General features: G+C 37.4%; 1 protein-coding gene across 1 annotated transcript; it reads right to left on the bottom strand.

Annotated features, from left to right (window-relative positions):
* Positions 1-16719: 16719 nt before the first annotated feature.
* trib2 (tribbles pseudokinase 2) lies at positions 16720-24667 on the bottom strand. The gene is made up of 3 exons (XM_081377944.1): positions 23626-24667; positions 22702-22994; positions 16720-18781 (listed from the first exon to the last, which is right to left on the bottom strand). Exons 1-3 carry the CDS (start codon positions 23893-23895, stop codon positions 18310-18312), a joined length of 1035 nt encoding a protein of 344 aa, XP_081234070.1. The 5' UTR covers positions 23896-24667; the 3' UTR covers positions 16720-18309.
* Positions 24668-72089: the final 47422 nt, after the last annotated feature.

Genomic DNA, 72089 nt, shown 5'->3' with positions numbered 1-72089 from the left:
TTTAAGGTGTCATTGTTACAGTGTAATTATACATTTAAGTACTGAGTAATATTAAGCAACTACATGTACTTACTAAAGGGTTAGGGTAGGATTAGGATTTGGTCGAGGGTCAGTTGCATGTAATTATGCATAATTTACTGTTATTACTATGGAAAGTACTGTATACTGTAAAATAAAGTGTAACCATAAAAATAACCATAAAAATAAACTGTATACAATATGCAGGTGGAAAATACAAAAATAACTTCATGAAAAATATTTCATGTGGGTTTAATGAAATAGACTAGATCAGCAAAAATGAAAACATAGTCATATGAATAAACATGCAAATAACTTTATACAATACTATTCAAAAGTTTGAGGGCACTATTATTTATTTTATTCAGCAATGCTGCATTGATCGAAAATGACATTAAAGAAATGTATGTTACAAAAGATTCCAAATAAATGCTGTTTATTGAGAACTTTCTATTAATCAAATAAAAATTTAAAAAAATGCACAAAAGTATTAAGCAGCACAACTGTTTTTAACATGGATAATAACCAGAAATATTTAATGAGCAGCAAATTAGCATATTTGAATGATTTCTGAAGGATCATGCGACAGATTTGATCACAGAAATACATTATATTTTAAAATATATTCAAACAGAAACAAGTTATTTTAAATTGCAATCATATTCAAAATATTACTGTTTTTACAGTGCAAAATAAATGCAGTCTTGGTGAGCAGAAGAGACTTACAAAAACATTTTTAAAATTTTAAGTTAATCACTGAGAAATGTCTAAAACAGCTTCACTCATTCGTTCTAATGTTTTAATGTGGTCAAATTCTAAATGATGCAACATGTCGACTGTTTACAATTAGAAATGTAAAAGTGACCAAAAAAGACAAATAGCCTATTGTATTTTAAGGCACTATTAATGAAGAATATCCCCAATACACTAGAGTGATGTGCAATTAAAGAGAGTGCTCGTCACACATTTGCCAGGTCCAGACGCTGGCACGGTGTGGCATGGTGATTAATTATGTATAAGATACACACAACCGGTGTTTTAATTCATCTGGCTGTGATAAACATCTTTCCAATGATGCCTTGTATATGGACACAGTAAATGCTGTGACGTGAGGTGGTTGTAGGTTCAAATCCCACATGTGATGAACATCTTTCACCATTCTTGTGCACTGTAAAGTTAAAAGGTATCAGCTAAATGAAAATGAGTCTTTTGCACCAGGGACGTCACTAGAATTAGAAGAAAGGGGGGGCTTAGTCCCCAGGGTACACTTTACAGGGTTTTTCCTGGTTCAAAACGAGGCGGACGTGGTAAAATCCTAATAATGTATTTTAATAATAAGGTAATTAAATTTGTATTTTTTGTATATCATCATATAGCCTGGTGTGTTTCTCACACTATTTTTGTTGGTGTAGCTTGGTACCTCTAGGGAGGTCCGGGGGCATGCCCCCCCGTAAGAAAATTTTGTACATTTTAAAGATAAATACATTAATCTGGTGCAGTCTTTGAGTCACCCGAATCCACTATTAAAAATAAATAATCCACCCGCAAACCGCCTATATTCTCTGATTTAGATATCTGCATCTGATCATCACATTACAATTATTCAAATTCTCAGTGTTAAGCATGATAATATGGTAACATATCACACTGAAGGCTGATTTAAAATGAACATTTATTTAAAATAAAAGTTCTTCTTTTGGCAAAATTACATATCCTTAATAGCCCAAACAGAGGCTTTACTCCCTTCAAACTTAAATTGTCGATGTTTCATTACATCACTGTTTGAAAACACTCCTTTATAAAGGGCATTTTTCCCTAATTTTATTAAATGTTTGCTCCATCTTTCATTTCAAATTCTTAAATTTGATCAATATATTCAATTAAAATAATAAGACACTAGGCTGTTAGTTATACCAATCAAATTAAATAATTTACATTGAAAAATTATAACTGTATTAAATGAGATTATTTTAAATATTTTTGAATATACAAATAAGGAATGTTGAAAAGAATGATACTTTATGAAACTAAACCGCCAGTAGGAGGCGGCAGGCGACAGTCTTAATGAGCGAGTCATTGAGTCATTCATTCAAACGATTCGTTCAAAAGGCTGATTTATTCAGAATGAGGCAGTTTATGAATGGATAATTGAATCTTTGACTCAATAAATTCGTTCAAAACGCTGAATCATTCATTAATGAAACACGGCTGAGTTTGCTGTGAGATGCGCTATTGTTCTGTTGTTTGGAACTATTTTCGCTGATGCTGAAACAGAACAAAAACAGTCATTGCATGTAAGTGACTTAATTTTAATTATTTGTTTATTGAACTGTTATGAAATCAGTCTCGGTTTCAATCTTGATGGCATTCAGGAAAACAGCTCTCTGGTCGTGTGTAGCCTAGGCTATATATTGTTTCTTAACTATAGCCTATGTTATAAATAACAGCGCGAGCCTCAACAGCGCAACTTTGTTACCGTGGGCATAGATTAGATAGGCTATCTATGACCGTCAGTAGCCTACATTATAGGGCTATCAATCGCCACTTACATTAAATGAAATAAAACAGAATCTTCCTCACGTTTTCGGTGATTCCCTAGTTTTTTTATTTTTATATTAAAAATTGTTTTAATCAGGGCATTTGTCCGGATGGGCTACAATTCTCTCTCACTTTCTCCCTTCAAAAAAGAAAAAAAAAGCGGTATTGTCGAGTCCTTGTTTTCGATATGTTCGATGTTTGCCTTGATTGGTTTTCCCTGAAGAGAATTACGTTATTGAAAACGAAAGTAGAGTGATGCACGTTTCATTGTGTTTTACCGTGATGAGGGGGGGAGGGGTGCATAGCAAGTTCAACTTCAGACTAGAGTAACGACGAGACGAGATGAATCCTCCAGTTTCTTGCAGCGCTCCGGTCTGCAACGCTCTGAAAGCTGCCACAGTTCACACCAATGCAACGAGACGGTGCGGTGCATCATCTTTATAGCACAACGACTCTTTGTGCTTCAGTCCAACTTCCGACTTTTCGGCTATTTTTTATAGCTGTATATATCATTTGTTCCGTCTAAATATGAATGAGGATACGGTTATTGATAAATCGAATTGTTATTGTTGTTCCTATTTTGATTTAGGGGGGCTTAGGAACATTTTGGGGTAGCTTCAGCCCCCCTAAAATAGGCCTAACGACGTCCCTGTTTTGCACAATGAGCGTGTTCCCACTGGAAAATGCTTGTTTACACGCATGTAACCATTAGTAGCTGGAGGGTATGTTTAAACCCCCACAGGGTATGAATCCGCACTGATATCTGTTGATTTTTCACTGAAGTGGCAATTGGATCCGACATATATAATACATCACAAACGTTTAAAAATTGAAGGTTCTCTCTCATTAATAATAAAGCACAACTTAGTGTGTCAAAGGTCGTGGGTTCTCTGATTCGCTCCCTGTCATGTATGCACAGGCATTGTCTTAACAGCACGCCTGCGATTTATGGATATGTATGCAGCTCTGTTAGAGCAGGAATAGCTCCAGGGCCACAGCACTGCACTTCGTTGGGATCCACTGGACCCGAACGTGTTTTTCCGACCGACCGCTGCTTGAGTTTGGAGGCCTCAGCACGTAACGCGTCACTGCCGCTGGTCATGTGTAGCTTCATTTCCTTGTTTTTACATGCATTTAGGACTTTGGTTCATGTCCTTTGTTAGGTCTGATTTAAGGCCCGTTCACACCAAAAACAATAACCACAAATACAACTATAACCATAATTATATTACAGTGGCGGCTGGTGCTAAAATTTTTTGGGGGGGCACAACAAACTGAATTTTTAATTCAGGACTGAATGTAGGCTTATTGTTAAATAACAATTTAACAGTGATAATAATGTAGCTATCATAAGCCTAAAGTTTAGCTAAAACTTCAGCCGGTAGGGTTGGGAAATAGCCAATTGCCAAATAAATCTGAATTTTTGGGCTAAATGGCATAAATGGTATAATCTGAGTATTTAATTATTATTTTTCTATTTGAATAAAAAAAAACCTGTATTTTTTTTTTTTAATATTTAATATCCTGATCGATATTGTCCTACAAACAATGTTTATATTGAAGGTTATAAAAACAAACATAGTGCAACCTTGCTGTCTATCTGCAGTCTATCCAAAAAAGGGGTCAAATGAATCACATTACATTCTAACATTGCAACATTACAATCTAAAAACAAAATAATGTTTTTTAAAGAAGTAGTTAAATTTTCTAAACCAAAAAAAAAAAAGCTAATATCATAAAAATACACAGGTAGGTTTGAAATTATCTAGCACATTTATGTTCACCAACAACAACAACAAATATTCAACAACAAATGTTTTAGCTAAATATATTTATAATTTAGTGCTAATGTATATTAGTCAGAATAATTGCGCTCAGACTATTCTATTGCGCTCCGTCTGTTCGGCGCGCATGCACGCGGGGGCGCTCGTTCACGGAAGTATAGCTTGCAGAAAGCTCGCCCACTCATGACGGCAAACTGGACTTTCTAACATTTACAGATGGAGAATATGTCCGTGAAATGTAAGTTATGCACTGAGGAAATTATTGGATGTCACTTCAGCTTATGGCTAAATACTAATAGAGGTACATTTGTTTCCACCAATCGCTGCACAAGTTTAAGGTTACGTATGATGACGAAAGCACGTTAGTGCGAGCCCTCCCGGAACCCATAGAGAATGCATTGCAGTGCCTGCAGTTCGAAAAAAAAAATCTTTGAATGTAAGTCTATGGGAAGACTCTGGGCGATTCTCAGCCAGAGTGAAATCGCCCAAAAAGAGGCGGTACTCCACAGAACGTGACTCGGCGCTGATTGGACTATATCCAGAGGCAGAACAACAGTGAGTGACTGCTAGCGTAACTCTGTGGTTGAATGAGATAGTGATAGAAAGTCCCTTTCACACTTAGGTGGTGCGTCGCCCGATCGCCCTAATGAAGAAACCGCCGCTGTTATATTAGTATGGGAAGCCAAACAAACCAAAAGTGGGACGAGACAGCGGGGGTTTACAGAGCTCGCGCTGCGCTGACATGTCATCTGCGCGGTTCAATGGTACGAGCCGCGCGGCCGATTCGTCAGCGCAGCGCGGACGTGTTTCCTAGCGACACCCAATGGGCAGCGCGGCGCGAACAATCCTCACCAGCGCTGCGCTGACCAATTTAAACAGATACAAGTTCATTTGGCGACACTCAATTACATTTTACCCATAAACCTCTGCTATTATTAATGTAAATGAGTACAGGTAGGCTACAGCAGATTTAGATTTACATGAACCTAAAGAAAAAGCCTTGAAAAATGAATAACTGCAAAACTGCTGTGTCAAACTTAAAATTAACATTACCTTGGCCGTGTATGTAAAATTGGTAGTGAAAATGGGGCGTTCACAGGAGGGTTGAAAATATGGTCCACCAGAAGACATAAGTCTTGTATAGCCTCTTGAAGTTCATTGATTGTGGTGATGAGGTCAAGGTCATTCTAACAGATATATGTATATGTATATGTATATGTATATGTATATGTATGTATATGTATATGTATGTATATGTATATGTATGTATATGTATATATGTATATATATATATATATATATATATATATATATATATATTTATATTGTGTGTGTGTGTGTGTGTGTGTGTGTGTGTGTGTGTGTGTGTGTGTGTGTGTGTGTGTGTACTCAGGTTGATTGGAAGGGACACTTTTTCCAATTAATCTTAATGGCAAAAAGTGTCCAAATCACACTGAATTCACCCTATAAATCAATATCACAAAATATCAATAACATAAAATCGATCTTTAGTTTGAACATTTTATTCAAAATTAACAAATGATTGTTTTGATTATGGAATTCAGACATAAAAAGCTTAAAGTCTACAAATGATGGCTGAATGCAAAACTTACTACAATAATAAAATAGCCTACAGTACCTGAACATGTAGCCTATAGGCTACTGTCCGATATAATTACCAGAAGGTTGGCGTGCTCCTCAAGACGACTACGATATTGAAAGTCATTGAAGTGTCTGCTTTATACAGCTCTTTCCGTAGCCTCTATACATATGTGCAGTTCTTCAAAGTATCGACGCACAACACTAATCTTTACTAACACTATTAAAGATAATAAACATAAGAAATGTGTGCATTTCATCTTGTCTTTCTTCTTTGTCTTCTGTTGGGAAAAACTCCTAAACTTAAGCAGAAAACCAATTTTTTTGTAAGGAAGGAGGGGTTTCTTTATTGTACATTTATTTGCATGTATGGTTTGCGCTGCGCTGTTTAAATTGGTCAGCGCAGCGCTGGTGAGGATTGTTCGCGCCGCGCTGCCCATTGGGTGTCGCTAGGAAACACGTCCGCGCTGCGCTGACGAATCGGCCGCGCGGCTCGTACCATTGAACCGCGCAGATGACATGTCAGCGCGGCGCGAGCTCTGTAAACCCCCGCTGTCTCGTCCTACTTTTGGTTTGTTTGGCTTCCCATATATTAGCGTTCACACCAGCCAGCGGACATAGCCTTCTGTCCTGTTTGTTATAAGCAGTTGTCATTTGTCACTTTAAATGCTCGCACTCTTAAAGCAGGATGGATTCTGATTGGCTGTCAATATTTTATTGTTCATCAAATGAGAAAAAATAATAATATGGTATTGTTTCTCTGTGCAGTTCTCTTTATTGTTTTGGTGTGAACTCTGCTGTTCTTTTATATTTAGAACTATGTCTTTATCGTCGTTATTCACACCAAGAAATGATAATTATAAAGAAGACAACTATAACAATAACTATATCGTTCACACCAGAGGGCGATCGTTATATTTATTGCTTGTCTGTCACTTTAAATGCTCGAGCTCGTTACAGTAGGATGAATTATGATCGGTTGTTAATGTTTTTAACATTCATCAGCTGGATAAAATCGTTCTGAAAGTGATTCCAACCATATCGTTTCCCTTGTGGTGTGAACTCTGCTATTCTTAAATATTGAGAATGATTTTTAGATCTATATCTTCATCGTTATCTTTTTAGCTATCGTCCTTGGAGTGAAAGGGCCTTAATCAACACCTGTCTATGAGAAAAACACTGGAGGAAAATGGTAGGCTATGTTCACAATTAAATGTCTTTGTTCAAAAAGAAAAAGTGGTATTTGAGGTGTTCGGCCACTTTTGACCAGAAGGATTATGAGTGTGACACATAAAGGAAGGTTAAACATGTTTTCAGCATTGATTATTTACCATTGATTATGACCAAAAAATATGAATGTTGTATTTTAAGGCAATGTTAAAGAAGACTAACCATTTTTTTATGATCTAATCAACTCCTGATGCATTGAACCAAGTATGTTTCTTTAAGAATGAGAAAATATATCACATTAAAATGGGTTTTAAATGCTGTTTCATGTCGACTTTAAAGCAGTTCCTCACAAAGCTCCTCAAATATATCTTCTTCAAATAGACAGGCTGTTCTTGAATTCAAAAGACTTCCTGGAAATGCTCTATAAGGTTCATTGCTTGCTGCACTGCACATACAATTCAATTTCCATTAGACGCACAGAGAAATAAAGACACGGAGATCCAAATAGCATCTAAATTGCTGACCGCCCCTGTTAGTCCATGTTCCATTATGGTGGCTGGACAGAGCAGTCTGGGTAATTGGTCACAAGAGGAAAAGGCTTACATATATGGTGGGATTGTCCACCTCTAGTTCACTAACAACTCCATCCATCAGCAAGCGGCTAGTTAATGTACTGGCGGGCTCTGACCTTTGACCCCACGCTGCTCAGAGAAGGTATCTGTACACAGGATCAGATGTTGTGTTCAGATGTGTGGTTGATTCATTTTAGGAAGAAGGAATAGTTCATTATTTATTGTGCCTCATGTCACTCCATACCCATATGAAAACAAAATAACTGTTTTCAACACTGATAATAATCAGAAATGTTTCTTGAACAGCAAATCGTCATATTAGAATAATTTCTGAAGGATCATGTGACACTGAAGACTGGAGTAATGATGCTGAAAATTCAGGGTTGACAGCACAGGAATAAATTACATGTTAAAATATATTTAAATAGAAAACAGTTATTTTAAATTGTAATAATATTTAACAATATTAGCCTACTGTGTTACTGTATTTTTGATAAAAAGAGAGTTTGTTATGCTTGAATTAAACTACAAAGCTACGATATGGTTTTTTTTTTTTTTCACCGCTAGGGGTCGCTAACCTCTTACAATAACAAAGGTGTAGGTTTATGATGCATAAGCGGAATTATGGAACTTGTCGTCATGTCGAAGGATCTAATAATGTTTATGGATGAGTGAATACATTGATGTTTTATACATGACTGTGGAATGAAGCAGGGCGCGATTGCTAATGAGAGACAGATATCAGCGCCAAATGCGAGTCCCGCGGATATAAAGGAATGAGGACATTTCATTTTACCGAACTACCCGCAAGTGCTGAATTAATACTTACACAGGTCAGTTTATTAGACGATTGAAACTTGTGAGGTAACGCAGCGCTGTTTCACTTGGTCCACACTATCACACTAAACAGCATTTGAGTGTGTTGAAAGTTACAGTGTTATTCTATGTGTTAGTTTGTTGGCTGTATGAGACTAGCAGTAAGCTAGATCAACATTAGAAAACATTCTGATCATATTCTAACATTTCATCATGTTGAGCTATATAACATTGATTAGTTTTATGTTCATTTGCTCACCTCTGTCAAGTCGAAGTTAGTCACGGACGTGGAGCTCTCAGCATCTAGAAAACGTTACGCTGATATTGATCCTCGTTTTAGTTCTCCTTTTGTCCCAAAGTCTGCTTGCCATGGTCCATAATGTTTGAACAAAACAACAACAGCGTGAGCGTGCCGCTAGACGTAACGCAGTTGTCCACGTCTGTCACCATGGTTACTATGGCAGTACGAGCGGAAACCAGGGATAACGCGGATATTACGTCACTGACAGGCGACAAGTGAACAGGGACGAGCCATTATGGAATTTCTCTGAAATTAAAAATTCTTACATATTGTACCTTTAAGAAACACGCAAGCCTTCCAGAATGACCTCACTTCCTGCTATGACTTGGAAACATCTGATATTGATCTGATTCATTGCGTGAAGAGCTTCTAGTTGTTTGAAAAGACTCTGAAAGAAATGTATATTAATGACCATATTCCAGTACATCAGTATCCTGTCATTGGCTCCTTTTCATACATGTTGATGTTTCATAATGTTCTGCAGCGTAATTTAGACTTGCATCGGAGAACATTTTGTGCATCTGTATTTTCATCTCTGCTTGGACTGACTGTAAACGCAGGCTAAGAGTCTCTGTTTGGTCAAAAAGATGAAGATCAGAGAAAACAGAAACTATAGTGTCACACTGGATTACTACACTTGTCACAGAGGTTTGAATAAGCAGGTTCCCAAGGCACAGAGTCATTTGCGTTGTCTTCACGATGCACTCTTAAGAAAAATGGTTCTAAATTAGGGTTCTTTGTCTTGTAACGATAACAGAACTCTATCTGATGCTCAACAGAACCCTAACTCATAAGGTTCCGTAAATAACCATGCTTTGAAAGTGCTATATAACCTTTTCCCTGGTTTCACAGACAAGGCTTAAGTTTGTCCCAGACTAAAATGCATGTTTGAATGGTTTTAACTGAAAGCAATTTGCACTGATAAATCTTAAAATATGTCAGTGCCATTGTTTTGTCTCAAGATGCACACCAGTAACGTTTTTTTCTAAGACACATTTAAAAAATATATTTTCATGATTTGTTTGATAATTAATGTGGTTTAGATAACATAATTTTTTGAGTTTCAAAAAATCTTATTTTGAGATTAAAAATCTCCTTCATTGTATTAACTAAACATTTTAATTTCCATGAACTCAAAATTTAACAGGTAACTTGCTTTTTTAAGTTAAACCGTTAAACCAATAATATATATATATATATATATATATATATATATATATATATATATATACAGTACTTAAATGTCCTATTAAACTTAGGCCTAATCTAAACCCTGTCTGTGAAACCAATTTAAATAATTGTTAATTTTCATTAAGTTTAGTTCTTTATAACTAAGAACTAATTTTCCATTAAAAAGCTGATGGCTAGTCATGTCAAATACTGTAAGTACTTATATATTTTATTAATGTCAAATTGTAGTAAAAATGACAGTGCTTTAAAAACAGTCATTCGCTGAATTTATTAATAAATGATAATTGGCTAGTTTGCACGTAATAAATACATAAAGAAATAAAACACAAGAGGAAAATATGATTGGTAGGAAACCATACAGTTACAGTTTTGAAAGTACAGTATATCAAATTTAAGAAGGATTTTAAAGTCATAGTGCACCCAAAAATGAAAATGTTGTCATAATTTACTCACCCTCCAGTTGTTCCAAACCTGTATGAGTTTCTGTCTTCTGTTGAACACAAAAGAAGATCATTTAAAGAATGTTGGTAACAAGACAGTTGACGGCACCCATTGACTTCCATAGTAGGAAAAACACACTATAGAAGTCAATGGGTGGCGTCAACTGGTGAGTAATGACAACATTTTCATTTTTGGGTGAACTATCCCTTTAATGACAGTTTGGATCGTTGAGCTCCAGAAAGGAGGTTGTTTTGAAAGGAGTTGACAAAACTACAAGAACCCTAAACTCTAACACAAAGAACCATTTCAGCATAAAACAGTTCTTCAGGACTAAAAGAACACTAGGTTCTTCTATTTAGAACAGGTTCTAAATAGAACCATCTTTTTTACACGCTTAAAAGTCACAAAAAACACAAAAGGGAAAATCACAATACGCACTCACACAATGTTCAATAAGAGTGTAAAAACCATCCATTAGAAAACGCACAACGCAAGAGGCTGATCAAGGACATCCTAATCCTCAGTTTGAGATATTCTCGCTTTCAGGAAGAGCACTTCATGCATAAAGCGACCACCATGATGATGAAGAGTGGTCCTTAAACATTTCAGAAAAACCCTTGTGTGCGGAGACATTAATTGGAGGCTTTAAGAATGGAACGGACAACCCTTAATCCACTTCACACAACCTCCCTCCTGCAGCCCGCATCTAATGTGTGATCAATACGGCAAGTGACTACTGTTAGCTGCAATTAGCACACAATGCTTCCCCTTGCTATTTTCGGCATTTCCCATCCACAGGAAGTGGAACAGGGAGGATAATTGTGTATTGACAAAAAAGGGTGGCGAGATACACTCATGCACATCCAACACTGTCATCATGTGGCTTCAGCTGGGCTGTTTGACCATTAAACCGGCCAGTGTGAAGCCAAAACCACCAGCACAGCTGACAAACAGTTTGATGAAGATGAATGAAGAAGCTCGCAGTTACCTTTTCTGTTAGTGGTTGAACTCAAACACGTCGCTCAGAGGTTGCTATTCATTTCAGAAGTTTCGCCTAGCAAACAATAATAATAAAAAAGACCAAACAAGACAATATACATAAAACAACAATATAAAGCAATAAAATAAATGTGCGAAGCAGGTCTGATTATTTGTTCTTGGATACATTTCATAATAATTTGAGAGATCTCTGAGATTTGATTGCAGAAAGTATTATAGGCATTAGGTCAAATATATATAATGGTGCATGCAAACCACATGCAGATTATTCTCCAAAAAGATGTATTATTTATAGTATTGTAACAGTTTATGATGTGCTAATAAAAGAGTAATAATAAAAGAGGAAATTGCTTTTCTGAGGAAAAACACATTGCTTTTCAACAACAAAAATAAGAGATGGATAGTAAAGCATAAAAATAATGACGAAAGATATTAAAAATGATTCATTTTTATTTCAATTTCAACTGCCCTCTTGGATACCAGTTTTATTTCTGCTTTTCTGCTTTACAAGACTTCCCATTTTATTATAAATCATGTTTGTACAAAATTAACCCTTACAAACTAATTTATGAAAGGCTGTCAGAATCTTTTTTTTTTTTTTAGATTGCTAATATCAAGTTATCAGTTTTATTGAAGTAAAAAAAATAACTGTTGTAGAATCAATCATTACCATGGTAAAAGGGCTGTATGTCTTAAAATACATCAAATAATATAAAATACACCACAGAACAGCTCTTAATTAGTATGTGAGTGCGCCATCTACTGGTCATTGCTCAATAACAGTGAGCCACAGCATGACAATTACATCATAAAAATATTATGTGAATATATATGTCAGACTCCGTAACCATAGTCCCAGTTAATATATATAATTTAACTTTATAATATATTTTTTAACTGCACTGTACAGTACTGTAGTGTTTGTAAGTGGGCATAGGTATTTCTGCTGTTAAATATATAAATATATAAATAACAGATTTTGATATAGTCATATAGTTGTTTAACAAATATGTATTATATATATATACTGTATATTATATATGCTATATGCAGGCCTACTATATATTATATATTAACATTTTGTACAGTATTTTTTAAACACATTTTTTATATAATTCATAAATATTTTATATTTTTATTTATAAATAGTTTACATATAGCCAATATAGTTTCTTAATATTTTTTTATAAATATAAATTATATATTTTTACATACAACAATTCATAAATATTTTTTAAAAACATATAGTAGCCTATATTTATAAATATTTACTTTTTTATTTATAAATGATTATGTATAAAATATATATAGTTATAGTTTTTTATATATGAATATATTGCAGCTATAATAAGTAAAGTCCTCTTGTTATGTAGAGTGATTTTAATGATTTCCATTAAACAGCACATGTACTATCGATCCCCCTCGGATGAAATCTGTGTTCTGGATTAACCAGCGACTCAATAACCGATTGGGTCAGTTAATGATTGAGCTGAATCACTAATGAATTGCATCCAGTGGCTCGTGAGATCATGTGAGCTTATGAGGAGAGTAAAGTAGCTCAGAGAGTCCGAGTGACCGCGACCTCAAGGGAACAACAGTAACAGTCTGTTCGTGGTGTTTAGTTTGGGTTGGGTCAGTACACAAACTGTGCTCCACTGGGATAGGAAACACACAGGCCGGGATTCCCGTATCTCATGCAATTACTACTAGCCTAATGCTGGCACAAGTTACTTCCCTCTGATTGGTCCCTGTGGTACTTCTGCCCCCGTTCGCTCCCTTTCAGAGGAGGAACTCTTGTTTATTGACATGCGGGATAATGAAACAGTAACCAAGCCAGATGTAAGCCAGATGTAAGCTGCAACACACTGGCATATCCACACAAGCTTTGTTTAGGAGGGGAACACACTAAATGAAATTTTAGCTTTGGCCTGCTTCCTAGAGTTGGTTTGAGCAGCTTCTGTGTTGGAATGAGGCAGGAAAAGATAAATAAACACGGAGGAGCTCCAACTGCACGGAAAAATCAACACCATCCCATCGAGCCCCGCTGGGATTCTTCATTCCTCTGATTTCTGCCAATATCATAACGTGCTGAGCTCAAGCGTTCGCTTTCTCAGTATGGTTATATTCACACATTATCATCTGGGGGTAATGTGCTTATGCGTGTCGTCAATTTCACATTAAACAATAGTGATTAATGATTGATCAGTGAATGGGGAAAAGGGCTTGGCTGCTTTTGAATGGAACTTTCCAGAATAGCACAGATGCACTGGGTAAACGTAGACCTTTTTATGTTTACGTTTTGGGCCTTTACAACCCCCTTGTTTTCAACTTTTTCTTGCTGTTGGCTAATAGGCCTAGCTTATATATATAGGCCTATATATATATATATATATATATGTGGTGTTTTCGTTCTTTCTATAGACATAATGATTTTTATATTGTACAGACTGTATATTTTATCCCCTTTTATTGGTTGTAGGGCCTACACTAACCCTTCCCTTAAACCTATCACAGAAAACGTTCTGCATTTTTACATCAAAACAAAAGAAAACTTAGTGTGATTTATAAGCTGTTTTCCTCATGGGACCAAATAATGTCCCCATGGACAACATTTACTGGTATTGCTATGCTTAGGAGGACATTTGGTCCCCATAACACTGGGAATACCAGGTACACACACACACACACACACACACACACACACACACACACACACACACACACACACACACACACACACACACACACACACACACACACACACACACACACACACACACACACACACACACACACACACACATTGTTTGGTTGTTTTTAACACTGGGAATACCATGTATACATACACAGAAAGGTTTTTTTTTATTTATTTTTTTTGGTCTTTATAAACACCTTCTGCTTACTGTATTAGCCAGCATGCTCATTTTAATGAAACAAAATATTTGGATATTATTATATAAGTTATATTATTTTTATTTTCAGTATATACATTTTTATAATTAACTGTTGTTCTTGATGTTTTTACATGAAAAAATTACTTTTTGTTTTAAAGGCCTATTTATTATTAAATATTTTTCTTTAATGTTTCTTCATTTTATTTTTAAATGTTTTTTTTTTTATCTGAATATCAGCTAACTGGCATGTCCCCGTTCAACTCTCAAAAAAATTGAAACATTTCTACAAACTAAAAAGAAGGCTTTCATTGCCAGTGTGTTGAAAATGTTAAAAAAGAGTTTCCTGAGAAGTTGCAAGATTTCCATATGCCCTTTAAAAATAATGACCTGATGTTTCTGATGATCAAACTTAAGGAAGTGACATTTTAGGCCTGAGGTGGAACCATGTGATTTTCTCATTCAGCAGTAACCTTTGTGAATAAAATGAGCCGGAAATATATAGGCACATATATTTCTGGCCCAGTCTAATGGCTGTGTCCTGTTCATCCAGATGTCTGCAGTGAGAGATTAACTGGACAACCTGAATGACAACAGACACAAAACAGTATAATACAGACTCAACACACATTAAAGAGGATTAGAGGAGGGTTGGAGCTGTGAATGGGTTACACAACTGCGACAGTCAAATGTAGCACTAAACCAATATAAAAACAAAGAAACATCACCTGTGGAGAACATTCATGCGTGTACAATGGTTTTTGGATGGGATGCAAGGGATTAATTTGTAGAAAATGGGGCACAGTTCTCATTTGTCCACCAGGGGGCGTAATATGAACAATATTCCAGATGATTATCACCCCACTGAAAGCCATTACTTCCACACTATGGTGCAGGGCCAAATTAAAAGGAGCACAATGGGCAGTAACTGTCAACCTAATGGTGTCTTACACAGTGTGATATTCAATTTTGCCTCAGCAGTGATTAGAGAAGATTATCTCCAGAAATATTATTTATGAACGCACTATGGTGTTTTGTATGGATTTGCATGCACAACTATTGCCCGTCCTTATCAGAGGCGCATGCTAATTAGAATAACTGTATTAAGCTTTATTAAATGGGGTCTGAGTAATGAGCCCCAGGATATTAAAATATCCTTTGTACCCATCAGAAATTAAATCCTTTTGCTGTAACGTTGCTTTAATGCATGTTGCAACTAATCTTTCAACTTCCATTAAACTTAAACGTGCTTGCTTCTAAATGGACAGTCTTTCTTTGCCACATTATATATATATATATATATACACACAAACAATATATATGTGTGGATTTTTGAATGTTACACGTTGCAACAAATCTTGCAACTCGCATCAAAATTGAAAGGTGCTTCTATAGGTATTTAAAGGCACTTCAGCTGCAAGATCACGCATGCAAAATCTTCATGAGGATAAAATGCATGCTGCTCATACGCAAATTCAGAAGCTCCATGCATTAGTGGAGCTTGTGCCAAGTATTGTGGCATATGCACATCTGGCACAACAAATGCACTAATCTATTTGATCACAGCACGGCTTCTGCCTACGATCAAAAACACCCTGTTCTGGAAGTGTGAAGGTGTGTTTGTACAAGAACACATTTGCATATGTATTTAGAGGGGTTGAGTGTGAAATATCAACAGCTTTAGATCTTGCACATTGGCTCTTAAAGAGTATATTTTAATCTGAAATGTCTCTTGTATAGCAAACCCTCTGCATTATTCATCAGGCAGTGTTTTAGTAGGTTCAGCGTTCATCGTCTGGTCCACAAGCGTTAAATGTACGGTGACATGACACCGAGGCTGCAGGGTCAGTTCAAAGCCTCAGCTGCAGATCATATAAAATGGGCCCGATGCATAAGACATTAATCTGTATTTGATGGATTATTTCCCAGCAGGCTTTAGTCAGATTTAGTGGCAGCCAAGCAATGAAATCAACCAATCTGCTGGGGGTGGGGGGGGGGGTCTTTATAAAGTCAAAGACTGATGTCTCCATGAGAGTTATCACAGGTCTTAATGTCCAGAAGATCAAGCACATTAAATAATCTAAACTACAGAGAGACTATAAATTATAAACTCCAATGGGTATAAAAAAAGACCTGAATATAAGTCATGACAGATTAAAGTATCAGGCTAGCCAATTAATCATCCATTTGAGATTATTGTTACAATCTGATAATTGTGCCGATTAACAGAAGTAATTATTCTTCTAGTTTCAGTTCTAAGCTTTGATTGTATATGGGCATGCACGCACATATGCACATTTAAAAATGTTTTGAATATGTACAATATGATTGAATGTGACTAGTTTATTTGTCTGTTTATGTGCTTTAGAGATTGTATAAAAAGATACAGCATTCAGTGTGCAGTTCACAATTTATTTACTGAATAAATCTGGACAAAACACCAAAATTTGATACATTACAATCAGAGCATCTGAGGCAGATATCCCACCATGCACTCCCCCCTCCCCTTGAAATCATGAGGGGGAAAAAAAATGAATGAAAAGAAAAACATCCTTCAAAATTAGCACCTAATCAGCCCCAATTTAGGTAGGCAAGTTCCTTCTACATAACGAGGGAAAAGCACAATGACCGAGGAGAAAAAAAAAAAAAGATAAAAAAAAGATGAAAAGATACTCCAAAGCGCAATTGGAATCCTAGTAAATCTTTTGTAAGATTCTTCAAGAAAAAAAAAAATGGAAAAAACGAACTCCCCTCTTGCTAGGCAGGCTAAAGCATTCAAAGGGCACATGCCATTGACTAGATATAAATCACGATTTCAAGTAACATTGATATACGACGAAACATGTCTACATGTACCCATTCAAAACATGATCATTTCACAGACCTATGCAGGCAGTAGTTAACATGAGGTACTCGAGACGGTGTAGTCGTAGAAATATCGTCTAATATTTATGGAGTTAAATGCAAAAAAATGGAAAAATAAGGAGTACAGTCAGCGTGAGTTTGGGTTGCGCGATTACTGGCACTGACGTTAAATCGTAGACCTTCCTACTTGGGACAAACTTTGGTACAAAAAAAGTCCAACCTGTCCTGTGTCAAATGTATCGCCTACAATACTCGTGAAATCTGGCGGTTAAGAAAAACAAAAAAACCCTGCACGTATTTCTTTTTAAATATAGTAGTAGTAGTTACATTATAAATAAAATAAAAATAAAAATTAAAAAAAGATACAATTTGCTCCAGCAAAAGAAAAAAAAATCGAAAAGTTAAATAGATGACACTAGTTCAGAGAGGATCTCTAAGCCTAGGCGAGTCAAGTGCTTGACGTTTCTTATTTTCTGAAGGCTCACGGAAAAGGTTTAGGTATGGTTAGAGCGAAAAAAGCAGCAATAATAGTAAAAGGAACAGCTTAATGCAACACAAATCGTTTCTTAATGCACCCGTAATGGATCAGAAACCAAAAAATATGACATGATGTTTGCAGTATTGAAGTGGAGGGCTGTCGGAGAGTGAACAGATTTGCTGATATACTTCAAATAAACTGAGGATCAGATTGAGACAACCAAGTATCATTCGAGGAAAAGATCCAAAAAAATAAAAACGAAGACACAGTCAACAACTTCGACAAATCGAAGCTGGAAACAGGAGCGGGTCAGCAGTTTTGCCTGATATTTTCTTTGTTCCTTGGCTGCGTTCTCCTGTGCTGTAATGCATGTTTGTAGCTTACTGCGACTCGTACGCCTCGTGAGCACCACGTAAAATGAAAACGGAAATAAACGAAAAACCAGAAGAAGTCTTGCTACATTACTCAACGCCATCAGCATTTAGCTTTGTCCAGAAGTCATAGCTTAGGGGGTCCAACGCCACCCTAGCCAGAACCGATCATGTCTCTCCACGGAATGAGAAGTAACGATAGACACCACTGTGATGAGTGTATTTCTTTTCTGATAATCTAAAAGGACGTGGCATAACGTCTGACGAGCTTGTGCTCAGCTAAAGAACTGTTCTAGTTCTTCTTCCATGTTGGCCTCCGGTACCATTTGGTCCAACTCGCGCTCTCCTCTTCCGTGGTTGGCGGCGGCTGGACCGCTGGAGGCCGAGAACCAGGGATGGTCCAGGATCTCTCGGGAGGTGAGGCGTTCTGCCGGTTCTCGTCGCAGGATGCTACGGATGAGGCATCGCGCCTTGGGCGTTAGCGTCTCGGGGATGCTGAACTGGCCGCGGCGGATCTTGCTAAACAGAGAGCTGGGCTCCACGTCGTGGAACGGATAGCGGCCCACCAGAATGGTGTAGAGCATCACGCCTAAGCTCCAAACATCCGCTGCCTTTCCCGAATAGCTGCCATTTGCATTGAGAATTTCTGGGCTGACGTAGGCTGGACAGCCGTGTTTGTCCGAGAGGGAATCGTCACCGCCTTCTAGGAGGTACGTATCCTCCAAACTCTCCAATTTTACAAGGCTCCTGGGAAAGACAATAAAGAATCACATTAAAAACATATGTGACCAAGTTATGCACGTGATAAAGTGTAAACATGGTTTGTTGGCTTTCAAAACGGATCATGCAACAGTTAAACGGAAACATCGATGACCTTCAAAGAGGACTGAGCCACAAACTAGCAGAGAAAATTGTTAGATGCATTAAATGGAACAAATTCAGGATTTAAAAACAAAATGAAACAAAACAAACATTTGCGATTTCTCCGAATATGCCTACTTATATACTAGGCTATATATATTAGGCAAAAATCAGTATGTGAGCAGAGTAGTATGTCCGAATTCATAGTATTCATAAAATAGTACCCAGATGACCTGCTACTACAAAAATTAAACAAGCTATCAAATTTCAATGGGAAATGACTAACAAAGTACATGAAATGGAAAAAAATTCCAGATATAAAACCAACTGAACAAAAGAGGAAAACATTATGTACATAAAAAAAAAGTTAAAAACAATGAAGAAAATGTTCGATTGTGTTGGCTTTCAAGATAGATCACTCAAAAGTCTCCAAATGTCTATGCAAAATTATGGCCTGGTCAAAAACAATTTGATCATTTTTATGCTTCGAAATCTGTCAATTCAAAATGAATAAAACCCTTTCAAATCATATTTTCCTCTACTATAGTCATAGGATAGTAGCTTTTTGACAGCAAAGCATAAATATACTCTATATATTGGATAGTAAATCCCTTGCATAAAAAAGCAATATAAAAGATAGCCTCTGGACATTCCTGCCACAGTAATCCAGAGGGAAATCTGGAATTCATCCTCGGAATTATAAAAAGCACGAATAATGCTGCACCACAGATGGAATTCCTTAAACCATCACTATTTCCCTGTGATCCTAGTTTTTCCACTGTAATCTTGTAATTTGCACAATAATGCAAAACATGCAGCGTACAGATGATGATAAACAATCTGCTATATATTCACAATGAATACTGTGAAATTTTAAGATGAAAGTCTTAATTAAGATGCAGTTTTTTTTATCTTGCACATATGAGAGCATCAAGACAGACATTTCAATAATGCCTCTGATTTAAACTTATGCAAAAACAGGGTTTAGGATAAGTTCAAATCATGTTCATGAATCAGTCCAAACAGCTTCTATAAATAGATTCTCAACTATGTTTCAATGATTCATTTGCACCATAAACTTAAAAAAAAGTGATAACAATTAGTAAAAAAACAACAACAATGTGATAAAAGCAAGTTAAAATATCATTCATATATGAAATTAATAATTTTATTCAGCAAGGATGCATTTAACTGATCAAAAGTGACCGTTAAGAACATTTACCTCGGTTTCACAGACAAGGCTTAAGACTAGACTCAAACTAAAATGCATGTTTGAGCTGTTTTAACAGAAAACAACTTGCACTGAGATATCTTCAGTGCCATTGTTTTGTCTCAAGATGCACATCAGTGATTTTTTTTCTAAGGCACATTTATAAAAGACAATATCCTGATTGAACTAAGGCCTAACCCTGGTTATATCTAAACCCTAATCCCGGTTTAATCTAAGCCCTGTCTGTGAAACAGGCCTATAATGTTACAAAAGTTTAATATTTCATACAAATTCAGTCCTTTTGAACTTTCTATTCATCAAAGAATCATGTAAAATTAAGCGTATCCAAAAAAGTATTAATAAGCAACAGAACTGTTTTCAGCATTGATGATAATAATAAGAAATCTTGAGCATCAAATTGCCATATTAGAATGACTTCTGAATGATCATTTGACACTGAAGACTGGAGTAACAATGCTGAAAACTGAGCTTTGCATTACAGGGATGAATTACATAAAAAACTTTTTTTAAATTGTAATAACAGTTCACAATATTATTCTTTTTACTGCAAGTACAATTAAATGCAACCTGGGAACGAATGAGAGACTTTTTTTTTTAATCTTACAGACCTCAAACTTATACAAGTCACTTCATGTTGCGCATGTGACATTGCTTAGTTGTCTGAAAAACACAGATTTCAGCTGCGTCGCACAGCCCAAGTTACAAACAAAGACAAACCATAAAAACAACATATGCAATGAAAACATCTTCGAGGTCTTTTGCACACTGCCTCGTGACTCAGATTCTGAATCAGAAACTATCCGAATGAAACCGTACGCCCACTGAGTCTCAGCGAAACATCCAATCCTCGGAGCTCAAAATAGTCATGTTATTTTTCATGACAAGCGGTATCCTGCTGCGTGGATAGGTTGCAGGGTGCCTAAATTACCTGAAGGTCAGAAATGAACAGGGTGCCCCTTCTCTGACCTGAACTCGTGAACCGTTTCCATGCACCGGCAGAATGGCGCTGTGCAAAAGAGAACACGGCATGCTGGAAATATTCTCTTAATGACATGCAGCATATGTGAGTCACAGCTCCACGACGCAGCTGAGTTACACCAGGTCAAGAGCCTGCAAAGAACATCGGCCCACATGAAAGCAGGAAAAACGGAGGAGGACACGTGGACGCATGCGCTATTACATTAGGGAGTGATTCCAGACGATCTGCACTGCGGTCTCCAGCGTTTGACAGTAGAATGTTATGAGCGCCCTTCATGACATAACCAGGTCAGGAACCCACTACGCTGAAGAATGCAGTTCTGTCTGGCTCCTTTTCCTCTCTGGTTCCAATCTTGGTGCGCCCTTGGTGTTTGATTTCTAGCCAGGGTAATACTCACCACCCTTGGCCACGTCTACTTGCGCTCATCTGCAATCACTCACTCAAAGGTGGACGGCTGACGCAGAAGACCTCAGAGCATGGGAACAGTAAGGTCACCGAGCTCACATTTTAAACACCGGGCAACGTTCTCCATTTCCATCAAGCGAGCCAGAGGGAATCTAGCTGAGCTGACTCATTTGGCCAGTGGGGCAACTGCCATCTAGCTTAAACGGGAAGGCCACCCAGATTCATAACGCACACTTGGGATTATTTCAGACTAATTTTACTGCCAAACATATGGGAAGGTTAATTTTTAAAAAGTCAACATGCAATGCCTTCAAAACCCATTTTACTTCCACAACATGACATATTTCAGAGGATATGCAAAAAGAAAAAAAGAACATTTATGATCTTAACAAATTTGTGTCCAATGGTTTAGTTTCCGCAAGAACCAATGAGGTTCATTCTCGTGTTACGCAGCACGTTTGAGCTTTAGCAAGAACCAATGAGGTTCATTCTCGTGTTACGCATCACATTTGAGCTTCCTCAAGAACCAATGAGGTTCATTCTCGTGTTACACAGCACGTTTGAGCTTCCTCAAGAACCAATGAGGTTCATTCTCGTGTTACGCATCACATTTGAGCTTTAGCAAGAACCAATGAGGTTCATTCTCATGTTACGCAGCACATTTGAGCTTCCTCGAGAACCAATGAGGTTTGTTCCCGCATGTCAAGCAGGTTTAGTTGAGGTTCAGTTTACGTTCACTGATCAATGTTTAAATGTGAATAAAAGCCTCAATTCAATCGGTTCTTCATATAAAGCGATCAAGTCTCTTCAGAAAATTTGGACGAAACTGCTCAACTCATATGGATTAGCTTTACAATCTCTTTATGAACTCTTTGAAGCGTCAAAGTGTCAGTTGCGTAGCTGTCAATGGAGGGACAGAAAGCTCTCACATTATCAAAAAGATCTTCATTTGTGATCTGAAGTGGTGAGTAATGACAGAATTTTTATTTTTGGGTGAACTAACCATTCAATATGTTTGTTTCAATAGGAAATACGCCAACTGTGTTTGTCAAGTCCATCTAATATACCATGAAATTTACCATGCAACAATCACAGTATGAAAATAATGTGCTTTCCACGCTAAACAAATCTCTCTTTAAAGACGCTGCCTGTTCTGTTTGAATGCAACAACTTTATTAGTGGCTTCTTTACCTGTCCTCGTTCTTAAAGACAAACTTCCTCAGCTTGAGGTCTCTGAGGACCAGGCCGTTGTCGTGGCAGTGCGCCACCGCTGATGCTACCTGATGGAAAAGTCTGGCAGCCTCTTCCTCTCGCAGCTTCTTGCAAGTGCGAACGAAAGAGTGCATGTCACCATGGCTCCTCTCGAAGAACACGTACGCTCGTGTTTCCCCCAGAAGTATCTCCACTATCTGGTTAATGTGCTCATTGGTGCCCAGCACAAAGTAAGCAGCCAAGGACTCCTGGTATCGACTGATATCAAACACCTGAAGAGAGAGCAGTTTGAATTCAATTAGAAGTCATCATCGATTTTCCAACATCTCAGGTGGAGTGCAAAGGTATTAGTAGCACTGGTATTGGTATCATTAGATTCAATGCATAATTTCTAAACAAAAGAATGGAAACCCAGGCAGCGCAGAGTCAAAAGGCATTACACCTCTGCTGCATTCCAGAGTCCCCAAAACATACATTGAATTTTAATGTTGCTTAGTAACAGACACCTAAAAGAGAGAAGGGCTAAATATAACACAACTGCAGTGGACATCCGAGGCCATTCTCTCATCAGAAGATAAGAGGTTTTCACTAATGGCTCTTTGCCCGTGTCAGCCCATTCAGAGTGTCTTATGTTTCAAAGTCATGTGGACTCGCACGCATGAATGCATGGCTGTATGCAAGCAAGCATCCACACACACTTTTCAGGGGTATTCCCTCATGCTTTTTTCATCACCTCATATCACTGTTGAAGAATCACAAAAGGAAGGCCATTCATTTGATAATGCATCATATGACACATTGGTAATAAGCCAGATGCACGTCACGCTTATGTCCCTATCAGTAGCTGATGCAATTGCATGAATGTGCCATTACAAAATAAAATGCATAAGTGTTGTTTCTTACCTTGCACACGAGCTCTTCCCCACTGTGCAGGTGGGTGGCTCTGAAGACGTGGTCTCCCTCAATGGGCTCCAACAAAAGGTAATTTCCAATGCAAGAAATGCAGTGAGAGGAGTCAGGGGTCTCAGGGGGGCTGGGAGATCCTAAATTGGGACTAAAACTCTGGCTGGATTCTGTAGTCCTTAGACAAGATAGCTCCTCGAAGTCGTGTGCTTTATACCTCGATCTCCCATAACGCGAAATGTTAATGGGACTGGATCTCTGTATGTTCATGAGTATAGGAGGAGGTTCGTCCAGTTCAGGAGGGTTTAGACGGTCTCAGAGGGGAGGTGGAAGTGAATGACAGACAGATGTCCTCTATTTAACACTGGGCATGAAGGCAGCGGCGATTCCCCTTGACTTTAATGCTCACTCTGATGACCGTATGCATGTGCGTTAATTGCAATGACAATGTGGCGTCATTTGAGCACAAATGCAATGACGTGCATGCACGAATTGTGACCTCTATGCACTCAAAGAAAAGCACGGTTTTGTGATTAGAGCTCGAAATTAATGTATCGACGCGGTATAATGTAAAGGTTGTGACGTCACCGTCAATGCAGTGCAGCTCGGCGTGCAGCAGGTAAAGAATAGATTTTTTTGCATTAAATTAAAAGGCAAAAAGTGCCAGCTGTGTTCAGAGATCCTGAGAGGGCGCTCCGTGTGCTTTCAAGCGGGCCTCCACGCGAATCATGTCCATGCATCTACCAAATATGGCTAGGAAAAATTTCCTCCAGGTCGCGAGCCGCCTTTTGTTACGCCTGGGAAGTGGATGTCCTTCTCCTCCTCGCGAGCAACTAAACTCCGACGGTCTCCGGCGGATGGATCTGATTTGGACAAAGGCAAGAGGGGACGGCCGACGCTCTCCCCGGGCCTATCCCTTGTTTTAGCAACAAGACACCACCTTCATCATCATCATCTTACTTACGTGGCTGGGAATCTAGTCCATTGAACGCGCGGGTCAGCTGCACACACGAGCTGACTGACTGACTGACTGACTGACTGCGCTCGCGGGACTGACTGGAGCTCTCCACGCGCACGACCAGCCCCCCTGACGTCACGGCCAAAACGCTCTCCCATTGGCCGCTCGCTTGATGCTGACACATCCACAGTGTGCAGGCAAGCCATCCATGCAGTCATGTGAGATAATTGTTGTCCACTGGATTTAATTGAAGCACCCTAAATAATCGGACTATATGGTGAATTCTAGGAGGAGGAGGGGAGGAGAGTGTTAAATGTCAACCTTAAAGGGACTTTGATGTCAGTTGGTTTGTGCAATGAAGCGAAAATTACCTGATTAACTTTATTGCTATTATAATTAAGCATAGTACTGTCACATTTCTGTCATCATTTTCTTTTGAGGGTTCGTCTTGCACATTTTATCATCCTGGGATAAACGTCAGCTATCTTTTAAACATAACACATTTCAAACACAATCTTTTTTGTTAAATATTAGTCAAGTCGAGTCACCCTTATTTACATAGCGCTTTTTACAATGCAGATTGTTTCAAAGCAGCTTTACAGTGTTAACAGGAAAATAATGCAACCAAGTTTGTTTCTAGAAGAAAATAGGGTCATAGTCCAGCTTGTTCAGTGATGGTTCATTTTTGTTGTAAAAAAGTTATTAATTTAGTTCATTTATATATATATATATTTCTCTGGAGAAAACCCTGATGTCTTCGTCCAGCTCATTTTAGTTCTCATATAATGGTGTCAATGCAGGCAGATCAATAATTTTGTTGAATATTAAAAGTCCGCAAGGAGACAAAGGCGACAGTGGCAAAGAAGCAAAACAGAATGGCAGAAAAATGGAGAAAAAAACCTTGGGAGAACCCAGGCTAAGTCCGGGGGCCAGTTCTCCTCTGTCCAACAAGCGAACAGTGTATGATCATGATTCAGGCAGCATTACAGCTCAGAAGTCAGATTGGTTTAAAACAATCACAATATTATTCAGTTCCATCTGGTTTAAGATCAGAGTCATCACACCGGGATGGAGACAGGTTTTTGAGGATCAGTGCTGATGGCTGTCGTGACTCGTATCGATGAGTTCTTCGATGAGAGTCTAGTTGACACAACCTCTGCTGACACCTCAGGGATGCGTTGTGGTCGTGTCTAGGTGCAGGTACTCCATCTGATCTGGATACGGCCCGGATACGGCTGACTACAGTACACCTCGGAATAAACAGAAAGACTAACATTAGCATAATTGTAATTCTTCTTAGTGGTGTAGGCTACATCTATAATAAAGTGATAAGTAACGACGTCATCCTATAGGCTACTAATCCTCCTCACACGAATGTGATTTGAATATTTAAATAATAATTTGTATATTTTGTATATTTCACGGAAACGCAACATAAACAGCTAATGCAAGCATGCATATTATAACAAAATTCACAAAACTATTTTCCTAAAATGTTGGAAATAGCAAGAAGGAGTAAGTCGCCAAGCAGGAAGTGTATGTAAGCAGAAGTAATGAAATTCTTGGCCAGATGGTGACTGAGGTTAAATCCCCACATGTTAATAGCAGGTCTGTTCTCTTGTTCTCTGCTTTAAACATGCAGGATGCTTTACCGTGTTTCTGAACAAAAAACAGATGTGTGGACATTTATTTCATATACGGGTAATGCCAACCTGTAGGCTAAATGATATGTCCTGATCATATTCCATCCTAAAAAATAAATAAAAAATAATATATATATATTTGAAAGAAATTAATACTTGCATTCAGAAAGGATGTGTTAAGTTGCTAAAAAAAGTGATAGTAAAGACTTCTATTGTTAGAAAAGATTTTTGTTTTGAATAAATGTGGTTCTTTTTAATTTTTTATTCATCAATGAATCCTGAAAAAGTATCACAGATTCCAAAAAAATACTGAGCAGCACAACTGTTTCCAACACTGACAATAAATCATCATATTAGAATGATTTCTGAAGGATAATGTGACACTGAAGACTAGAGTAATGGCTGATGAAAATTCAGCTTTGCATCACAGAAATAAATTATATTTTAAAGTATATTCAATTATTTTAAATTGTAATAATATTTCACAATATTACTGTTTTTTTCTGTATTTTTGATCAAATATAGGCTATACACACACAGTATATTGTATACATACAATTATATATATGCAAATATAAAAAGATTCATCATAATCACTCAAGATTAATTCACAATCAAAAATTAATCTCAAAGACCTCAACAACAAATGTTGTTGTACCCTGCAATTTCAGGACCATGAAGTCATATTTAGATATGACTCATATATCTGCCACATTATTTCACAAGAACCGATACATCATACTCGTTCATTTGGTGTGACATTGATGAAGTGATGTAAGTTTTACCGCAGTGATCTGAGAGTTTGACTGATGAGTGACACAAACTCAATGCTCTCTGTTATGTCTGTATAATTTGTTCCAGTTGCATCATGTCTTGTTAGTTTTGTTGCTCAATGTTATGATTTTTACAAGCTGGTGTTGAATTTCAAAACTGATTACATGCACTGGAGGAGTACATTGAGGAATCAAGGGGATTTTTTATTTTTATTTTATTTGTGTGTTTTGGATGAATGGCATTGTTGTACCTCCCACTGGTGCATTCACACAGTGTTTATTGTGTGTAACACTGAATGGTGGGTAGACTTACATATTTTTGTACCCCACAGTTGAAATGTTACAGTTCATCCATAATGAAAACTGTTGTATTTGACTCACTTTCATGTTGTTTCAAACCCATATGGATTTAAGGAAAAAACATGGAAACCAGGAGCTGTAAAAGGACAAAAAAAAAAACATCATAAAAGTCCATACAACTTGTGTAATGGGTTTCATGTCTCTAAAGCCACACTAGATTTGTGTGAGGAATAGACAAAGCAATTCTTCACTGAAAATCTTGTTATTTTTTCACATTTAAAAAGCATTCAAACTAAATTGCAGGTTACTTTTACAGTGCTGGACACAAGAAAGGAAGTCACAGTGGTTTTTAAAGACATGAGGGTAGTAAGTAGCCTAAATGATGACTGGATTTTCATTTTTAGGGGGACTATTCCTTTAAGGCATTATCCAAGCATTGTTTTTATGTTAAAGTTTATTAGAAACCTTAAAAAGTCTCAGCTATGTCTTTGTAGGGATGTTTTACATACTGTGTGTGAGCGGCCCAATGCCAAGCAGTCACGATTCTTCGCTTTTGTTCATCTGAGAAAGTGACTTCCCCCTTGCATTCCCGAGCTCCTGCTTTCCCAAAGCGGAGTAGGGGGGTGGAAGGTGAGTGAATACAGGATTGAGCAATTCTCCATTGTGGAATGCAGGGCGTCATATGGAATGCACACAGCTGGATGAGAAACACAGACAGAACTGTTCATTCCAAACAGATTCCCACCCCCTGACATAACACTGCAAAGGGGGAGCCGATAGCGTTTCTCCTGCAGTTCATGGCCTTGGTGTGCCCACGCTTCGTTTGATTGTCACATAAACAGCCTCTTTCTTCCAGAATCATGCACTAACGCTGAACGTGATTTTACCAAGTACAACATGTAACAACATTCCAATCAACCAATCAGATTTGAGGAACAAGTTTACTGTTTATGTCAATTTAAGCTTACAACCAGGGTTACTGTATATGCTTGTACATCAGTGTTATTCACCAAAAATTTCCCTCTGATTTTAGGGATAAGTTGGTTAGGGTTAAGGTTAGGGTTAGGGACATTAGGTTTTTGGACAGGAAGTTGTTCCAGAATCAACCAAATATGTTGATCCAGGAACATGTCTTACTTGACCAAATCATGGTGACCAGTTCCATAAAGAACATTTAAAACAAGGGTATGTAATTTTCAGAGATTCTTGCTATTGCATGCTAGCTTTGAAAGCATACGATCCCACCCTCCCTTTAGAGCATCTACAAAGCCGCCACTCCTTCAAAACACATGAACGAGTACAGCAGGCAGCAAACACGAGAGCCGGCGTTAAACTGCCTCATGTCTCAAAGCACATAACATTACAATAATAATAAACATAACTTTGACCTGCACTACCTGACTGCTGCAGATTCATTTCAGCACTGATAGTGTTGCCATTGAAACGCATAAATTCGAGTCACGAACCGCTCCGAGTATAACATCACAGGTTTCCATATCTTCCATCCAAATAATGGTAGTTATGGCATGAACAAAGCATAATCTCGTTGTTTTGCTTCAGGAGGAACTGTGAAAGGTGTTTGTTTATGTGCTCGGTGACTAACGTCTGTCTAACTCTGCATAGCATGAAAAGTGCTGATGATGTGTGATGTCTGCACGAACAGGTGCGTGGAGGAATGAAATACATTGACAGACAGATAGGACATCGTATCGTTGCATATGGACCGATTTCAATGATTGGCCGATCATTTTATGGTCCTACGCCTTCCACAGACAATACCGTATATATAAAATACATTTAGACCACTTAACTTAGTGATTGCTATCAGGATGTGAAGAGACTTTCAACCAGCATATTAAAAAAAATTCTGGAACAAATCGTCTACCCTGGCTTCATTCCATTATCTTTATAGTTGAAAAGGGTTCATTAGATTGTTCTTCACACAAAGAAGAAAATGGTTATTTTAAGAACTGTTCACTGAAAGGTTGTTTGGGGAACCCAAAATAGTTCTTCTGTGGCATCACTGTGAAAACCCCCTTTTGGAACATTTATATTTTAAGGGTGAACTGAAAAAATCTTCATGCTCTTAAACTCCTTATACTTGTTTACTGTTTCAAACTCAAAGTGGGTCAGGATTTCCCAGGCTGGGTTTAAATTCTTTCCGAAGATTGGGTTCAAAATGACTCCATTTCACCCTCTCTGATAGACCCAAATACAATGCATGGAGGCTGTGGAGATATAGTCTCATATTTAAACTTCAAACCACTTTGTGTCACACAGAGAAAAGCAACCACACTGAATGTGTAAGTAAAAATGGGATTATCTTTACCAAAGTGCCTCATTTTCAATATAGACTCATTTCTAACTCTCTTCTGTGCAGCTGTCTCTGCTAAAGTGTGCTAAATCGGGAAACTTCAAAGTGGGAACAGCGGCGGCTGCCTGGAAGTAGAGATGATCACTCCTGGAAGTTTCCAAAGGTCAGTGTGGATGGCTAAAATCTTAATTAACCCCCTACAGCAATGGCACTCATGCCTGTCAGCCACTCCGCCCATGAGAAAATGAAGCAATTTTGCTGCTGGGAAATGTCTCTATCTCTGTATTTTAAGCCTCACGGTGGGTGAGGTGCAGAAACCTGCTCTGGAAAACTAGAAACATACTGCTCCGTCCATTTAGCTGCAACATCAGGGTGTAAAAAATGTATAGTTAAACAGTTTATTCTACCTTTTTAAACAGATAAAAAAAACTTTGCAATGTCATTTCGTTCCAGTTCTTGAAAGACTAACTTACAATTCATTTTTACCACAACTCTGTCGCTCACATAACTTCAAATCGCCAAATCTCACTGAACATGAATCATATCCAGGAGGCAAAAATGCTGCCAGTTCCTCTGAAAATGTTTCTGTCAGCATGTACTCCCTCTCATGTTGTTCTTAATCCGTATGACTTTATTTCTTATGTGGAACCAAAAATTACATATATATATTTTAAAAGCATTTCACGCAAGTCTTTTCTATGTGACAATTTTTTTAATTAATACTTTTCCTTTAGTGAGCCAGTAACTGTTGCAACAAGAACAAGAAGTTGAGTTGAATTTGGAATCGTGAAAGAATCCTTTTGTCGTTTTTGAATTTCACCCAATTATTTTTATTCTGGGTTCTGACTACACAAAATTTTCGTCTGTTATGATAGTCACTGTGTCAGAATATGCGATTTTGACTCCTAAATTCTTGTCGTATCGGGGACAAGAAACAAGTCAGACTGCACATTGCTTCCTGACCAATCGTCAAGAGCGTAAACAAACAATGGCTATTAAAGCGGCGTGTTTTGTACTGGCCCAAAAAAGAAAGAATTCCACCTAGCAGCATTGTTTTTTTTCCGTTGAAAGCTGTGTACAGAAGAGCTTCTGTGCACCTATTGGTCAGAACCCGTCGTGGAGGACTGGGAAAAAAGTAAACGTTAGTCTTTCCGTCAGGATTTTGGGACGTTGTGATGTTGGTTGTTGTCCTATGACACACTAAGAGAGATGAAACGATTGATTGTTGCACCCCGACGGCCATTGTCATTTGCAAATCACCATGACACCCTATGCTAAAATTGGGCTGATATACGTTGTGTCCGAAATCGAATACTTCCCTATTATATAACATGCGAAAACAGTACGCCAACAGAGTAGTATGTCCAAATTCATAGTATTCGAAAAAAAGTAGCCGAAAAGTGTCCAGATGACCTACTACTTCTGGTGAGATTCTGAAGTGTGCATTCGATGGACACTTTACTGTCCCATGAGGCCACGAGAGAGGATTTATGAATGGAGGTGAAGCGACGCAACTGACGCTGGAAGGTCACATGATAATGACAACATGGCGGATGTAGTACGTCCGGATTAAATTCATACTACACACACTCATACTATATATGTAGAACGTAATTTTTTTAACAGTCGCAAAGTAAGTTCAAATTCAAATGTAATACCTATTCAGACAGTGCGCAATTTCGTGTGAGGGATTAAAGTATGGGACGCGGCTCTCCGAGGGACGCCAGAGCAAGTCAGGTGGTTAAAAGGTGGTTAATTTTTTGTTTTTAGCTCCATGTCGCATTGATCAATACGCCATTTCATGTTGCATTTTTATTAGCTAGTCAGTATGGCAAAGCAGCAAAACAGTGTTAGATGATCATGCTGAATTTCATGCTGACAAGGCTATCTTTGGCCGCAAGACCGAGAGCCACGACAGCAGAAATTGACATGATTGGTCATCTTTGGTCTGGAACAGCCCAAAATCATACAATGTGCATTAGGTGAACTATCCCTTTAAGACTACAAATTTTAGATTAATTTAGAAAATGTTATAAAGGCTTCACTGCAAACTTTGCTAAAACTTAAACTAAAATGAAAATGCAAATGCAAGAAAAGCGAATTCAAAATATCATAAATACTATAAGATTAGGGGGAGTAAATAATGGCAGATTTTGTTAGTTTAAGGTAAAAAGATTTTTGAAAAGTTTATAAAGGCTTCACTGCAACCCAACGAAACTTAATGTGAAATACTGTGGCTGGCTAACTTCAGTCCAATCCTCCGGCTCCGTAGATCCTGGGGAAATTTTCAAACTCAAGCCTTTTGGCTCCCGCTGCCGAAAGAATTCTGAAGGCCCGGGAGAAAAAAACATATAGCTTCATTTGAATTTAACAGGGTGACTCAGATTCCAGACACGCAGGATGAATAACAACACAAAAAAAGTCCAACAAACAAAAACATGAAAGAACTGAGCTCCAGGCATCAGCGAGGACCAACAGCACTGCCAAAATACATTTGTCATATTTTATTATACATATGGTTATTAATGAATGAAGGCGGCCAAATGACACACGGTTATTTTGAAGCAGTATGAAGGCCCCAAAAGAGTCAAAATATGTGCAGAAAGGACATAAATAAATGACAGGCAGAGAAGCTTTGCTACATTATGTAGAATCTTGCTGAAAGCTTGAGGAACGGCATACAAATGCAGGCTGGGAGGAAGGTCTCAACTATAGAGCTGTGATCTTTGAAGACCCTGAACAAGTCCAGCAGGCAATACAAGCTCAAAACAGATTCTGAGAAGAGCCCAAAGGAGTCCTTCGACCAGAGCGGATTTACTGTATCAAGCGCACAAGTTCTGTGTTAACTGATGCATTTAATTCAAAGCATTTTGCACCGGTATTAGATACTGCTAACACAGATGCTATGGCAACACGATTCAACCCTCATGAGAAAATAAAAAAAGCATGTCTGTATACATAACTCACGTGAAATAAACTATTTAAAAGAATATAGAGGAATGCCTTGCATCCCTTTCGTGATAATGACTGGAAATGTCATTTCTGGACTTGCTCTCAACATAAAACACATTCACATCATATTTTACTACCATAATGTGATGTATTTACCAGTGAAATGTATTCGTGGGATTTTATTTACTGGGAAATTATTGAACCATCAAAAGTTCATAAATGCATCATAAATAGTGTCGAGCATGTGTGAGCGGGCTAGGGCTGAGAATGCCTTATAAATTGCCATTTATTGGATGGATGGATGGATGATTTCAATTCATCCTCCTGTGGGATGTGACCAATTCAAACCAACTCTTCACATCATAATTCTTCCCCAACCCTTGATCATCCACTGTAATTTTAAAGCACAAGAATGTCTTCATCAAACTCCCTGTAAAACTCGAACTCGCAGTCGAGCTGTGACCTGTTACTATCTGCCAGACAGACGGCACGGGGAAAACACAAACACAAATCTCTTTGACTCTTGCTTTTGAAGCCTGGCAGTCGAGACATTTACTCAGCCAGTGCAGGTGGCAGACAGACCATCTGAATCACAGATATCTGACATTGATCGTGCAAGGGCAGTAGGTTCAAAGAAACCAGCCTCACAAATATCAACCGCTTTACAAATGTACCAGAGTAGAGGTGTGTTCCCTCTTTTGTGATTCCGCAACAAATCTATATTTGTTTGTTTGTTTCTTGTTAATCCACAGAGAGAAGTTTTACACCAAAATGATCAAATGAAATATTTAGCAGTAAACTGTAAATTGTTAATTTAAACTTCACAACCTTCAACTTGCATGAAAACAGTCATAAAATACTGATGACTCATCTTGAACTCATCGGTACAGAGCCCCTAATGGGACATGGTGATGGAAAAAATATGAAATGGGTGGAAAAAAATGCAAAGTTTCTCTGGGAAACAAACATTTTGCAAGAGAATGCAAAGTTTCTTGGGGGAACGCAAACATTTTGCAAGCGAACGAACAGTTTCTGAGGGGAACGCAAACTTTTTGTGAGTGAATGCAAAGTTTCAAACAAACATTTTGTAAGAGAATGCAAAGTTTCTTGGGGGAACGCGAACATTTTACAAGCGAACGCAAACTTTCTAGGGGAAATGCAAATATTTTGAAAAAGAATGCAATATTTGTACATCTTAACATATCACATTTTCACTACAGTTTCTTATGAGAAATATAAATAGACACAAATTAATCAATTGTTGTCACACACTAAGTGAGCTATTAAATGAATGTGAACATTTAGTCTTAAAAATGTTTGATGTCTTTGTAAGAAGGTTTGTAAGAAGTCTCCATTTGCTCTCCAAGCTGTTTCAACCATTTTGCTATCTAACCTTCAAAAGATATGTCAGCAAATCCAAAGAAAAAAAAAGAGAGCCACTTGTTTCTGATTGGCTCATTTTCCAATTGGCTTCAAAAAGTGTGGGTCCTCATTTTGTCACCTGATGGAGTTTGGGTTCCTTGCCACAAAAACTTTAGGCTTGCATAGTTGGGGACACTATTCAGCAATATTATTGACTGCGCTGACAATACTGAATGAGAACTGAACTGAGCTGGATGATGACATCACTTTTTTAAGAGCTGCTTTATAGCTGATTTGAACCTATTTAACAATTAATGAACTTTACACAGTTATTGAACCGAACCGAATCAACACTGAACTGACTTCAGCTGAACAATGACACTATTGTCCTTTACTGCACAACTGAATTCTGTTTGAATCATTGATTATTTTCTGTTTATTACTGTAAAGCTGCTTTGAAACAATCTGTATTGTAAAAAGCGCTATTTAAGTAAAGGTGAAATAGATATTTTGCATGTTTTCCCACAAAAACAGCATCCAGTAACTACAACCTCATTTCTGTCAAGCGGAAACTATTATAAAGATCTCATTTGTGATTTATTTAATTCTTACTGCTAGGTTTCCACACGCAGCATGTTGCAAAAAGCCTCACGATAATGTCATCGCAACGAGCATCATTATGGCGGAAACCTAATACATTTTCCAAGCTTGCTATGGCGACTGTGTGAAAATCTCTGGCTGCTGAGCTCACTAGTGCATCAATCCTGACGGATTGAGACGAGGCCAGGCTTTAGCGCTTAACCACCATCAGCGACGACTCCAACGGGAGATTTTCACTTGGATGAAGGATCCATGATGGCGTTTGAGCTATCGCAGCTGACGTTAATAAGAACCGTTTTATCCAAGAGCCCAGCAATACAATCAAAACAGGCCTGTGGCATGTGCTCCTGCCAGTTAACAAACTGTTGAAGCTAAATTACAGTAATGCTACCATAATTATGATTAGAAGAGCATGTCTCCAGCATAACTAGCTGCAATTTTCATGCCTTGAAGAAATGTGGTGTTTTAGAGTGGAAAATGCACGCTTACGCAAGTTAAAGAGCAGCCTGGAGCTTTTGTGTTTAATTAACCTTGCACCTAATACAAATCAAATCATTTAAAGCACAAATGCATAAACTTTATTAATTCCGTTAGACAACTATATATGGAGAGCCACTTTTAAGGCCCTGGAGTGTCAATACACAGGCCTGCGTTATCATTTCACGTAAGGTGGAAGTCGTGTGTGATCTTGTGAGAAAGTTCTCTGTGGTTTTATCTTTCAAGAAGACCAATTAGTTCGATGGTAAGATGCTCACCGCTGAATACCTATGAGAGGCGAAAGACATTTAGAAACAGTTGATTAAGCAAGATAAGATTTAGCATAGTAATGAATGACATTTCACTGCGGCAAAATGTAAAGTCAGCACCTTTAGAAGTACTTTGTCATTAAAAAGGCATTCAGTGCAGTTTGGCATTGATTAGATTGCAAAAATTTGATTTATTCCTCCTCAGATAGTAATTTAACTATGGATACAAGATGATTGAATATTTTACTGATTCTTGAGACATGAGACAAACTAAGTCTTATAACTTTACTCGCCATCGGTTTCTAAAATAGCAACATTGCCACTTTGAAATGGATGATCGTGAGAATATTCTTAACATAAATGTACCATATCATTTAATTTTCTCTTTATCTAACTTATCATTTTTATATTATCACTCACCAGCATAACTCTGTACTCCATGCAAATTAAAATATGTATTTTTAAAAGAAATGTTAAAAAGGTTACTGATAAAAATACTCTTGTTAGTCATCTTGAAGGCCCTCTTTCCATGTTTTAAAGTAACACGCCGACTTTTTGGGACTTTAGCTTATTCACCGTATCCCCCAGAGTTAGATAAGTCCATACATACCCTTCTCATCTCGGTGCATGCCGTAACTCTGTCTGACGCACCCACCGCTAGCCTAGCTTAGCACAAAGACTTGAGGTAAACAGCTCCAGCTAGCATAATGCTCCCAATAAGTGACAAAATAACGCCAACATTTTAAAGGGAGAGTTCACCCAAAAATTAAAATTCTGTCAGTAATCACTCACCCTCATGTTGTTCCAACCCTGTAAGACTTTCGTTCATCTTCGGAACACAAATTAAGATATTTTTGATGAAATCTGAGAGCTGGCTCACTCCTCCATAGGCTTCTATGGGATCTATCTATCTATCTATCACTGAATTGTTTAAAAAAAGATTTTTAAATTACCATCGTTTTAAGTGGCTGCTGGCTGCTGCATACATGTGTGATATGCAAAATATTGTTTTGCTATCAACACTATCATTTTCTGTTCGACTATTGTTTCAATTCAATAGATAGATAGCAAATGAAAATAATGACTTGATACATAGTTACTTTTACATTCCTGTAACATTTCTCCCATGCAGCACTCAAGAATCAGTGATTAATACTAGCATCGGATCAGAGGTTTGAAAGCGAAAGATTTCTCAAAGGTGCTTTAAATTGTCCTAAATAACATCTGTTTGGAATTTGAAGTGAAAGGAGTTCAGTTTGTTTCCTTCTGTTCTCAGAAGGCCTTTGATGTGCCTACCAATGCGATTGTCATCCCATAGGAATTTTCCCTTTCCTTTGCCAGCAGTGGAAACAGCATACCATCTCCTCCGTCGGACGAAACTCGCATATAAACGGCACATTCCGCGGACATCACACCTGTTTATGTTCTGCCAAGGAAATGCACTGCTGTCAAAATACAACAGCGCTGTGATCTCCTGACACCATCAGGACGGGGTCAAAGATATAGGGAAGATGAGACCAGATGGGACCGCCAATAAAGCAAAAGAAAGCCTAAGATGTGTTTTCTTCATATTGCAGCCACAGCATGTTCTACTATTGTGCATGGAAAGATATTGAACCGCCATAGTTGAAATCACATTAGACTTTTGAGGGCATTCGCTGTTATTACTTTGATATGGTTGTTGTCGCCGAAAGTGAATAAAGCAAATGGATTCCAATAACATTCGACTCAATGTGCCATTCTGTACAGGCAGGGGCCGAACTGAATCAAGCTATAGGCTACGGGGCCGGATAAATGAGCGCTCAGAAGAGAAGTTCACCAGCATGAGCTCGGCGGACACAAATCACACCATATGCCAAGTTTCTGTGGCCAGGAAAAACAAGAAAACACAACAACAGCAAAACAAACACAAAAAGCAATAAAGGGCAATGACATACTGATGCAGTAAATATACAAATTTGTTATTTTGCCGTGCAAAAGGAACATTTGCATTGATTTTGTTTGGGAGCAACTATAGTGCTGACACGCACAAGAAGTGCTGGCCGCAGAGGCTTTGATTGTCTCTGTGGAGAATTGCCATCCTTAACTATTGGTCTCTCGCATTCCATTGAAATAGTACTGCCAACATAATTATCATGCCTCTGTAATAAATAACAAAAACAATGGCTATGGCAGCGTAATGACTGAGACAGCAGAACTGTGCCCTCTGAAATATAGTGACTAATCGCAGGAGAATCTATTAGGAGATCAGAACGGGTGTTAACTGCCTTCCTAACTTTAAAAATGTGCAAATTTCTTTATTTGAAATGGAAATTGGTTTGCAAAGGTCAAAAGTGTTCTGTATATAAAGACTATAAAAAAAATGTTTTAGCTCATTTTTACTAAAATTAATTTTACTTACACACACACACACACACACACACACACACACACACACACACACACACACACACACACACACACATATATATTTACTTAGATGCGGATAATTAAGATTTTATACTCACCGAGGCTGCATTTAAATGATAAAACAATACAGCAAAAACAGTAGCTATGCTTTTGTGAAATATTATTACAATTTATAAGAACTGTTTTTATTTGAATATCTTCTATAATGTAATTTATTCCTGTGATGCTGTCACGGGTGGCTATACAAAGCACACAAAGACAAAGGAGGTCAGCAGTTGTTAATCCAAACTCATAAATCATACAGGCAAGGAAAACTCAGGAAACAGGATAATACAACCATATAAAACATTGACGGGACAGGACAAAGAACTGAACAAAACAGGAAGTATATATATATCAGACTAAACGAGGGAACTAATGAGATAATTAACGAACACCAGGTGAACAGAGTGAAACATATATGGGAATATATGAATGACACAAACTGGGAAACTAGGTCACAGGAAAACAGAACTAAAACACACTGAACAGAACATAATCCTGACAGATGCGAAGCTGAGTTTTCAGCATCATTACTGCATCTTCAGTGTCACATGATCCTTCAGAAATCATTCTAATATGCTGATTTGATGCTCAAGAAACATGTATTATTATCAATGCTAAAAACATTTTTTCCCTGCCTAATATTGTTGAGGAAACCATGATAGACTTTACAGGAATAAATTACATTTTAAAATATATCAAAAAGAAAAGAGATTATGGATACATCGGGCGAGAGAGCATCCATGCACACGTGAGAGGGGAGACGTTCTTCCAGTTGTCCCTGCACAGGAACTGAATGCTGAGCTCTTCATCAATGACCATGAGTCATCCAGCCCGTGGCCAGCCTTCATTCTCATTCACAACAAGATGCCAAGAAGCCCATTCTGAAATATGACTCCCCAGAGAACCTACCGTACTGTAAGATTGGACGAAACTACACTGATTGTTTCTGCAGCATGACTGGGTGAAATTACAGCCGTGGTCACAAAATGTTCTTGGATCTTTTAGCTTAGACTTTCAGTTCATCCAGTACAAGGTTAAGCCTATTGAATTTTGTGTAATCTTTGAGAGAACCGAATTGGAATGATGTCTTGCTATTGGACAGTCACTCTGGAACACTAGGTGGTTAAAATCCTAAAAGATTGTCTTTAAATTTATACAGGGGCATGTTATCCCATTTGTAGTAATCATTATTGGGAATCCATTTTTTAATCTCAGTCCTTCAGGATGCTCACTGGGGAGTGATTGCAGTACGACTAAGTAAAACTACATTGATGACTTCTAGATCACAATTTGATTATGGTCTTGGATCTACATCAGTTGCAGCCCTAACCCAAATCTAAAGCCTGAAAGATACTTTAGGTCAGAGTGTAAACGCAAACACTAAAAAACTAAACTAAAAAATATACATTTAATTAATTGTTGAGTATCGAAATGCGTCAGCAATTTATGATTTAACATACTTAGGGTATGTTTACAGTCAAGTCAAGTCAATTCACCTTTATTTATATAGCGCTTTTTACAATACAGATTGTATCAAAAAATAATACAACAAAGTCTGTTTCTAGAAAATTGTGTCATCGTCCACCTTAAGTAAGGCAGATCAATAATATTGTTGAATATTAAATGTCCCCAATGTTTATTAAATTTAATGTTTTTTTTTATAAAAAAAAATATTTTTTTATTTATTAAATGTTTATTAAATGTACAGGACAACGATGTACTAGAAATGGAAACGTTTTTCGTGTAAAGAGTATACAACGTTGTCAAAACGATCCCCGTTCACAAGGATCGGCGAAAACAACTAAAAACGCTGCATTATGCTGCCAAGCCAGTAGCTGATGTCACGTAACACGAAATACGCATGCGCATGACGTCACCGTTCACAAATTAGCATATCTGTAGTTAACACGAGCCGTTTCCATTACTCTTCAAATTGTGCGAATTGAAAATACGCCCAATAGAAACACATCAATTTCACAAAAACTCCCATATATCGCAAAAAAGTTTTTACGCCCGCATGAGTTTTTTTTTCAGGCAGTTCGAAAAAGGAATACTTCTCAAAACTGCAATGGAAACTGTTTTTTTTTTTCGCATTTACATGTCACCTGGCATACGTAACAGTCGTTCATTCTTTAAAGATGACGTGGTATGTTTACAGACGATGAAGATGATCAGCGCCGCCGCTCCCACCACGCGCATCACGCGCTGTGCGTAGGGCACCAAGTGCTGAGGGGGCACCAAAAATAGCCTAATGAAAAAAAATATATAATGCCAATATTATTTCATTAGCCTATAGAAATATTATTAGGCACATTTTAGCCATGTATATGTAACAAAAAAGGGGGAACAAGATCATTTAATTGCTCTATTCTAGAAAGTACCCCCCCACACATATTTTACTGTTAAACATTACCTATTTTACAAATAACTGACGCCAGCTAGCTGTTACTTACTATCTTTCTTTAGATATTGAGCAGTAGTTTATGGTTTATTTTGACGTGACGGTGGTTAATACTTTCTCAGTAACAGTTAACGTTAGCAGTCAGTGCAGTGCACATGGTAGGCTAACAATTCCTGTTAAATATATAAAAAATATAAAATGTCATTATGAATAATATAAAGCAAATACTGTTTAATTGTGTGCATTATTGCACTTTCTCTTTTTAGTGTTCTTAAGTTTTATACTGTGATGCTGCTATTGTGTTATTGGTATTGCGTTATATGTTTGGTAATAAAAAGTTAAACTGGCAAAAACAAACGTTTTTTTTTCTCGGGGTCGGGGTGGGGGGCATCATAAAGTAATGATGCTTAGGGCACCAAAATGGCTAGCAGCGGCACTGAAGATGATGCTACATACAGGTGTGAACGGGGTCTAAAACGTCTTGAGCTCGTCCACTTTTGACCACTTCCAGAGGTAGTCGAAAACACATTTGACTGGATTGCTTTCGTAGTGTAAACGCTCATGTGATCGAATGTGTTCAAACAGCCACAAAAGACCGCCTACTCTCCGTCTAATGACCGAACTCGTAAACACTCTCGTGTGTTTTTCCGTCATCTCCAGGTTGCGTTCATATGTAAATTGTGTTAGCTTATTTTGTCAATTAGATTGAAAGATCTGAAAAAGCTCATCCATTTACGGCCTATAGACCCTCCCCTCGAAGAAATCAGGACAGAAGTGGATGAAAGAGGTCAAAAGAGACGGATTAAAACACCAGGTTTAAACGGGAATGTGTCTCCCTCGTCCACTTGATCGTGACCTTAATACCAAACAGGGCCTAAGTGACATTGCACCATACTGTACATGTCAACTAGCTCTCATTAGAGTACCTTTATTCATGCTGCAATGCATGCTGGGAACTCACAAACCTTAAAGTTTCGAAATCTATTTGGGACAATTGGGTCTTTTGGGTTTTAATGTAGATTTAAGTAATTCACATTTCTTAATATTTGTGACACAAAAGTCCCCTAACCATGAAAATATGTAGTTGTTTTTTTGTTTGTTTTTACAGTGTATCCTTAAAATCAGAGGCCTGTGATTGGTTAATATGAAACAGTGTTGATACAAAAACACGTTCTAGGTTACTTGACTAAATCACGCTTAACGGCTTTTACAGTATGACTAGATGAAATCAGTAATGGCGTTTATGGTATGACTGGGTGAAACTACTGATCTGTATTTTCTATAAAACGCCATGTTTGGTTACTCGTCTCTAATACAATGCAAGCAGGACTGGAATCAATATCTTAAAAGATACCAGCATGTCAAGGCCACATTTACTTGCATTTAAAATAGCCTAACATTGTCTGTCTTTCAAAGGGCATTTGAGCATGTATCTGTACAGCTCTCATCTTGAAACAACAGTCAGGCAGTGGTTAGTTTCTGTCTACACAGATCTTCCTCCCACAGTTATCTGAAATTACATCGGTGACTAATTCTGATGTTACATTTTCATTTATAAACTGCAGCATGTCTGCAGAAGTGTTTAGTTCAGCGGTTAAATACAACCAATAACTGTACCATGTCATTTCTTCTTTTGCAACCTTTCTTCTCAAGCAATAAAATCATTTTAAATCTAAATTGCTGTTTTTTTTTTTTTTTGTTTTTTTTTTTGTAGGATTGCAAAATAAAATAATTTATGGTCATACAAGACCAGCTCTGAGTTTATTTTATGACAATGACTGTACATTAAGATTAAGTGTGAATTACTCAAATAAATAGATTGGTTACAGATTATAACTACCGATTATGACTACCGAATATATATATATATATATATATATATATATATATATATATATATTTTTTTTTTTTGATACATGAACATTTTCTGAATGAGACTGACTATTCTATATGTACAACACAAAGTGTGTGTGTGTGTGTGTTGATATTTTCCTGCCTCTAACATTAGATGAGAGCAGACAGCGAGCATTAAAGATAAACACATGTCATGTTTTGATCCCCGGCTCACTAATTTCATTTGCTGTATCCTTGGCAACAAAGGGGAAAGAATAACAGAGCATCCCTTATCACCTTCACAGCCAAATAAAGTGAAGCTCTTCCTACTGGTGATGCTTTGTTGCAGTTATCTCTGCATCTGTAAGAACAAGTGTCGCCTTCGCAGTTAGCAGCTTGCCACATGTATCGAGATGCTATCAGAGGAGCCGCCATATCAAAGAGTCTTATCTCCCCGAGAACTCACACGTGTGCTATATGAACGCTTCTTATCAGAACGCTGCCATCACAGCCATTGCAACACCAGACACAGGTCAGGATGACCACCGGAGGACAGCCGAATCAGCTGTTCAGTGTGTTCAGAGTGGAGATCTGAGATTGTCAAATAAGTGAGTGTAGCTGACAAATAGCATATTCACAGTTAATGCTATAGGGTTCAGGTTACATGAATAATTTGCTCAAAAATGTCATTATTTACTCAGCTCCATGTTGTTTAAAACGTGTATGCAACCTGTATGTTATTGTTTGCATGGAACTCCTAAACCGTTTTTTTTTTTTTTTTTTTTTTTATAACACCACAGGTTAGGCCTATAGACTATAATAGGCAAAAAAAAAAAAAAAAAAAAAAAAACATAAAATGGTTGTCCGCCATATTAGAAGTCCTTTGAAGCTATTTGATTTCATTAAAAATTTAGGTTGTTATTCATCCATTTCATAGAGGCTAATCAAACTGGTACATTCCATGTTTGTGGAATAAACCACTGTAAAAAGTTCAATCAACTTGGATGTTTAAGTCATTTCAACTTAAATGACATAAATAGTTGAATCTTGTATAACTTATAAAAAAAGTGGAAAATTGCTTAGCTTATTTTGATGAGTAAAAGCAATGTTAAAACATATGTTGTCAAAACATTGATTATAGAATTTTTTTACAGACCTGTTGCAACACAATATTTTGCAATTGTGATTTTATATGTCGTCACCCTCCTAAAATAATTGCCCAAGTCATTTTTTCAGGTTTCTCAGAAAACACAAAAAACTGAACCTAACTTCAGAGGTTGAGTAGATTTTTGTTCTTCTTGATGCAGCTGCCATCTTGAAAAGCTTGTAAAATGCCAGTCTCATTGTCTTTTGACTTAGGCAAAATAAAACGGCCTAAGTCACACTCTTGACATAGGCCATTATACTACAGGGGTAGAACTGCATGATCTGTTCAACTGAGGATGTGGGCGATTTTACCAGAGGTGGCCATGCAGCATCACGAGGAGATGACTTATATTATGGAAAAAAAAATATTTTTGTCAAAGCAATTATTTTAGGAAGGTGACGATATATATATATATATATATATATATACACGCTACACCTTTAAAAAGTTTAAAATCCTTATTTTGGAAAAAAGAAATTAGTACTTTTATTTAGCAATGGTGCATTAAATGATCAAATGTGACCAATGACCTCTCCACACACACACACACACACACACACACACACACACACAACAAAATGATAATAATAAATGTTTCTTGAGCAGCAAATCAGCATATTAGAATGATTTCTGAAGGATCATGTGACACTGAAGACTGGAGTAATGATGCTGAAAACAGTTATTTTAGATTGTAATAATATTTCGCCTTATTTCAGTTTTTGCTGTATTTTTAAATGAAATTAATTCAGCCAAGTTTACACAAACTAAAGTATCCAGTTTTCTAGCTTATACATGCATAACTGTGCTGTTTCAGTGAAAAAAATCCCCCCAGTGTTTATTTGTAGCGCTTGTGGCCTCAGCCCACATATTCAGAGCTGGTGTTCCCACTCACCCAGAGCTTTCTCATTCTGAGAGAGAGCATTCGTGACCCACCTACGTCTGATTCATGATCAGCCAGTCGTAGGCCACAGCAACCTGATGGCCATAAACCATCTCTGACATCCTTCCAAGGTCAACTATTCATGAAGTCAGAACAAGATAAGAGTCCCACATGAAGAACCTTTAACATGCACAGAACATTTACATTCCACTAAAGGTTATTTAGAGTGGAAAAAGGTTATTTCGATTATTAAGATATAACTGTTCGCTGCAGGGTTCTTTATGGAACCTAAAATGGTTCTTTTACAACATTACTGTCAAAACCCCTTTTTGGAACCTTTATTTTTAAGAACGTAGGGCGGTTTCCATGTCATGTAGACAAATGTGATGTGAATTTAACATTCAGTGCATAAGCCTATAGTTCCAAACTCTTTGTCTTTATCCATCTGCACAAAATAGTTAATTTATATTAATTGTTAATATAATATAATAGCTTTCAAAATGAGCGTGACCATACAGTAGACTTGTGCTAAATATTCCAGTTTCTTCTGAAGACTTATGATTGCTTTGTGTGAGGAAGAGGCCCACATTTTTGTTGTCATTCACTGATTTCATGTGAAGATTTAAAAGGTTTGTTCACCCAAAAATGAAAACTTACCCCTTGTGACTGCGTGAACGCATGCAAAGCACTTGTGTCGCTTCATATAATTGAGGTTAAACCACTGGAGTCACATGGATTACTTTAATGATCCGATTTAATGTCTTTACAACAGTACCTTTCTGGGGCTTGAAAGTGGTAGTTGCATAGCTTTCAATGAAGGGACAGAAAGATCTAGGATTTCATTATAGAGATCTTCATTTGTGTTCCGAAGATGAACGAAAGTCTTACGGGTTTGGAACAACATGAGGGTGAGCAATAATGACAGAATTTTCATTTTTTGGGGGAACTAACTCTACCAGATCCAATGGTGTTTGCAGTTAACAACCTCGCATCAGTCACAGCGTGGTTGCAGCAGGGAATGAAAAAGCAGGGTTGATGCGCAGCAGTCTTTATTAATAACAAAATAAAAATAACAAAAATTCTCAGGCTTCTTAGCAATCTCAAAAACTTCAAACAGAACAACCACTTTGCATTGACAATAACAGACAAAGAACAACTGAAAATGAGGCCTAGAAATACACAGGGAAACACTAGGGACTAAATGAGGTAATTAACAAGAGACAGGTGTAACACATGAGAGAAAATCAAAAACCATGGCAACTAATGAACAGGGACAAAGGAAACATGAACCAACACAGGAAATTGAACAGGAAATGGAAAAACTCAATCCAACTCAAACCCAGATCAAATGTAATGGCAACATTTTTGTAGTCCATTTTAAAGCTTCAATGGAGTTGATTATGAGGAAATAACAGTTAACAGTCACAAAAACTATCATATGGTTTCAGAAGACTTTAGCACACAAGTCTAAAGCGCTCTGCTCCCTTTTACCTAAACTCATTACTTCACACTTACGTGCCATCCAGAAACTTGCGCTCTGCAAGTGAACGTCGTCTTGTGGTGCCATCTCAAAGAGGCACAAAATCTCTTTCTGGGACCTTTACCTTGACTGTTCCCTGCTGGTGGAATGATCTGCCTAACTCAACCAGAGCCGCCGAGTCCGTAGCCATTTTCAAGAAACGGCTGAAGACACATCTTTTTCGGCAACTCTTGATCCATTACCAACCATTAATTAATTTCGGCAACTCTTGATCCATTAATACTAACACTTTCTCTTCTATTCTATATCTATTTAATAAAAAGATTAAGGGTCATAGCACTTTCATATTGTTGTCCTAATGTTAGTTTAACTGTTTCTATTGCTCTCATTTGTAAGTCGCTCTGGATAAAAGCGTCTGCTAAATGAATAAATGTAAATGTAAGTCATACAGAAAGTTTTTTGCTCCTATGGTGTCTTTTTGGAGCTCTACCACCATGAAATATCATTGAATGTGTAAAGAAACTCTCCTTTTTTGTGTTCAACATCATTTGTATATATATAAAATCCCAACATACAGATTTGAAACAACATGGTGACTAAATCATTAAAAATAATAAATTGTTCCTTTAGATTTATTGTTTTTTCTAACAGCCATTTTGGCATTTAAATGCATTGATTTATAGCAGCATAAATCGACAAGTTGAATGTCCACTATGCAATATGCTAACGAAATATTTTTTCTGCAGTTTTAGCAGCACAATAAGACACGCACACACACACGTACGCACAGTACAAACAAACTTACCTTTAAATACAGATACATGCAAACAAAGGAAGAGGGAAAGAGAGAGAGAGAGAGAGAGAGAGAGAGAGAGAGAGAGTTGGTCACAGTGGAAACTCTGACTCATCTGCCACTCGAAGCCCAAATCAATTTACCATTGAGTCATCACAGGACTTCCTCTCTCTCTCTCTCATTCGCTTTCTTTCTCACTGTTTCTCTCTCTACCTCTCTTTCTCGTTCTGCTGTCAGCTGAACATGCACTGAGGTTACAGCAATGTTTTCCCGTGAGCTCCAGAGCACATTTTTACGCAGTCCAAATGCATCATAGCTGCTTGAGTAATTATGGCAGCACCAGCAGGTTTTATAGCGTTCAGCCGCACGGAAACTGTTCCCCTCGATGAAATACTCAACAGAAATCTGTCTGCACGATAAAACCACTGTTTATGATGCTACAAAGAAGAAGTCCTGATATACAGCATCTTCAAACTTCACATACAAAAGACTTCAAACACTGAGGGGTCCATTTACTAATCAATAGTCACATTTAAATCAAGCGTAGCGTCAGTTCTGGCAGGTCAGGTTAGTCAAGCTCGCATCAGCTGACTCTCACCTGATCCACGTCTAACTATTGGAATACGACGCCTATCACTGTATACATATATAAGCTCGTTCAGTATCATCAGCAGCTATCGCGTTTCTCAGGAGTGAATTACCCTCCTCCATCCCCAGCTCCTCTCGTCAGTCAGGATTTGGCATTCTGATTCCCCCTGAATCAGACTAAATTCTCAATTATGTTGTACATTAAAATCTTTATTAATTAATGATATCTGCAATACATTCATGTTGGTTGTGTTCTGTTTAGCCTAAGGGGGTTTATTGCTGCTAAGGGGGTTTATTTACCCCTAAGTGGGGTTCTTGCCCAGAACAGAACCATACCGCCAATCCAAACTGTATGCTAATTGTCAATCGTATTTGACAATAGTGGTCCTGACAGAAATGCAGTTTTCATCACAAAACCCTGTGTCTTATTCACAAACCACTCACAATACAGTTTAAGCATGCTCTTTTTGCACTGTTAAAGCACCATGCATATCTATTTATATTTATATTAAAGGGGCTGTAATTCAAAACCCCTTGTTATTAGTGACACCGGTGACCATTAAGTTAACTGCAGCAAGTAACTTATTGCTTGTGCACAAGTAACATGCAAGAGACTGAACGTGATTCAAGGTCCCGATAAACTCACTGCAAAGTTCTTTTTCATTGTTCGCTTATAAGTAAAAAGCATATTTGAGACGATAGATCCGGCTATATACTGCATATATACTATATATATATATATATATATATATATGACCCTGGATCACAAAACCAGTCTTATGTTGCACGGGTATATTTGTGGCAATAGCCAACAAAACATTGTATGGGTCAAAATTATAGATTTTTCTTTTATGCCAAAAATCATTAGGATATTAAGTAAAGATCATGGTCCATGAAGATATTTTGTAAATTTCCCACCTTAAATACATAAAACATTTATTTTTGTGAATGGATGCAGCACAATCGCCAATAGAAATGGACAACTTTAAAGGCGATTTTCTCAATGTTTCGATTTTTCTGTACCCTCAGATTCCAGAATTTCAAATAGTTGTATATCGGCCAAATATTGCCCTTATTTGTGGTCCAGGGTCACAAATATATGAGCCAAAGTTTGAATTATTCCCTTTTATTTGCATGACATATTGACATTACAGTAGGCTACAGAATAGCTCTTTCGGCGTTATCCTAAACATTGTATAAGCTTTCATTTCATGTGTCATTGAATGGAAGAGAGCCTCTCAGGAGCATGCGTAACCGTCCCATCCTTTGGATTTTCCAGAGTCTTCACGTAAAAATCAGTCTATAGGCTTTCATAGACAACATAGGGAGTCAGGGAAGGTCTCGTTTTTTTAAGTTTCGTTATTACATATATTCCCTTTAAGTCACTGTCTTTCTTTTTAGCACAGACACGCCTCATTTTTGATGAAATTATTTTTGTAGCTCCTTATTCACAAAACCCAGCGCAATTTGCCTCGTTGTGGTTTGCTATTGGTCAATCTCATGTGATTGACAGGTTTTCCCGCCCTTGAGACAATAAACACATCATCAGAGGAGAGTAGAGATGTCGCTGCAAGAGGGAGGGATAGTTATTTTGATTACAAGGCGCATGATATATATTTTTTAAATGATGTGCATGGAAAAATCATTTATAATTAAATACATTTTTATATGGATATAACCAAAATAAGACAATCAATTATGTTTTTATGGTGACTTTAGCTTCACTATTATGCACAGAAAATATGTGTTTCTATTGCTCATAGCAGCAGTAATACATCAAATGATGGAGAAGGGTGTTCTATCCAGACACACAGTGTAGTCAGCATACTTCCTGAAGAGCCAGTTTAGGTGTCTATAAATCACAATGACCCGAATCAGAATGAGCTTTATTTGCCAAATGTGCAAATTTAAGGAATTTGTGTTTTTTCAGGAGCTCTGGGTACATAATGATGGAGCAATGCTATACAGCACCAATACGGTTTACCAGATAAAGTTAGTCTGCTGCATCCTCAGTGAACAAGCATCATGCAAATTGCATCCATCATTATTATTTTTGAGTATGTTTATGCCGTTTAGTTAATCAGATGCTGAAACAACGCAAGAAAGCACACATAGCAAACTCAATTCATTCTTCGTGCACAGCATGTCTTAAATATGCACAAACTCCACAATGGTTTCTCAAATGCTCTCGTGAAGACCCTCCAAACCACAGGAGAACATAAGGAGGAGAACCTCAGTGACCCCATAATGCAATGCACCGCTCACCAATGCGAAGCAGATGATGGCGTGGAGCCTCAGCCATTAAAGACCACAGTGCCTGAGGCCAACACACAAAGACCTCGAACCACTGACCAGCCCAGCAGATTAGCCTGTTACTCACGCTTCCATAAATCACATGAGACAACTTCTGTTCTCTGGATACAAAGAGAGACAGAGCGCGGCGGAGGGAATCGTTTTAAAGCTGCATGCAGCCTGAAAGCTCTTCTCACATGTCAGGGTTTAATGAAGGTGAATGATTTTGTGGTTTAGCACTTGGGTTGACATTTCCTTGAAGATATCAACACTGTTAACTGTGCTAAAGAGCAACTTGTGATTCAATGGAAGCAAGAACATCTGTCTTTATGAATATGGTTTAAAATAAATTAACACTTTTATTCAGCAAATATGCATTAAATTGATCAAAAGTGACTAAATACATTTATAATGTTACAAAAATTTCTATTTAAAAAAAAATGCTGTTCTTTCGGACTTTCTATTTATCAGAGAATCCTGAAAAAAGCATCACGTTCACACAGCACAACTGTTTTCAACATTGATAATAATAATGATAAATGTTTCTAAAGCATCAAATTAGCATATTAGAATGATTTCTGAAGTAAATAATGGAAAGTAATGATGCTGAAAAACCAGCAGCTCAGACATTCTGCAAGACATCCGCTTTTATGTTCCAAGTTGTACAGCCGGGAACAAATTGTTCCAAACTTTTTGCGTGAATTAACCCTTTAACAGCACCTTTCCATTTCAAATATAACATATTTATGCAAAAACGTGACTACTGACTTGAAACTAAATGTGCTGAACTTATGAAAATGCAATATCCATGCAAGAGTCACATGTGAATTATGTGAGAATGGAAAAAGTTCTCAAACTTTTCAGCACACACTGAACGCTTCTACATGTCCATCTTGGAAGGAAGGAAGGAAATACACTGGAAAATGAAGCTCTGAGACTTCCTCTGGAGCTGGAGCAGGTTTGCCACGACCACCCTGATGCCTGCTGTATTTGTCTCGTTTATCTAGACATGATGCAACACTGAGCTCAGAGTTAGAAACCCACGGATTGGAATGGGAGAAAAAAAAAAAAGTAGCAATGCATCACCTCAACTGGTGGCAATAAATCTGGAGTCTTTCCTTGGGTGTGCTCCAGTCATGTAAAAGCTGTTTAAATCACCATCCTTCCTGTCATATTACTCACCCTTGACTTCCGTAGCCTACGCTAAATTACATTTGGGCTTGAATTCCAAGCCTCTCACTGCGGGCGGCTTAACGCGTGAATAGGAATTGATCCGCTCTTTGAGGCCGCGTCACGTTGATTTTTCTGTCTTACAGAATGAGGGGATTGACCTTCCCCGGCAGGTTTCAGAAGAGAGACGAGTCGAATCCAATTCCTTTTGCTTAATTCAGTCACAATGAGGGATTGTGGTGGGCCGCGTCCGTGCACGTGTGTCACCTGCGAGGGCCGATTAACCTCACCTCCACGCCTGCTGAGTCGGTCACATTCACTCTCAGAAGACAGGTCAGAGGTCACATTCCAAGCCTTGAATCCTTGACCTCCCCAATTAATTCTCATATTCTTCATGCTGTGTTTAACACAAGCCCCAGAACCTTAATAATCAGATGCAGTTACATTTATGTTTTCATGAATCATTATTCTTCACACAGCAGTTTCTTTATAATCCAAAGCTACATCCTAAAGTAATATGGGATTTATGCATTTTAAAACATTTTTATCCAAAGCATTAACATTTGACTGACTATACTGAGGTGTAAAATTGTGAAGCTTTTTGAGTAGAGGTGTGTTTTATGACTTTTATATGCGATCAGGCGTACTATGTTCATTCAGTGGGTGAAAAATTGGGCAACCACCCCATAGACTTCCACTGAAAAAAGTAGAGAGGGATATCTCTGGATCAGAACATGATATAGACAAGTGAGTGGCCTCTTTTGACTCAGACTGCTAGGTAGTCTTTAAATATCACCCTGAAAACTTTCTGGTCAGCATAGATATCATATAAAGGCTAGATGTCTCGTCCGCGCTGCTGGCCAATGGAGGTCGACGTCCGCACACGGCGGCCATCTTACGACAGGGTGCTCGCTCACTCGTAACATGGTGCATGTACTTTTAAATAACCATAACTTAAGCTCAATTTTCTACCGATTTTCAAACGGTTTGGTTTGTTATAAACGTCAGAGATGTAGCTATGAAACTGCATACATATGAAAAATTATACAAATGGACTTCCATATGAAAGAATTATAGCCACGGTAATGACGTTTGTAAGAAACCAAACCGTTTGTAAATCCGTCAAGATTTCACCGAGATAAGAGGATTTGTGTGCATGCTGATCACTCACCTTAATTCACAGAGCCCTGTGGTAAGATGGCCGCCGGTGATGCCGGAAGTGACTCCGCCTTAAGACATCTAGCCTTTATATGATATCTATGCTGGTCAGTACCTGGATGGGAGACCTCCTGGGAAAACTAGGTTGCTGCTGGAGGAGGTGTTAGTGAGGCCAGTAGGGGGTGCTCACCCTGTGGTCTGTGTGGGTCCTAACGCCCCAGTATATTGACGGGGACACTATACTGTCAAAGAGCACTGTCCTTCGGATGAGACCGAGGTCCTGACTCTCTGTGGTCATTAAAAGGATTTCTCGCTCTCTCATCTCTCCAACAGTAAATGTCACACAAACCCGTCTCCCCTCACTCCTTTCATTTGCTCCAGATGAATATTGTTGGTGTTACAGGGCTTGAATTTCGGCATGCGCTTGCACATATTGCACATGATTTTACTCATTCCTGACTCCACATAAAGCCACCCCTCATTACTAAATTGAGTTCTTTTTCGCTGCTTATTGAGCTTAAACAGTCAAATACACACAAAATAATGTCAAAATGCCGATCTTGGCGAGTATTCATGTAAACAAAGTTGGTTATGTTTTAAGTGAATGTAAAGAGTTGAGAAAGAAATCGCATGTGTAACAGTATGATGGATCTGTGCGTCAAGTCTAAAAGTGACAGCAGCCTAATAAACCTGCTGACAAATTATGAGATAATGTTAAAAATATCTACATGGCAGTTTTCCCCCATGGTATCGATATCAGAATTGTGGCCAGTGAAAATGCTGAGTGGCTCGTAACTTTGGAAAACCACTAGCCACAGTGTTGCCGATTAATTAATTTCCCAAATCGAGTGGCATGTTGTAGAGAGTGATGCTATACTTTTCAGATTTTTACATGATGTACAATAAAAACGAGTGAAAAAAAAGAATGCATGGCCCAAAGTGCTAATTTGTACATTTTTTGTCATAGTTTTAGTCAAACTTTTGATGAAATAGTCTTTTAAATGTAGTCAATGTTTTCTCATGCTATGTATATAAAACATATTATTGCTGTATATCACTGCCATATAATTGAACTGAATGTTATTAACTTTAGTCAATTTTACACTTACTAAAACAGCGTATTTTAGTCAACTAAAACAATGTTTCTGCTAACAAAAATACTTTAGCTGATGATTATGTGCACAATGGCAAAAACATGTTAAATTGTAATAGACCAAATTTCATTTAATTTTATATTGATACATACACATTTCTTAATACATGAGTACTGAAGTATTAGCTTTAGAAGTTACTGTCAATTACTCATTTCCATATTAATTATATTTTCATAAAGTATGTTTTAGTGAATCATCACGGTTCATCTTTTTCATCTCGACTTTGTTAACGAAATAAAAAAAAAACGATTATTTTCTTGGTAAGCAATGAAAATAATGTAAAACTCTAGTTCAACTATAAACTATGAAGCGAAGAAAAAAAAAATACACATGTAAAGCTGCTCCTGTGCTTCATTCCGGTCTTTCAAAGTCTTGTCTGCTTTGCATATCTGAACACAAATAGAGACAAACATTCTCCCTTATTTACGTTCAGCTTCCTCCAAACCTTTCTAGGTCAACTGACTCTGTTTATGATACTTTCAAAGGAGGCCTTGTGAATTTCAATGGAATTTGATCTGAGAGAATGCATACATCTGCTCACATGGCTTTATTAGATTTACTCACTGTTTGACAACACACTTTCATAATTTATTCCCAACAGCAACTGCATGCCAGACAGAGCAGGACTAAACTGCTTTACAGAACTGCACCTAATTAAGGTCTCGTTCTAGAGGACTGGTTTGATTTACTACAGCATCTCGAAACTGAAAGCATTCAGTTCATATATGCGTGAGAGAGGTATGGAAAAGAAGACAGGTGGAACTTCCTGTTTTCAGTGGTTGAGTTGTTGAGTTCATAACTCAAAATTCAAATGATCCACTCAAATCATAAATTAGGTGAGCTTCCAAAAAGGAGTATATTAGATGCAGTTTATGCCCATTGCAATTGGCAGGATTGCATGTTTTTTCTGAACATTAAGAGCCAATGAATCATCATCCAAACCAGCTAATAAAAAGTTCTGAGTGATAGTTTTTTTGTTTTCCGCACATGAGTCATTTAGGATGCTAGAGTCGTTGGCCCTCTTGTGTAGCTGTGGTCTTGAAGGTGCTGTATGCAAATATTTGAATATTATTAACATACATTTGTGTACATTGACATTGAAAACAAACAAAAAAAGCACCAGACATGGAACTTTTGTAAAACTTGCCATACTTTCAGGAAGTGTGTTTTGTTTTTAACCTCTGTAGTCATTTAATGACATTTAACAAGGTGAATACAGAAAGTAAACGTGTACATTTCCTGTCTAACTTCATGCAACACAAGACGAGGGCTGCATCTGAAATCGCATACTATAGGTGATAGTCCTATTTCACTTTAGGTGAAAATAGTATGTGAAAGAAGAATTATGTCAGAATTCACAGTAAAGATTACTCAAAAAGAATCCGGATGATCTACTTCTTCCAGCGAGATTCTGAAGTGCGCATTCGATGGACAGTTTTCTATCCCATAAGGCCACGGGAGAGGATTTATGAATGCTGGGAGGTTACATGACAGTAACAACATGGCAGATGTATGTCCAGATTACAGTCACTACACACATTAATACTATATACAGTCAAAAAAATAACTCATTGGACAAACTCAATTTAATTGAGGGCAGGATTTCCATCCAATAAATATGTGTAAATGCAATGAAATGTAATTGAGTTGGTCCAACTAAATTTTGACCAACCTAAATGAGTTGGTCCAACTCAATTTTCTATAAAACATACTTTTTTTAGCGCTCACAAAGTAAGTATACTTGCAAAAAATAAGTACCTACTCAATAGAGTATGCAATTTCAGACGTAGCCAAGGTTATTTGTTTCACATTTCACACAAATGGTCATTTAAATTGCTTTACACAGCCATAATAAAGGAAATAAGTATTATATTAGTATATTAAAAACAAATAAGAGACAATGAAGGTCCCATTACTTTAGCATTAGATGCACAAATTGACTTTTTTTTTTGTAGTTAGTGCCATTAGCCATGTTTGAAATGCTAATGTTTAACATATGTTTTAACCCAGCAGAAAAAATGGCTAATTTTAAACATCAAATTTCTGTATCCCTTCCAGTGTGCCAGGAAGAAAAAATAATTTCATTATCTTAATTTTTACACAAATGGTTTGTAAAGTTTGAAACTGATTTAAAGGTATACACAAAATAGCAAAAAAAAAAAAAAAAAACTATATATAATATATATACCGTGCATGTGTATAGCTGGAAAATATATACACATTTAACCATTTAACCTTGTTATCATTTATTTATTGCACTATTTACATATATAAACAAAAAATACAAATAAAAATATCTGTAAAAACTGCTGGGAGCAAGCAAACCAGGCAATCAATCATATTTTATATATATATATATATATATATATATATATATATATATATATATATAAACCAACACTTGGCCTAAAAACTAGCTAACCTCTGCTGAGTGACATATGCAATCCAATCCCCATTACATAATATAATAGTAATATATTTTTATTTAATCATAGAAAAAGAACAGGGTTTTATTTTTGACATCCCCCAAAGTGCATTGTTGAAAAAGTTTGCAAGCCTCATATAAAATACAACAAAACAGCACATATCATATTTAGTTTGACCTCCCAAGGTAGACGATCAACATTTTCTGAAGGTTACACGCCTCTTTTCACTGATCCTTGGCTGAAAAAGAACATTCCAGACACTATTTTGTACCATATTTGTGGAAAGTGCTAGAGAGAGAAAGAAACAAAGAGGAGAGGAGGGGGAGGGGGGGCATGCAAGCTGATTCACAACTTTCCATTACTGTTGTGTCTCCATCTCTAAATGGATCTTAACTCGGTCTGTGCGTGTACGTGCCACTGTCTCATGGACCATTGTGTTTCTGTGTTCGTGGAACTGAAGGGAACAGAACAAGCAGTCTGTCATTTACTCATGACTCATCGAGGTTGATGCCTCTGCTACATCGACTCCCGAGGATGCACAGCAAGCAAACCAGGCAATCAATCATATTTTAATACAAAACAGCCCCATTTTCAACGAGACACATCGCTATCAGATAGAGGACCTAATTAGATAGGTGCAGAAACAGCATAATCCTGCAGAGAACGATCATTACTAACACGGCGAGAAGCGTTAACCCAATGATGGATGGAGGCAGATATCCGAGCTGTTCGGAGAGTAATTGCTGCAACGCCAGCGGAGCAGACGCGTACCAAAGTGCAGCAACTAGAAAAGAAAGTCATTATGATATGTTTTTCAGAGATGTTGTTGAATACCCTCAGGTGCCACAACTAAATCTATAGTGACAATACTTCCAGTGCTCCGCTTCCGAAATTGGTCTGCATTGATACTGTGCTTGTAAATTCTGATAAGCATACCGGTGGCAGGTTTTGCATACGGAGTGCATTACTGTCGCCTTACTGAATGGCATTATCATGATTGACCATGAGGCATTGGAACAAAAGGGTGACCCACAAGCCAAGCTGGAGTTTGCGGTTATCGTTTCTCTTTATCTGCATACACAGGCATCAGTGGCCCTGTATACACCTAAGATGCGTTGTGCTCAATCGGATCACAGGTGGACGATGCTAAATACAGGTGTAAACGGGGTCTAAAACGTTTTGAGCTTGTCCAATTTCGACCACTTCTGGAGGTAGTCGAAAACACATTAGACCGGATTGCTTTCGTAGTGTAAACGCTCATGTGGTTGAATGTGTTCGAACAGCCACAAATGACCACCTACTTTCCACCTACTGCATTACAGGAAGCGCGCTTGCCAGACGGGATTTAATGTTTGTCTGCTGGAGATCCAAATTTAGTTTGAAGATGAAAAACGTACCAAATGTTCTCTCACCATTCCTGATTTTTGGGCTGTCAGAGCAGAAACTAAAGCTGCGGCTCTCTGTATGTTTTTCTGTCATCTCCAGTTGCGTTCATATGTAAATTACGTGAGCCTATTTTGTTCATTAGATAGATAGATTAGATAGAAGCTCATCCATTTACCGCGTATAGACCCTCCCCTCGAAAAAATCAGGATAGAAGTGGTTGACACCAGGTGGAAACAACTCTCTCCAATATTTTGAATTTGGACTGCAGTACCCATTTCAACCACTAGCTGTCAATGTTACATACTACACCTTTAAACATTACTATTTGTTTCAAAACGTTCAGTGAACATTCGAAAGTAGATTTCCCATAATATGTAAAATGATAAAAATGGAACATTCCCTTAATGTTTTTGCTGGTGTTTGCATAAACAAATGTTTTAAAAACATAATAAACTGTACGTTTTGAATGTTCTGAGAACATTCAGAAATAATGTTTCCATAACTTAAAGGGTTAGTTCACACAAATATGAAAATTCTGTCATCAATTACTCACCCTTGATCTTCGGAACAGACACATTTCATTACAAATATCTTCATTTGTGTTCTGGAAAGAACGAAAGTCTTACGGGTTTGGAATGACATGAGGGCGAGTAATTGATGACAGAACTTACATTTTTTATTAACTATCACTTTAATGGGAACATTATCAAATCCTTCTTGGAACGTTTTTTTTGTTTTTGTTTTTTTTCAGGGATGTCACTCATCCTGCACCGGCCGAAAAAACGGTCAGTGACGGTCTCTAGGGACACACAAACCCAGTTGAAGTACGTGCATGTGTGTGTGTGAGCCATAAACATGAGGGAATGGACATCACAGCGGAAGGACACTCACACATATGCCATGACAGATTGTTGCCATGGAAGCATTGCTGCCCCTTAGATCATTTTCAGCCTCTCAGTCAAAAACAGTCAGGAGAAGAGGTAGAGCCCTGAGCTGACAGCGCCCAGCTGTGCTCATTAATGTACGAGAGATGCTTCTGAAGAGCACGCCCAGGTACCGTTTAACTCGCTTCCACATCATGGAAGTCCCTATAGGGAAGACTACATGAATGAGATCCCTTAAAGTCACAGTTGACCCAAAATTTCTGCCATTATTTACTCACCCTCATGTCGTTCCAAACCTGAAGGCTGTTGCTTTTCTAAACAATGACAGTGGCCACATCTATCAAGCTCATAAAAAGTATCATTAGTGGTCCATTCGACTTGTGCCCTATATTACAAGACTTCTGAAGTCATGTGATGGAACAGACTGAAATGTAAGCCACTATTGCATATGGAATATGCAGCATACAAGTTTGTAACAACATGAGTTTCATTTTGAGTTAACAACTCCTTTGAAATCTCAACTGATTCTCCTAGAAAGCAAAGAGATTCAATTCAAAGCAAATTGAGAGATTTGTATTAGGCTAACTGTGATCTAAATTAAATTAAAATACCAAAAAAAAAAAAAAAAAACACTGCTTCAAAGATCTTAGTGTCTTAAGCTCTGCTCAGATTCGCAAAGCATGCAATCAAAAGATCTTAATATGACTTCAAACATATCATCAAATTCTTTCAAGGCCAAATAATCTGAGCTATACCATCAACATGAATGTATAACTCTTTAATCTTAATGCATGTCAACAACAAGCTGATTTGTGTCTCTTTGTCCTACATTGCTATTATGCATTTTATCCAAAGTGACTTAGATTGCATTCAAGGTACACTAACATTTAAAAGTTTGGGGTCAGTAAAATGTCAAACTTATTATTCAGCACGGATGCATTATATTATGATTTTAAAAAATGAAAGTAAAGACATTTATAATGGTACAAAATATTTCTATTTCAAATAAATTCTGTTCTTTTGAACTTTCTTTCTATCAAAGAGTCCTGAAAAAAAAAATTGCCGCTTCCAAAAAAATATGTTTTCAACATTGATAATGAGAAATGTTTCTTGAGCAGAAAATCAGCATATTAGAATGATTTCTAAAGGATCATGTGACACTGAAGACTGATGATAATGAAAATTCAGCTTTGGCATCACAGGAATACATTACATTTTGAAATATATTCAAATAGAAAAAAAGTTATTTTAAACTGTAATAATATCACTGATTTTACTGTATTTTGACCAAATAAATGCAGCCTTGTTGAGCATAAGAGACTTCTTTAAAAAACATTTTAAAAAAATGACTGACCCCAAACTTTTACAGTTTGTTTTTATTTTTATTTTGATAGTTATCACAGTTCATACATTCTATGAGAAATGAACCCATGCCTTCAGTGCTAGTTAACATCTGTACTAATAACTAATAACATGAGAACATTAAGTCTCATGAGCTATGAAAGAGCCATCTGGGTGCCTCACATACACATGCTCCAACACTTTTACACACATACTCTCAGCGCAGTGTGTTTTCACCTACCTGCACATTTGAAATGACTGTGTTCACTTACTCAGAAACGAAGAGGAAATCTGTATAGTGTACAGAACTGTAGACACAACTAAAACTATCAGAATGACTCAGCCAGTATGCTGCAAATGTGGTTGAGAGCAGGCTTCAAACGGACTAGAAAATGCTCTCTTCACAGCAACACAGATGAGGTAAACAGTCTCAGCTGGGGTTATTGATGCTTAATTGACTTCAGTACATCTGCAATTCCATTTGCTTGGTTAAGCGGTTGAAGGCATTAGTGAAGTTCACCTGCCTTGGGGGTACAGGGATGTTCGACGGTTCTTTACGCAATGGCTCTAACTGCATAAGTGGCACATCTGTTGCATACAGAAATAAAAATGAATACAAAATGAGGTGTTCCTGCATGGCGAAATGATCCTATTCCTTGTTTGCAAGTGACTTTGATTTATTTACCCGCTAATGCAGGCGTCTCGGTCTGAGGCAGTGTCTTGAATAGCTTTTTCAATATATGACAAACAGATTATTTATCAATGCTTATCTGCCACAGAAATAATGAGGATGTTAATTGCATTTTTTGAAATACCATGCATAAAAGGTCCTTTTATCTGACAAATCAGACAGAGATAGCTATTGGTTAGCATTCTCATTTATGTCTATAGCAAGTGATTGATTAACATAGGGTTAACACATTTCAAAATCATTGCTCATGGAAACCTGATGCTAGAGATTTATGAAATGGTGTCATGACAATACGGATTGACTGAAGGCACCACAACAACACATATAATCCCAATCCCGCTACTGCAAAATATAGTTGATGGATATAGTTATCTAAAAATAAATTACAATAGCATCACCGCAATAGGTTTTAGACTTGTCCTCTTACCTACACAGCAGTTAATATGTTAATATTTGACATGAATGAAAACCAGGCTGTGAGGGATAGATAGAATACAGCACAATGGATCATATTGTTGTTAAACAATGTACCGATTGTTCAGCCAAAGAAAAATCTTCCCGAAAAAAGAAAAAAATAACTCCATAAAACAGTTTTAAAAGTTGTGAGTTGTGAAAATTATGTGATCTAGGACACAGTGCGTGCCATTGTACAGACTGTAATCTATCCCTCACAGCCTCGTTTTAATCTGCATTTAATTCAAAATCCCATCTAACCTGACTAAGGTCTATAGTGCAACAAGAAAATGCACATTTCAGGTAGTTCCCATTCATTTGGAAATACCAAGGACGTAAAACCTTTCTGTTTACAACCCTAAAATACGAACATAGAGCTGAAACAATGGAGCCTCCAGCTTGTAAATGCCCAGCAATTTGTGGTTATGTAAGACAAGAACACTGAAAGTGCCGGTCCAGAGGCCAGTGTTTGCATTTCCTGTAATCGGAGAATCCGTTCAGTCAAGCAAGATGTAAATGGATGCCAGTCTTTACTGTGGCCAGCATTGGCAGCGTCAGCACCCAGTACGCATGTTTCACCCGGTGAATATGCTTGTAGTTTTATCGCATTCTTCTGTTGCTACATATGTAGAGAACAACTGCACAAAAGAGGGACTCGCTTGCATAGGAATAATGTAGGTAGTGAGGTATCTCTCAGAGCAGGGCCGCTCGCTGCTGTGTGGAAGATTGTCTTTCATTGCATCATACTGTTTGGAGGACAGAGCTACAATGTCATCAAGATATGGCCGCAAGCCAAGAAACAAAGCTCCCCTAAATATCTATCTAGGTTGCCTGATGTGCCGGCACCCCTACCTGTTTATAAGAACGCCATTGTTTTACCATAATTAGGTTGTGCATCAGATAGTCTCTAAAGACCAGCGGAAGTTAATAAAAGCTACCCACTTTGGCAAACAGTGATGTTATCATCTGCACACAAAAGACATGCTTTTAAAAACAAGCTGTAAAAAAAGGAAATATATGATGTCAATGTTCATTTCAAATTAGGACTGTCACTTTAAAATGTGTGAGTAACAGAATCACAGTTTTAATTTTAATGAAGTACAATTAAACAGAACTGCAATTCAGTATACTGTATATGTACATAAACAGGGCCTATAAATCACTCGCCAAGCACCAACTGCGATTAAAAATCTGTGTTGGCGAGTATATGAAACTGTGTCAATCACCAGTTGGCCGGTAATATTTTTATGAATTGTAGCAATGCCATTTTGTGAGAACATGAACGTGAACAAACATGACAGTGTCTGAGACAGTGTGCGAATACTAAACTGAACTCTTTTACGTCTTCTTGTGCTTGAAAATGCCCGTATTGGCAATTATCCTCGTAAGCATAGTTTATGTCTTAAGTGAACATAAACAGTTGAGAAAGAAAATGCATGTGTATCAGTGTATTAGATCCGTGTGGCTCTTAAAGTGACAGAAGCCTAATATACCTGCTGCTGTCTGTATCATTAATATTAATCAAACAACAAAAGACAAAGAACAATTACTCACTGCTCTTGACTGAATAACTTCAGTAACTTTAATAAGGATGATTCATTTATACAGAGAAGACTTTGCAGTTTTATTTTACATTTGATTACTTTACTAAATTTCTATATCTGGACATTGTGAATTTACTGGTCTCTAAAAAAAATTGTGTCATAACTGCCTGTTTTTGCAAAAACAGTTTCATGGCTGGTAAAAGAAAAAGAAAATAGTATGGCCTGTAAACTTAATTAAGTCACTGGCCATTGGCAGGTGTGGCAAAAAGTTAGTTTTAGGCCCTTTCCTTTGTGGACTAGGGTGGAAGAAGTAGGCCTATATGCTTAGTTTCCCAGAATGAATTACCTTGAATTTCTTTGAATTGCAATTCAATAAATTCCTCTTCCTGTAATTCCAGTTCAACTTCCTGTGGGGTGTGGCCAGTTCAGTTTAAACTCACACTCATTGTCTGAAAGCAAATTCTCATATTCAGAATTTTGCACATCCCTGTCTTCATATCGCTCAGATTGTGTCTCAGCCTTCCAGTCTCATTGAAACACCGCTGAGGACGACAGACATCATTGTGCCAGAAACCCACTGTGGCGCGCTGCTGATGTGTTTCCTGTATGGCACTGGCCTCTGGGCGCAGAGATGGGTTTCTCATTTTGTCTTTGCCTACAGATTATGGGGAAACCAGTGCCAGGCCGCAGCATGAAACGCCTAGCAGAGAGACAAAGACACTGCTGGAGACATTGGGAGAAACCATGTCAGTATGAACATGTTCATGGGTTTGTGCATGTCTGATCACTCAGAACATAGGCTACATAAAATGATATAAATGTTACCAAGTACCAAAAAAGTTTTCCATATTCCATCTCACTCATATTAAAGCAACATTGAGTTATTTTCAATAGAAATCTGTTTTAATACTGCAAAAACCCCTGGGACATAAAAGTGCCTGTAGTTGTCTGTGGTAATTGACAGCAGGCCACATATGTTGTACGTAGCCATTAAGTTGAAAATAACCCTTACTTTTTCTTGATTTGGGATGGTGTCCATTACTTTGTTGAACTTCTAAGTTGTAAAACATGAAGACTGCATCCAAGTATGATGTAGTAGTATAGTCTGTCAGACTAACCACACTGAGATCATAATGAAATAGCAGCTCTCCATGGGGTGTGTCCTTCTTAAACCCGCTGCATACTGTGATCTGAAGGACAAAACCTATTTTAGTCATTTTAGTCGATGAGTTACTGTCAATATGCCCTTGTGCTGACACTTAAAAGGATATTGCAGCAAAAAATGAAAGGGTTAGCTCACCCAAAAATCAAAATTTTGTCATCATTTACTCGTGTCATTCCAAACCCATAAGACTTTTGTTCACCTTTGGAAGACAAATGAAGATCATTTTGATGAAATCTGAGAGATTTCTGTCCCTCCATTTGATTGACTACCACGGCACTTTGATGCTTCAAAAAGTTCATAAAGAGATCGTAAAACTAATCCATATGAATCGAGCGGTTTAGTCCAATTATCTGAAAAGACACAAACGCTTTATATGCTGAACAGATTTAATGTAGGCTTTTATTCACATATTAACATTGATCAGTGAACATAAACAAAAGCTCGACTGAACCTGCTTGATGCGCAAGAACAAACCTCTTGCAGAAGCTCAAACGTGCTGCTTAACACGAGAATGAACCTCATTGGTTCTTGCTTAAGCTCAAACGTGCTGCGTAACACGAGAATGAACCTCATTGGTTCTTGCAGAATCTCAAACGTGCTTTGTAACATGAGAATGAACCTCATTGGTTCTTGCTTAAGCTCAAACGTGCTGCTTAACACGAGAATGAACCTCATTGGTTCTTGCTTAAGCTCAAACGTGCTGCGTAACACGAGAATGAACCTCATTGGTTCTTGCAGAAGCTCAAACGTGCGGCGTAACACGAGAATGAACCTCATTGGTTCTTGCAGAAGCTCAAACGTGCGGCGTAACACGAGAATGAACCTCATTGGTTCTTGCAGAAGCTCAAACGTGCTGCGTAACACGAGAATGAACCTCATTGGTTCTTGCAGAATCTCAAACGTGCTGCCTAACATGAGAATGAACCTCATTGGTTCTTGCAGAAGCTCAAACGTGCTGCGTAACACGAGAATGAACCTCATTGGTTCTTGCAGAAGCTCAAACGTGCTGCGTAACACGAGAATGAACCTCATTGGTTCTTGCAGAGTCTCAAACGTGCTGCGTAACATGAGAATGAACCTCATTGGTTCTGGCAGAATCTCAAACGTGCTGCGTAACATGAGAATGAACCTCATTGGTTCTGGCAGAAACTCAAATGTGATGCGTAACATGAGAATGAACCTCATTGGTTCTTGCTTAAGCTCAAACGTGCTGCGTAACACGAGAATGAACCTCATTGGTTCTTGCAGAAACTCAAATGTGATGCGTAACATGAGAATGAACCTCATTGGTTCTGGCAGAAACTCAAATGTGATGCGTAAAATGAGAATGAAATTCATTGGTTCTGGCAGAAACTCAAATGTGATGCGTAACATGAGAATGAACCTCATTGGTTCTCGCACATCAAGGGAACATGATTGAGCTTCCATTTACCATATCTGATGTCTGCGTTAATGAATGTTTATCTGTGAATAAAAGCCTAAATTTAATCTGTTAATCGTATAAAGCGACCGTGTCTCTTCAAAAACATTTGGACTAAACCACTCGATTCATATGGATTAGTGTTACAATCTCTTTATGAACTTTTTGAAGCGATAAAGTTGTAGTCGCGTATGGAGGGACAGAAAGATTGCATCAAAAATATCCAGCCTGATCTCACGGCAATTCGTACGAATTCTACGAGGTGGCAAATTCATACGAATTCATACGACCTCACTCGTACGAATTAGTAAGATTTTTGCTAAATCGTACATATTTTACAAATTGCCCAATTCGTATGAATTCATACGAATGACCTACCACTGACCCCGCCCCTAAACCTACCCATCACGTGGGTTTAGACAAATCGTACAAATTCGTGAGTGAGGTCGTACAAATTCATATGAATTAGCCACCTTTTTATCACTCGTACGAATTCGTACGAATTGGTCGTGAGATCATGTTCAAATATCTTCATTTGTGTTCTGAAGACGAACAAAAGTCTTACAGGTTTGGAATGACATGAGGATGAGTGATTAATGACAGATTTTTGGATGAACTTTACCTTTAAATTATGTGATCATTTACTCTCCCTTACATCATTACAAACCCATTAAGTATTATATTATGAGGAACTTTTGGAAGAATTGTTATGCAATAAGGCTCCTATTCCTTTAAAGTCATCCTTTGAGCATAAAACACTTTGATTCAGAATATGGTTTTTGTAAAGAATATGGTGTTTTTGTAATAAAGATTTTATAATTATCCCAGCTGCACCCTAAAGGCAGCTTGGGTTCACCTCTTAAATAATCTCCACATGTTCAAACATGCTCCAAATAAGTCTCTTTTCATTGAGATATCGACTGAAGATTGCTTGTTGCATTGCTGTAAATAACAATCAGAGACATTTGTGCTTACACAACCGAATCGCTGTCATGCTGTGTGCTTACATCTGAGTGCTAAACCCATCTCAGCCTAGCAGCCGATGGGGATTCCTGTGTGGACGTGTGATATAGGTCACCAGCAAAGCCGTGTGGAGCACCAGCCACTCAATATGGTTCGGTACGTGTCGTTTTGTCCATGACCCACTTGCAGATCGAAGGAACACAGTGTTCCCCTATCGCTCCAGTTGCTATGGTAACATGGCGGGAGAGAGACGCAGGCCGTGGACATCATTTATGCTGCCAGGCAGGGATGTGAGCAAAAAGAGAGTGACAGAGAAATAGAGACAGACCAACACACAGCAATCAATACATCTACATGGGAGTAGATTTATGGAATCCCATGAGGGGAATCCACAACTCCCAATCGTAAAAAAAAGGAAAGGGAAAACCACAGTTGCACATGTCAATTAGTGTTTCAACCGAAAAAGACTTTTTTTTTTTTTTTGCCAGTGGAGAGAACGAACTCAGCAGCCTTACATATAAATAAAAGCTTTTCCACTTATCTGAATGGGCTAGAGCGGACAAAGCACCAGGATGGCAGAGTCACTAACCCTGTAAATGTGTTGTTGTTTTTTAAGTCAGAAAATGGAGAGAAAAATATGAAATGTCACAATTTATTGAAAATGTAGACAGTTTATTTTTAAGAAATCTTTAAAGAAAAGTCTGTATATGTGTTTTTTGTAGAGTATCATTTGATACATCAGGCTTTTATGACTCATATAGTATGAAATAGTGAGATATGAAAAACACCTCAATTTTATTCAGAGGCCCATACTGAGCAAAAATATGTAGTTTGGTGCAGTTGCTGATATTTATAGGCCAAAAAGTAAGATGAAATTCTGACAGCTTGTAATTTAAATCAATTAGAGTACTACCTACATTAATGCATATAAATATCAGTTGTCACTTTATTTCTCCCAATATTACAGTAAGTCCTAGAAAGATGACATTTAAGACTTAAATGCATCACAAAATTTCACACTTTCCAGAGGGACCAGACAAGGATGCCCACTTTCTCCCTCTTTATTTGCCATATTTATAGGACCACTTGCAGCAGCAATACGACAAAACAATAATATCAGAGGAATACAAAACATCAATACACAACATAAAATCTGTCTTTATGCAGATGATTTATTGTTATGTTTACAAAACCCTTCTAAATCACTGAAAGAAACCTTTAAAATTATGAATAATTTTTCAAAGATTTCTGATCATACAATAAACTGGAATAAATCAAAAATACTACCACTTTCTGAGGACGCCTGGGATTCCACAGCTCATGATTCTTCTCTTCCACTCCGCACCGGCAATATTACATACTTGGGTGTCAACATTTCCTCCAGACTGTCAGAGTTGTTCAATCTTAACTATACTCCACTTTTAAAAAAAATAGGAGATGATTTAAAACGCTGGACTAACCTACCACTATCACTTGTCGGGCGCATTGCTACAGTTAAAATGAAAACTTTACCACAAGTCAACTATCTGTTCTCAATGCTTCCAACAACTCCCAGCGATAAATGGTTCAAATCACTTGATTCATTAATTTCTCACTTCTATTGGAAAAACAAAACATCTAAAATATCACTAGAAAAATTACAAAAGACAAAATCACAAGGTGGCCTAGAGGCTCCAAATTTTCAATATTACTTTTTAGCAAACCAGCTACAATATTTATATAAATGGATCCATAATAAAAATCACAATAATTCATGGATGGAATTAGAACAAAATCAATGTAAAAATACTTCAGTTTCAGATCTCGCCTTCCTACCAAAATCAATAAAAGAAATACACTATTTTAATAATATTACAATTGCATCAACTCTGACAGCCTGGTGGAAAGTAAATAAAATTAATAACTCATCACTAACATCATGTAGACACACCCCCATCTGGTTCAACCCTGACTTCCAATTATGCAATAAACCTATCAATTTCCCATCCTGGTAACAAAAAGGAATTACTCATCTCCAACACTTATTTAAAAATAATAATTTTGTATCATTCCAAACACTAGTCCAGAGGTACGGTCTTGGGGGAGAACAGTTTCTACAATACCAACAAATTAAATCCATAGTTAAATCCAAGATCAACATAATTAATAACCCACTTTATCCCTCTAAGTTAATGGAAGATATAATGAAAATTACTAACACTAACAAACTAATATCCAAACTACATAAACTTATATTAAATAATGATACAACAATTATAATACCCATGAACAAATGGGAAAATGATTTAGCCTTATCCCCCGACACCGACCTCTGGAAGGAAATCTGTAACAGTACATTTTCAATGACTAACAATACTAACCTCCAGCTCATACAGTTTAAGATTATACACAGGATTCACATCACTGAAAAAAAAAAGATGTTAAAGGGGTGGTTGATTGCTATTTCACTTTTTTCATTTTAAATACTGTGTAATGTTGCTGTTGGTGCATGAACAGTATCTGCAAAGTTGCTGCGCTGAAAGTTCAACGTAAGCAGAGATATTGTCTTTTAAAAATCAGGAAGTTTAATGCCTACAAAAACGACTCGAATGGGACTACAACGAGATACTTCCCGGGTTTTATACGTAACTAACCCATACATTTACATCAACCCTCCCTCCGGAACATGTTCTGCTGTCGAAGAGGAGGAGTTATAGTGGAGAGCTGTAGCTGTCAGGTCTTCTGTGTTCAGGCTTCCTACAGACGCTGTAGTTCGTCAACAATGGTTAAAATTTAAGTTTGATTATGTTCCTGACAATTACAATCGTAGTTTAGCTCTCTGTGCTGCGCATTTTACCGAAGACAGCTTCCAGAATCTACACGAGTTCAATGTCGGATTCAACAAGAAACTATTACTCCAACATGAAGCAGTTACAGCTTTAAAACCAGAGGCCACAACCTGCAAGTAAGATTTAATCATTTTAAATGTATTTGCCTGTATAATTTAAGACGTACGTTTTAGTTTTATCAAGGATGTAAAAAAATGCCAGCGCTGGCTTTAGTATATGACAGATGCGTATAAACATTTTGGACCCGAATTTGTATATGTACAAATTTTGTAAACGTATTTTCCATGTATACTTTATGACGTAATTTTTTGATTTGATCAAGAACGCAAACCAATGCCAAAGCTGTTTGGTTATAGTAGCTAGTTAGTTCGATGTTATTTTGTGTGTATAAGAAACGTGTACAAACTTCAAAAAATTATCGCAACAGCGAACTTCAGCTGCTGTTATCACATGTACACCTAAAGAAAACGACAAACTGAGTAAACTACCGGTAAGTGTTGTGAATAGTTAAACGGTTGTTCATTCTATCAATAAAACAATATCTTTAAAAAACGGTATTACTCAGTCATGTATTCAGTTATATTAAATGTTTAATCAGGGGGAAAGCGTATCTCAAAAGCTAACAAACAGCAGTAGCATTTTCAAGTAACAGCGTATGGGAATTCTTTGAGAAAATAATAATAATTAAAAAAAATTACCATTCAGAAACGTTTAGTAAGAGCCGTGTTTGCGGAGGTTCTGCTTGACTCTCTTCATCACCGCTCTCTGGGTCTGATTCTGGCTCAAACTGATGAGGCAATATTGACACCATTACATTTGACCGGGTCCGGAGCACATGCAACTTTCGCCCGTAAAGGTAATGGGCGTGAAGATTCCGGACGCAGTTTAGCCAATTACAACACACCGGCCGAACTAACCAATCTGAGCTCATTGCCTCTTTCTGAGGGAGTGGTTTCATAGAATCAGGAAGTCAACCGGTCGTTCAAATGACAGAGGAGGAAGCGGCTTACAATAAAGGTGAAATTTATGAAAAATAAGGCGTTTTTTAACAAACGAAACACGAAGACATGTTATATTGCAGCCCATAAACATAATCAAGCTAAGAAAAAAGGCAGTAAACCACCCCTTTAATAATGGGCTTGAGGGACACAGACATTTGTTCACAGTGCACAATGGGAGCACAGACAACTATCTTCATGCCCTATGGACCTGTCAATCAGTTCACTCATTTTGGATATCAGTGACCACAAAACTCTCCGTTATCATGGGTTGTGGAATCCCTCCATCTCCATCACTTTGTTTACTCAATAACTATATGGAAGTTGATCATCTCCCAATTAAATACAAAAATCCACTCCTCATTTCTCTAACTATCGCCAAGAAAGTAATTTTGCAAGTCCAAAAACTGTATAAATATCAATCACTGGACTAATCTTCTTATAGAATACATTACACTAGAAAAAATAACATACACTAACAAGAATATTATATCTACATTTCTTGATATCTGGAAGCCATTCCTAACTCATCTTCATATAATTCAGCAACCTGTAACCGGACCCATGCACTCTCCCAATATATGTGTGTATATGTATGATGTCAAATAAGATATACCTTTCTTTTATTTAAATCTGCATATTATTGCTATTACTAATTATTTTTATTTGTGATGGTGGTATTAAGAACAGTGATATTGGTAATATTATAATATAATTATTAGTCAATCCTCTCTTTATTATATAAATAACAAAATGTTAAGTATAAATATTCAATTATATACACACACATATATATATATATTTGAATAATATAAACGGTCTGGGTCGGGCTTCTGTTCTAAGTGCTGTTGGTGGGTCCGATTGGCATGCCCTGTTGTCATGGTCATTATAGTCTCAGTGGTTTGATTGACCCTTCCCTTTCACTGCCTCTGGCCAATTCCCTCCCTCATGTAAAATAATTTGGATTGAACACAGATGGATCTGTACCTGTCTCGATAATATAAAACTCTCCTGATATTAGAGTAACAATTGCAGAAGAATAAAATAAAGCGTTTTTTTGTTACCTTTTGGATCTTGGAAGGGTTCAGTTTGAGCAGATGTTTTATACCATCATCACTGTCTTCGTCAGAGCTCATTTCAGTACATTCAGCATCTGGCTCATATTCGCCATCTCAAACATATTCTCAAAACCCATACACAAAAGAAATATATTGAAATATATTTTAAAGTGTCAAAAATATATGTGGCATATATCCCAAATGCATTGAAATATATTTGCATTGTTGTTCACTTATATTTATAATTTTGAAATATATTCTGAAATATAACAAAAATATATGATGTTAAGTGTGAAATATATTTACATTTATAACATGTAATGTAAAATATATGACAAAATATATGGTCATAAAATGTTTAGCTTCCTAAAGAAGGGTCGAAAATGTATTTTGATCATAGTAATTCCTCTACCTTTTCCCCTACAACAGTAGGCTACCATATTTCACTACTGTATTATGACACACAGCTATAATAAATACTGTACTTACATTTAAATGACTGCAATGTAAAATGACAGATAGTTGCTTTCCTAGGACTATTAGGTGGCATGTACCTAACACTAAGTGCAATTATTCGACTCAGTGTCTAACACTGCACACACACTATTAAATAACTGTATTCAATTCTGTAAAAATAATTAAAATAATAGTATTTCATATACAATATATACATTTTTGTACATTTATATACAATATATACATTTACAATATATACAAGGGACAACTGGGGACAGCTGTCAACTCAAAAATAGCTGAACTCAGATTTAAAATGAAATAAATAAAAATGTAAAAAATAAATTGAAAATGTGTTGGTTTGTTTGTGAAAATGTTAACTTTTTAAATTTCTAAATATATTTCAAATGAAACAATTTGTAAAAGTTAAAACATATATGAACATATATGTTGTTAGTAAATATATTGACAAATAAATATATCACATATATATATATATCATATATATATTCACATATTTAACTAAAATATATTTTCAAAAAAATAAAAAATATATTTACATATATTTAACTAAAATATATTTATTGGGCCAATTTCAAATATTTGCATATATTCCAAAAATATATTCTGAAAATATATTTCAAATACAGTTCTTTTGTGTATGGGAACTATCATTTTCAACATCTTCAAAATCAATTGTTTGATCGCTGACAGCTTCTTCACCAGATCCACCATCAAGTGACAGTGACACTTAGCCTGGCAAGCCAGACCTACATCAAGATGTTAGGTCTGGAAACTCACCATAGTCACGGCTCAATCCGAGGGGCGGGATAAACGGCTGTCTTTCAAATTCCCTCTGCACGCAATAGGACAGCGCTTCAACCAACCAGAGCGTTTTCCCAACAGCGGAGCTTAGTTGATAGATTCAACTTTTGCCATATCTGGCCGGCAAAACGACGAACACATCTTCCTTTTTTTAAGAATGACTTAAGTGCCGTTCTTTGCTCTTTTCTCAAAGAAAAACTTAACTCCAAGTCCTCCAGAGTCGCGGCCAAAGCCGATTCGAAAGACCGTTGTTCTCCATCAGCAGCCGCCATTCTTTGTTTTCAAGTAGCAGCAGCCAGGTAACCGTCGCAACTCTGTCGTGTATGTTAAGACCGCCCCCGCCTACTCTATACACAACGTGATTGGCCTGACCCAATCTGGGTTTTTGCAGCGAGAAGGTTTATTGAGAGTTGCTAGACGTACCTGGCTGCGAAATACATTTTGCTGCCGCTAGGGTGCGTCTAGATTTCTAGGCTAAGTGACACTAGTATTTGATTGCGTTCAGTACTTGCTCTGCAGTAAATCACTGAGCCATTTTAAGTTTTTGCTGATGATACATCCTATTCTTTTGTTTTCTGCCTGCAGTAACTATGAGTGAAACGTCACTTCATCATTGTGTATTAGACATTGCCACCTTGTGGAATAAAGGTGAATTGCACTTATTTAGTCATCAAAGATTCAAATTTGTTGTGCAGAAAAAATATACTTACACACCTCGAGTCATTAGCGACCCTATATAATTTTGACAAAAAAATTAATGAGGAGGAGGGTAGTGAATGACATCCTGGGTCACTAAAGACCTGAGGTATGTGTTTAAGGGTTAAATGCTTTTATTATCAAAATTATGTTTTTATTGTAGCGGGAAAAACATATCATGCTTTATAGAACACAGAGATAAATGAGAGATGGACAAATAAACGTTCCTCAAAAAGCCTGATATATCATGTTTGATACTCACATTTTATCAACAAAAAAAAATGATGTTTGGAAAATCAAGTAAACCTAAGTTGCTTCAGTCCTGTAAGTGTTCA

This window comes from Scardinius erythrophthalmus (genome assembly GCF_964197995.2).
Source record: "Scardinius erythrophthalmus genome assembly, chromosome: 11".
NCBI classification, from domain to species: Eukaryota; Metazoa; Chordata; class Actinopteri; order Cypriniformes; family Leuciscidae; genus Scardinius; species Scardinius erythrophthalmus.
The sequence above is the reverse complement of the archived record's forward strand: the minus strand, read 5'-3'. Positions and strand labels throughout refer to the sequence as shown.

Excerpts from the sequence above, each read along its gene's own strand:
- trib2 (XM_081377944.1), bottom strand. The coding sequence starts at position 23,895 with ATGAACATACAGAGATCCAGTCCCATTAACATTTCGCGTTATGGGAGA. Across the intron at positions 22,995-23,625 it reads GGGAAGAGCTCGTGTGCAAG|GTGTTTGATATCAGTCGATA; the intron begins GTAAGAAACAAC and ends CTCTCTCTTCAG. Across the intron at positions 18,782-22,701 it reads GTCTTTAAGAACGAGGACAG|GAGCCTTGTAAAATTGGAGA; the intron begins GTAAAGAAGCCA and ends TGTCTTTCCCAG.